This window comes from Oncorhynchus keta, chromosome 10 (assembly GCF_023373465.1).
Source record: "Oncorhynchus keta strain PuntledgeMale-10-30-2019 chromosome 10, Oket_V2, whole genome shotgun sequence".
Classification (NCBI taxonomy): Eukaryota; Metazoa; Chordata; class Actinopteri; order Salmoniformes; family Salmonidae; genus Oncorhynchus; species Oncorhynchus keta.
In genome coordinates, this window is record NC_068430.1 from 59,206,101 (window position 1) to 59,258,006 (window position 51,906).

The 51,906-nt window shown below is 41.1% G+C and overlaps 2 protein-coding genes across 4 annotated transcripts; one reads left to right on the top strand and one right to left on the bottom strand.

Moving 5' to 3' along the window:
* Positions 1–9,787: 9,787 nt before the first annotated feature.
* Positions 9,788–25,635, bottom strand: bdh2 (3-hydroxybutyrate dehydrogenase, type 2). The gene is made up of 10 exons (XM_035778796.2): positions 25,483–25,635; positions 20,533–20,635; positions 19,475–19,553; positions 15,859–15,955; positions 15,593–15,701; positions 14,084–14,144; positions 11,316–11,429; positions 10,829–10,887; positions 10,540–10,632; positions 9,788–10,203 (listed from the first exon to the last, which is right to left on the bottom strand). The coding sequence occupies exons 2-10, from the start codon at positions 20,602–20,604 to the stop codon at positions 10,150–10,152; spliced, it is 738 nt and encodes a 245-aa protein (XP_035634689.1). The 5' UTR covers positions 20,605–20,635; positions 25,483–25,635; the 3' UTR covers positions 9,788–10,149.
* Positions 25,636–27,073: 1,438 nt separating this feature from the next.
* On the top strand, positions 27,074–42,900 carry LOC118389071 (acylphosphatase-2-like). 3 transcript variants are annotated; one of them, XR_004826661.2, is made up of 5 exons: positions 27,074–27,328; positions 28,105–28,121; positions 28,485–28,594; positions 36,397–36,598; positions 42,137–42,900. XR_004826661.2 is itself a non-coding variant. In XM_035778797.2 (4 exons), the coding sequence occupies exons 1-4, from the start codon at positions 27,196–27,198 to the stop codon at positions 36,509–36,511; spliced, it is 375 nt and encodes a 124-aa protein (XP_035634690.1). In that variant the 5' UTR covers positions 27,075–27,195; the 3' UTR covers positions 36,512–36,910. The 3 variants fall into 3 exon arrangements, 1 of the variants encoding a protein (XP_035634690.1); XR_004826660.2 differs by lacking the exon at positions 42,137–42,900 and adding an exon at positions 37,032–42,130; XM_035778797.2 differs by lacking the exon at positions 42,137–42,900 and having other exon boundaries at positions 27,075–27,328; positions 36,397–36,910.
* Positions 42,901–51,906: the final 9,006 nt, after the last annotated feature.

Below are 51,906 nucleotides of genomic sequence, written 5' to 3' on the forward strand. Positions count from 1 at the left end.
GGCCAGCCCTGACATCGCCTAGAAACTTCAAACCAACATTAAACTGTTCAGAAGGGAGAGACACATGCTGAAAATCCTTTGTTCTTATTTCATAAGAATTTTTATATTAAAAGTTTGGCTTTACATTTTAATTGCCCCACCATGTGACCGAGACACCTCAAACCAAATTTGGATTGTTTAGAGGATAGGGATACACATTGCAAACCATTTGGTTTTCCCATAAAGCCCTTACACAATTTCATACAAAGATTTTTTTCCACCATAAAGCCCTTACACAATTATATGCAAATTGCAATAGCTCTTTCACCACGTGATTTGGAAACCTCTATTCACCTTTATATTATTCCTTATATAGAGGCATGTTGCACACCGTTTAGTTTTGACAAGAAACATTTTTAGAAAATCACTTTAAAATGCAATAGTTCCTTCACCACATGACCTAGACACATTGAATAATGACCCTAAGCACACAGCCAAGACAACGCAGGAGTGGTTTTGGGACACCTTTGAATGTCCTTGAGTGGCCCAGCCAAAGCCCGGACTTGAACCCAATCGAACATCTCTAGAGAGACGTGAAAATTGATGTGCACCGACCCTCACCATCCAACATGACAGAGCTTGAGAGGATCTGCAGAAAAGAATGGGAGAAACTCCCCAAATACAGGTGTACCAAGCTTGTAGCGTCATACAGAAGAAGACTCAAGGCTGTAATCACTGCCACACGTGCTTCAACAAAGTACTGAGTAAAGGGTCTGAATACTTTTGTAAATGTGATATTGAATTTTTCTATTTTTGATACATTTGGGGTATTGTGTGTAGATTGATGGGGGGGGACAATTTAATCAATTTTAGAACAAGGCTGTAACGTAACAAAATGTGGAAAAACTCAAGGGGTCTGAATACTTTCCGAATGCACTGTATAAAACCGATATTTAGAATTCAATCTTGTCTTCGTTTTACACATTTGAAGATTTCAAATGGCTTTCTGTGTAGAAGATAAACTGGACAAAATCAGCGTTAATGTTGCTTAATGAAGCGGCCAAGAAAGTACCGCAGTAAAAAAAACAAATTGGGGATATTGGTTTGATATTCGGAGTTAGCTCGTCAATACCTCTTTGACGGGCGGTTTTAAGATGATTAGGGTGATGTATCTAGAATCAGATGATGATAGAAAGCAAGGTACAGCCTTTTAACACCCACAAGAATTACATTTAAAAATGTGATTGTTTATTTGTAATTGATTTTATGTAAAAATACGAACTCAAAAAACATAAATAGGCTCTATGATCTTTCTCACTCATACACAAACTACCGCAGCCTACTTGCATGACCTAGAGAGCTAAAATCAATTGCAGCAAAGTGACTGATGTCCCTAATCCATGATGCATCCATTAGAATTCCCATTTTAAAATTAACAGATTATAAATAAATATAAATTTGAATGGCTTCTGATCCACATGTGCTAGAGATCTACAGAGAAGTGTGTTGTGTTCCTTGACCTCTGTTATTATAGTGAATTTTCTAAATGAATCCTCTTTGATTTTCTAAAAATATTTATCCTATTGGAGCTATGGCAATGAATTGACGTACAGATCAAATTTTCAATAGCTTCCAGTCCAACATATACAGTTGAAGTCAGAAGTTTACATACACTTAGGTTGGAGTCAATAAAACTTGTTTTTTTAACCACTCCAAAAATATCTTGTTAACAAACTATAGTTTTGGCAAGTCGGCTAGGACATCTACTTTGTGCATGACACAAGTAATTTTTCCAACAATTGTTTACAGACAGATTATTTAATTTATGATTCACTGTATCACAATTCCAGCGGGTCAGAAATGTACATACACTAGATTGACTGTGCCTTTAAACAGCTTGGACAATTCCAGAAAATGATGTCATGGCTTTAGAAGTTTCTGATAGGCTAATTGACATAATTTGAGTCAAATGGAGGTTGACCTGTGGATGTATTTCAAGGCCTAGCTTCAAACTCAGTGCCTCTTTGCTTGACATCATGGGAAAATCTAAAGAAATCAGCATAGACCTCAGAAAAATAATTTTTGACCTCCACAAGTCTGGTTCATCCTTGGGAGCAATTGCCAAACGCCTGAAGGTACCACGTCCATCTGTACAAACAATAGTACGCAGGTATAAACACCATGGGACAGCGCAGCCGTCATACCGTTCAGAAAGGAGACGCGTTCTGTCTCCTAGAGATTAATGTACTTTGGTGCAAAAAGTGAAAATCAATCCCAGAACAACAGCAAAGGACCTTGTGAAGATGCTGGAGGAAACAGGTACAAAATGATCTATATCCACAGTGAAACAAGTCCTGTATCGACATAACCTGAAAGGCCACTCAGCAAGGAAGAAGCCACTGCTCCAAAATTGCCATAAAAAAGCCAGACTACAGTTTACAACTGCACATGGGGACAAAGATCGTACTTTTTGGAGAAATGTCCCCTGGTCTGATGAAACAAAAATATCTGGTTGGCCATAATGACCATCCTTATGATTGTTGGAGGGAAAAGGGGGAAGCTTGCAAGCCATCCCAACCGTGAAGCACGGGGCAGCATCATGTTGTGGGGGTGCTTTGCTGCAGGAGGGACTCCTGCACTTCACAAAATAGATGGCATCTTGTGGTAGGAACATTTTGTGAATATGTTGAAGCAACTCCTCAAGACATCAGTCAGGAAGTTAAAGCTTGGTCGCAAATGGGTCTTCCAAATGGACAATGACCCCAAGCATACTTCCAACGTTGTGGCAAAATGGCTTAAGGACAACAAAGTCAAGCTATTGGAGTGGCCATCACAAAGCCCTGACCTCAATCCCATAGAAAAATGGTGGGCAGAACTGAAAAAGCGTATGCGAGCAAGGAGGCCTACAAACCTGACTGAGTTACGCCAGCTCTGTCAGGAGGAATGGGCCAAAATTCACCCAACTTATTGTGGGAAGCTTGTGGAAGGCTACCGGAGACGTTTGACCAAAGTTAAACAATTTAAAGGCAATGCTACCAAATACATATTGAGTGTATGTAAACTTCTGACCCACTGGGAACGTGATGAAAGAAATAAAAGCTGAAATAAATCATTCTCTCTACTATTATTCTGACATTTCACATTCTTAAAATAAAGTGGTGATCCTAACTGACTTATAACAGGGATTTTGTATTAGGATTAATTGTCAGGAATTGTGAAAAACTGAGTTTAAATGTATTTGGCTAAGGTGTATTTAAACTTCCGACTTCAACTGTACATGTATAACCACTGACCTCCCTCCTCCATAGTGCACCCATTAGAAATGCTATTTTTCATTTATTAACTGATTTCCCATTAATATTTCCTGTGATAGATATCATTTTCAATAGATCACTGTCCATATGAGCTATAGATCTACAATGTGGTGGGTTCTTCGACCTCTCTTATAAAGGGTACACCTTTAATGTTTTCAAAATTCCTGACCTGTGGTTATTAATTAATGTACAGATTTCATTTTCAATAGCTTCCTGAGTGTGGTCTATGGCATTTCAGATTTCAATATGATAATTTATCAGAAAGTATTTTGGATGTACTACTTTTTAAAATTAACTTTAAGAAGTAAACCATTTTTTTCAAGGTTAGCTTTAGTGTATACTTTTTTCCAGTATGAAGTAATTGGTAGCTTGGTGAACTATGTTTTCACAGTAGCTTCCCCGACATTGTCCTATCTTTTTTCGGAACCACCAACAAAAAAGCCAGAAATTGTACGTTTATTGAGAGCTAGAAAGTGAAATAGTGCCATCAACATGTTTTTACAATTACACAGTTTCAAAAGTATAGCACACATTGAATTTACTCATTGAATTTAAGTAGTTATTTACATTTTAATATGCAATTAACATTTTTGCATTCTATTTTCCTGAATTCCAAAACGTTTTATGTGCAAAACAGTGAATATATAAATGCTATGATTTATATTTTGAGTGGTTTAAAAGTCAATCTTTAGGGGTGTTTAATAAGTAGCCAGAATGCAGAATGACTGTTAGATGAGTTGGTGTTTAATATGGCTTTTCTTTACTATTGCTAAATTTCAACATGTTTATGAAGACTTACACCCAACTGTTAATGTGAATTTACAAAGGATTTTTGTAGGTTTTCAGATTATTTTGTGATTTTAAATTAGAAATGTGTGACATTTATGTAATTACTGTATTTGATATTTATTAGTATATTTATTTCCCAAATTGATAGGTTATTTAAGCAATAATGCACGAGAGGGTGTGGTATATGGCCAGTTGTGGTCCTTCTGTAGCTCAGTTGGTAGAGCATGGCGCTTGTAACGCCAGGGTAGTGGGTTCGATCCCCGGGACCACCCATACGTAGAATGTATGCACACATGACTGTAAGTCGCTTTGGATAAAAGCGTCTGCTAAATGGCATATATTATTATAAATGGCATATATTAATATACCATGGCAAGGACTGTTCATTTAGCACAACGCAATTAGAGCAGTGAAAATAAATTATTTGTCATACCCGTGGTATACGGTCTGATGTACCACGGCTGTCAGCCAGTCAGCATTCAGGGCTCGAACCACCCAATTTATAATGTGTATTAGGTACTTTAAAGTTTAATAAACATATGCACACTTTGTACTACCTTGTCTCTATTCCTTTTGAATTGAGTCATTATCCATTGAGTCATCGTTTACCAAATTGTGGGGTGCAACCACTTGGGGCGGGGAGAGGTAACTTAACTAAATTGTTGCACCTACTCGAGCAAATACACTAGTTCTATAGAGTATCCACTCAGATCTATAGGGTATAGGGTCTAGGGGTAGACATGGGATTAGACCATACACCACTTCCAGGACCATTTGGTGTGTAATACTAAATTTCTAACCATATAGGCTGCACAGTTCACTTCATGCAGAGGCAAGTCAGCATTTGGGGTGAAGGAATTTAATGTTTCAGAGTGGTCATAGTGACCTTAAACTATGAAATGTTAGTTTTAAAATGTGGAAAGGAGTGGAAGGCAAAACAAAACAAAGCGAGTCATTTAATTACTAGTTACTTTTCTCTTATCTTTATTCATATTTTTTGAAACTGCACTGTCGGTTAGGGGCTCGTAAGTAAGCATTTCACTGTAAGGTCTACACCTATTGTATTCGGCGCATGTGACTAATAAAATGTGATTTGATTTGAGTATATTGACTATTGTATCATAATGGAAAAGGAAAGGCTTAGAGCTCGCTCACCATTAAAGACTTAAGCAAAATGTTTCAGGATTCATCAATGGCCTTCGTCAAAACAATGACACAGGCGGAATGGAAATGTACGTTGGTCATAGGGATAAGGGAAGACTTTAAGCAAGGAAACAGAGGTTTGGCTGTCAATACAAGTAGGTCGACAGGGTAAGCGGTACTGTAGTCAAAGGCTCCACCTAGTGGCAAAAAAATAATAGAACACAAATCACAAGAGGGTAAAGATTTGGTGGAATCTTTTGGAAACCTAGGTTGGAAATATACGATTGAATGATTTTATTATAGTGTCATGCATCTTCATGATGGCCTGCCCACATGGGCTAATAAGACACAGTTGTATTGTTGTATCCAAATAAAAGTATCATACTTTGCACACATACCTACATACCTAATTGCATTCCTACTGAAATTAAAACAATTGAAAAGCAAAACAAAAACATTTCATCTATACAACTTATCTTGTCACGCCTTCCAAGCTTTAGAAATAAAATGAGTTCTGTTTTTTGTTGTTGCATTTTTTCAAACATGGTTTCTCTTAAATCATCATATAAAGTACAGTAAAATACTTGTCGTCCGCTTATGCCATAGTTTGTACATCTCAACATACTGTATGTTTATATGCCCCCTTTATGTATCCTATGGTTCTGACTTGTTGTACTGGGAGTACACTGTAAGAACGGTCCATGTTCTGAATTCTGTCGCTGGCCGATGAGCACGGATACGTGTTATTTATAATTTCTCTTCATCATTTATCTTCATATGACAGGGATAAAAAACAATTTACCAGTAGATTGTCAACTTCATTCATGATGATGACTGCTGATCAGTCCAATCAAATCTACTGTACATATAACGTAATTTGATGTCATTTTATCTGTGGCCAATGACCTTGAGCCTTCTTGGAAGGGCACTTGTAATATAACTCTATGGCTGGACAAAAAGGGCTGACATTTTGGATGTCTACCCTTACAAAGGACTTAAACTTGGTGATGACGTACTATCCCAATGAGTGACAGAACACCAGACATGCCACCAGGGGACTTTTACTCAGTCCCCAAATCCAGAACAAATTCAAGAAAGCGTACAGTATTATATAGAGCCCATATTGCATGGAACCTCCTTCCATCTCATACTGCTCAAATAAACAGCAAACCTGGTTTTAAAAAACAGATAAAGTAACAGCTTGCGGCACAACGCCTCTCCCCTATTTGACCTAAATAGTTTGTGTGTATGCATTGATATGTAGGCTACGTGTGCCTTTAAAAGAAATATATGTAGTTCTGTCCTTGAGCTGTTCTTGTCTATTGATGTTCTGTATTATGCCATTCTGTATTATATTTCATGTTTTTTGTGGACCCCAGGAAGAGTACAACAGCAAATGGGGATCCTAATAAAATACCAAATACCTAACACTGAGCCAATCACGGTGCAATGCCTATATTTTCTGCAGGCTCGCCCCACCACTACAAAAGCATTAAGCTATGTTGAAACACCTGCATTCTGGAGCTGCCTTACTGGAGAAAACAAAAAAGAAACCATGTGTGTATGCAGCTTTAATAACTGAATGATCGTTTTTTATGTTGTTTGTAAACTGATATTTGATATGTATTAATGCCAAAATAACATACAAAACAGAAAAGCCTCCCCCCAAAAAGTATGGATATTTTTATTTTATTATTATTTTGCTAAAAATATGGGGCTCAAAACAGGTGGGACTCTGCCCTGAATGACGGGTCACCACTGTGTACAGTGCATTCGGAAAGTATTCAGACCCCTTCCCTTTTTCAGCATTTTGTTACACAATACCCCATAATGACAAAGAAACATTATTTTTTTTGCAAATGTATAAAATAAAAAAAACTGAAATATTACATTTATATAATTATTCAGACCCTTTACTCAGTACTTTGTTGAAGCACCTTTGGAAGCCTCAAGTCTTCTGTATGACACTACAAGATTGGCACACCTGTATTTAGGGAGTTTCTCCCATTCCTCTCGGCAGATCCTCTCAAGCTCTGTCAGGTTGGATGGTGAGCGTCGCTGAACAGCTATTTTCAGGTCTCTCCAGAGATGTTTGATCGGGTTCAAGTCCGGGCTCTGGCTGGGCCACTCAAAAACATTGTCCAAAAACCACTCCTGCGTTGTCTTGGCCGTGTGCTTAGGGTCGTTGTCCTGTTGGAAGGTGAACCTTTGCCCCAGTCTGTGTTCCTGAGAGATCTGGAGTAGGTTGTCATTTGCCCCGATCCAGACTAGGCTCCCAGTCCCTACCGCTGAAAAAAATCCCCAAATTCCCCCCCCCCCAAAAATAAAATGTTTTTTGCTTTGTCATTATGTGGTATTGTGTGCAGATTGATGAGGGGAAAAAACTATTTAATCCATTTTAGAATAAGGCTGGAACCTAACAAAATGTGGATAAAGTCAAGGGGTCTGAATACTTTCTGAAGGCACTGCAGACCTATCACAAGAAATATGCTTATGAAATCAGGGAATTGGTGAACTGGAATTCTAAGGAATGTAGCATGGATAAGGTGTGTGTGTGTGTGTGGAGGGGGTGTCAGTGACTTCATATTGTGGTTTTTACATTACCAATGGATGGGAAGCTTTTGAATAGTATCCTTGTAAATGGGTCAAATATAGCACAGTAGTTACAGGTAACCAATAAAAATGTTGGGCCATTTAGCGACTGAACGTCCTTTGCAGTGTGTGTAATATTCGTATAGGGCTAATCCTCCTCGATGGGAAAGACAAAACATGTATTTGCTTACATGCAATCACCGGTATTGCACTTTTACGACGGTCCCTAAAACACCTTTGCGCCAGAAAATGTTGTCCAATTGATTTAAACCTGAAATTTTAAAATTACCCCAGCAATTAGGTTTCAAGTTACTGAGTAACAAAAAATAAGACACAGGTGAGGAAACTTATTTTCGCATTCACTTTTCCTATTGTAAACAAATGAGATAGATCAAGTACAGTATGCTGAAGTATTTTGGTCTGTATTGTCTTTCGTTATTTGTCAGACACCAGTAAGACTAGATGTCGCCATTGGCGTCGGCGATCCTAATAAATCAAATCAACGGTGCATACAAGGTAATGTGGATGGATAAGTAAATGCGTTGCTTTACAATGACCATCAGGGTGTACCCTTTCCATGCATACTAAATGTTTGATCTTTTGGTGACTTGACCTACATTGCATACTCTATGACTATGATCATTGCGCACGATTTATGACCTTTGGGGTGGGGGATTCTTACAAGACTCAAGATTATTGAGTTCAATATCCAAAAGGGCTGTAGCTTTCAAATTATGTAACTTTCTATTTTATGCAGCCTCTTCCTGGTGTCCAAACAAGATTAAATGTTTTACAAAAAATGCTTTTATCTAAACGGAACAGTACATCATACAACACCTTACACCACTACATATCTACAATACAAAATGTATAATACAACATTACAATGCATGTGTGTGTAGTGTGTGTGCGTACGCTTGTGTGTGTGCCTGTATGTCTCTTCACAGTCCGCATTGTATCATAAGAAATAGTTTTAAAACATTTTTAAACCTGATTTTACTGCTTGGAATATAGCTCCATGTAGTCATGGCTCTATGTAATATTGTGCCTTTCCCAGAGTTTGTTCTGGACTTGGAAAGAGACCCCTGGTGTCATGTCGTGGGGCATGAGACCCCCCCCCCAACTGCTCTTTTTACATTGCTGCTACTCTGTTTATCATTTATGCATAGTCACTTTAACTATACATTCATGTACATATTACCTCAATTGGGCCGACCAACCAGTGCTCCCGCACAGTGGCTAACTGGGCTATCCACCAACCCGTCTTTTACACTACTGCTACGCTCTGTTCAACATATATGTATAGTCACTTTGACCATATCTACATGTACATGCTACCTCAATCAGCCTGACGAACCGGTGTCTGTATGTAGCCTCGCTCCTTTTATAGCCTCGCTAATGTATATAACCTGTCTTTTTACTGTTATTATATTTCTTTACCTACCTATTGTTCACCTAATACCTTTTTTGCACTATTGGTTAGAGCCTGTAAGTAAGGCATTTCACTGTAAGGTTGTATTCAGCACACGTGACAAACTTGATTTGATGCATGGTATCTGAGCTGTGTGATAGGCGCTTGAAAGGCTCTGCACAGGCAGCTGTGGATAACAGTGAGGATCTTCACTGAGCTGATCAGCACTATTGAGAGAAGGCGCTCTGAGCCCAGGAGAAGACTGAAGTGAGTTTGACTAAAGGACTTCTGGAACAACTGGAGCAGGAGGCCGCTGGGTTGAAAAGCTAAGCTGGAGTAACTTTCACACACACAGAGGATCACCGAGAAAAAAAACGTTAAAGCTGTACACAGTGCGACGGAACAGAAGGATAGCGGTTGTCACATGATTGGTTTCACTCAGCCAATCAACTGCTTGCAAAGACCAAAACACTATAAACAATAGTGATTATGCTTCACAAATTAGCAGTTACAACACACATTTAATTTTTTTTTTTTTAAAGTTACAAAAGTAACAGTCAAGTATTGCATTGCGTTTATTAGCTATGTGTCAATGAGCTCAAAATCACATGTACAATGAGATGGGTGTTTAAAACTAGTTGATTACAGTATATTATTGTACACTTTAGAGGTACTATTGGTGCTACAAAACAACGAAACCAGAAGTCATTATTCTTAGAATATATTGAATGTACACCACATAATCAAACACTTCATGAACAATTTGAAAAATCTGTAAAAATGTCAGCAGTTTCTGTATGATTTCAAAATAAGTCAAGATTTTGGCATACCATATAAGGCAAAGGCCACTGAAATTTATATTACTGTAACTAACAGTAACTAACAGTAACTCGTGGCAGGTTTCTCGAGCTTCCTTGTGCTTCAGAGCCTCCATCCTCCATCAATGATATGCTCAGTTCCAGTGACATAGGCAGACTAGAGGGAGATGGAATAAACAGATACACTTTACTTGAACATGATCAGTCCAATCAAATCTACTGTACATATAACATCACTTGATGTCATTTTATCTGTGGCCAATGACCTTGAGCCTTCTTGGAAGCAGTCATAAGGGCGACAACATCATAACTTAGCTTAACAGATGTTTCAAATAAATTGTTGAAGAACATAACTAAACCCCTGGCTACATCAGCTGTCATTTAGCACCCAGTAGCATGCTAACGCACGGTAACAAAAACAAAACATTAACCCAACATTCAGATACTTTTTGTTGGTGTTGCTGTGGGCTCTGCAGACCATGAATGCGCTCACCTCGTCTGAGGCCAGGTAGACACAGAGGTGTGCCACCTCCTCGGCAGTGCACATTCGTCCCGTCTTCTGTCTCGCCATGAAGTCTTTTAGGGCCTACAGAGATGAAGCAGGACATAGATCGTAGAAATAGAATTTACTATTGGCATCTTTCTAATGGAGCGTTTCCCACGGTGGGTTAAAAGGGCCACGTAAAATAGCCATCGAATCTAGTCAGCGTTGGTACTTTATTTTAGGCTGTCCTGTTATACACTAAAACAATATGACAGTAGTTGTGGAAGGCAGAGAGTACCTGTTCTGGATTAGGCTGAGCCTGGATTCTCCCCCTCAGAGACGGGGTGTCCACGGTCCCTGTTTAGCAGAGAGGACACTTAGCACATAATCACTATTCTTTATACAGTGTATGGTACATCACAATGATTAAACAAAAATAATATATCACCCTGTGAAAAGTCTCTGTACTGTGAACTTGTCTTTGGTGTGAGCGGCATGTTCAATTCTTGAAAATATAACCAGAGCGTAATTTTAAGCTGAGCAGCGCGAGCCACTCGCAGAGCCACACGGCTTATGCCCAGGTTTCAGTTAAATAAACGGGAGCGTATCATGATTGACAAAAGTTCCCTGTCCAGTGCAGCATTCCTGTAAGCAGGGCCTGTAAGCAGTGTTTGTGTTATAATCTAACACAGATCATGCCATTCCTGAGACATGCTAGGGTATGATTAAAAAGGAAAGGCATGTTAATCAGATTTTACACAAGGAATGTAGGGTGCAGTGCTTACCAGGACATACGCAGTTACAGCGAATGCCTTGCTCGAGAAAATCGGCTGCTATAGATTTGGTGAGCCCAATGACAGCAGCCTTGGAGGTGCTGTACACGCATCGATTCACCACACCTATGGAGGGAACACACGCAACCACACAGGTTTTGCTTGACTAAATACATAGTCAGAGGATTGGATAGAGTAGACATGGACTGTGACCAAATTTCATTGGATGTTCATGATGAATTACCATACACAAATACATACTCAGGGTTGGGAGTAACGGATTACATGTAAGGGATTACAAAAAACGGTAACTAACCCGTTACCAGCTAAAATATTGTAAACAGACTACAGATACTTTTGAAAAACTAGACGATTACTTCTAAATTCAGAAAGGATGTTCGTTGAAAGAAAATCTTCGGCAATTCTGTTTCTAAATGACATTCAAAAGGTGTAGTGTGCGGCGATACAGATATCACTTATTATTGACATCTACATAGCGCATTGATGTGAATCACACTGCTGCTCTCTCATTTAGCTATTTGCACCTCATGAATTGTGGTCGTTGTAGATGTCCGTTCACAAATCTAAATGTGTATTCGAACCCAATAATGGTTGAATTCAAGAAGTTTAAGCTGCCCATCAATCATTGTTTTTTAAACCAGTGGACAGCCAGTGAAAAATGCACTCTTGCAACAGCTGCATAGTGTGGATCCCAACCTATGAAATAAAAGTAGGTATGATTAAAAAAAAATCACAGGCCTAATGGACACATGCTCAAACTCGCACACTTTTGATAGACTTAAAAAAGGGGCAATCTGTATTTGCTACATCCATTTTTGGACTTATATTATATATAATATATATATATACATTTAACTATATAAATATTTATATATAAATATATATTTTTATATATATAAATAAATAAAAATAAATAAATATAGCTCAAAAAAATAAAGGGAACACTAAAATAACACATCCTAGATCTGAATGAATGACATTCTTATTAAATACTTTTTTCTTTACATAGTTGAATGTGCTGACAACAAAAGCACACAAAAATTACCAATGGAAATCAAATTTATCAACCCATGGAGGTCTGGATTTGGAGTCACACTCAAAATTAAAGTGGAAAACCACACTACAGGCTGATCCAACTTTGATGTAATGTCCTTAAAACAAGTCCAAATGAGGCTCAGTAGTGTGTGTGGCCTCCACGTGCCTGTATGACCTCCCTACAATGCCTGGGCGTGCTCCTGATGAGGTGGCGGATGGTCTCCTGAGGGATCTCCTCCCAGACCTGGACTAAAGCATCCGTCAACTCCTGGACAGTCTGTGGTGCTACGTGGCGTTGGTGGATGGAGCAAGACATGATGTCCCAGATGTGCTCAATTGGATTCAGGTCTGGGGAACGGGCGGGCCAGTCCATAGCATCAACGCCTTCCTCTTGCATGAACTGCTGACACACTCCAGCCACACAAGGTCTAGCATTGTCTTGCATTAGGAGGAACCCAGGGCCAACCGCACCAGCATATGGTCTCACAAGGGGTCTGAGGATCTCATCTCGGTACCTAATGGCAGTCAGGCCACCTCTGGCGAGCACATGGAGGGCTGTGCGGCCCCCCAAAGAAATGCCACCCCACACCATGACTGACCCACCACCAAACCGGTCATGCTGGAGGATGTTGCCCTCCTCCACATCTCCTGATGTACTGGCCTGTCTCCTGGTAGCGCCTCAATGCTCTGGACACTATGCTGACAGACACAGCAAACCTTCTTGCCACAGCTCGCATTGATGTGCCATCCTGGATGAGCTGCACTACCTGAGCCACTTGTGTGGGTTGTAGACTCCGTCTCATGCTACCACTAGAGTGAAAGCACCGCCAGCATTCAAAAGTGACCAAAACATCAGCCCGGAAGCATAGGAACTGAGAAGTGGTCTGGTCACCACCTGCAGAACCACTCCTTTATTGGGGGTGTCTTGCTAATTGCCTATAATTTCCACCTGTTGTCTATTCCATTTGCACAACAGCATGTGAAATGTATTGTCAATTAGTGTTGCTTCCTAAGTGGACAGTTTGATGTCACAGAAGTGTGATTGACTTGGAGTTACATTGTGTTGTTTAAGTGTTCCCTTTATTTATTTATTTAAAAATAAATAAATAAAATATACACACACACACTTGAGGAATATAAGTTATAAATGCCTCATGAGCTTAGTTCAACTGTCACACTCCATGAAAACCCAAAATATAAGCAATTTTTTCTTTCAATGTTTGTAAACGTAAACAAACACTGTGTAGCCTCATAACATGGTGAAAACAATTATGTTGATATAATGGATGGTCAGTCCTTGCATCCATAGTTGTCTATTAATCTGAGAATGGTTACATTTATCCAGTCCCATCCCTCAGCTTTTTACCAAAACAGAGGCGGGGTGACCGTTATGTTACTGTTTCATCTGTGGATTTGCTCTTTAAACAACTTCATATTATGAAGATATTTTGTTGTCACCAACAAAAAAGTAAACATATGGCATTTATTTTCCCAGGGTAAATAGCACTTTCAGTAGTGCGCAGAGAATGCCATTCTCATGAACGCAGCAGTTCTTTTTCAACTTGAATCAATGAGCCCATTCAGTCCTCCATGACAACAAAATCATAAACAGAGTAGTTATGCTCAGGTAAAACAATTTGACTAATCTATACTTCCATATTTCCAAGTCCTATTCTTGAAGATCAAGGGGTATAACATTTATTGGAATTCTGATACATCCTTACCTTTTATACTGGAGGCCACAGACGCCATGTTAATGATATTCCCAGACTTCTTGGCCAACATCTGAGTTGAGAAAAAAAAATGTTGATCAACAGGACAGTGTTATCCAAGTAAGTGATCCAATTTAAAAGACAATTCCACTACAATATCTGCTGCAGTAACTACAAAAGGAATGCCCCTACACGGTCATGGCCAATGCATTCGCCAAGTAGTCAAAACAATCGATAAAGGGTTTGGCTCGCGAGACCGCTTTGAAATAAATCTTAAATCACAAAAGCTTTATTAAAAGGTTGTTTGGCAGCAGCAAAACAGTGAGCAGACATCTCATTTTTATCTACAGTATGTAGGCTATGACATAATTTTATCCAGAACCTGGCAGGTAGCCTAGAGTAGACTAGGTGAAAAATCTGTCTGTGCCCTTGAGCAAGGCACTTAACCCTAATCGCTCCTGTAAATTGGTCTGGATAAGAGTCTGCTAAATTACTAAAAATGTTACATTACAGAAATCCCTGGCTATATACCCATCATGGAATGAGAGATAATCCGATGACTCGTATTTAGAAACATTTACGTTATTTTCCTGTATTATTATATATATTTTTTTGCAATTTCGTGGTATGCAAATGGATAGTTAAAGTCTTGTCCCATCGCTACAACTCCCATACAAATCCCTCCCCTAACCCGGACAACGCTGGTGCGCTGCTCCATGGGTCTGCCGGTCACGGCCGTTTGCGGCAGAGCCTGGACTCGAACCAGGATCTCTGGTGTGCTACTCGGGAGGCCCTAGTGTCACAAACTTGATGCAGTCATTGTGTGCAAGGGATCCACGCATCCACCATAAGGATCAAATACAATACTTTGGATTACTTGACATACTATAAGTGAAGTTATCCAAATACTTGTGATTTCTTCGGGGGGAAATGACAATACCTTAAAAAAAGTGACATTCTGTACAGTCACCTCATATTCATAATTTAATCTCAAATAAAAAAAAATGTGGCCATAAAATAAATGTAGTTCCTTCAGAAAGTATTCACGCCCCTTTACTTTTTCCACATTTTGTTGTGTTACAGCCTGAATTTAAAATGTATTAGACTGGGTAACTGATCTACACACAATACCCCATAATATCAAAGTGGAATTGTTTGTAGATTTGAAAAATATATATTGATAAAGAAAATGAATAGCTGAGACACGCACAAAGCTCTCCCTACATTTGGTCAATATGACCACACAACTCTATTCTCCTGATTCCTGCTTACAAGAAAACATTAACGCAGGAAGCACCAGTGACTCTATACAACAAAAAGTTGTCAGAAGAAGCAGATGCTAAACTACAGGACTGTTTCTGAATTTAGGCTGTAACAACAAAATGTAAAATAAGTCAAGGGTTATGAATACTTTCTGAAGGCACTGTAGCTTCACAGTTGAAATTCATATGGTGAGGACTGTGTCTTCCTTAATTCTGGGGTCAGAGGTCGGTGGAGTAAAGTGGCGGGATGGTTGGTCACCTTGGGTAGGAAAGCCCTGCTCATGAGGTACATGCTGCGGACGTTGACATTCATGGTGAAGTCCCAGTCCGCCTCCTCGCAGTCCAGGATGGAGCCGTGATGGACAAACCTGGGAGGGATGATGGGTAGTGGTCAATTTTGGATTGCCAAAATCCCAAAGTAACCCTTTAAATTGTATTTGCAGTGGTCTTAAAAAGTGTGAAATGTGACCTGTTGAAATTGTGCAGGTTCCCTACGTGGAGAGGGAAAATGTGAAGACAAAATACCCGGCAACATTGAACAGCACATCTATGTGGTCAAACTCCTTGGCCAGCGCTTCCACTTGGTCCTTCTTGGTCACATCCACCACCTTAGTTTTGATACCTAGGAGATACGTCAGATTAGCCACAAAAACAATAGGTGGATGTGGGCTGGGTCATGTGAAGTGATGTGTCAAGATTTTAAAAGTTCTACATAGATTTGGAAATGTTAACTGTGTTGGAGCGTTCTCAACAAACACTTTTCAGACCAGGTAGCTATTACGCTTTGTGTACAATTATATGTACAATTATATAACATTGAGGTCCTTGAATTACAATTAAGTGGTTGAAAATATCTCTGAAACTCCTTGAATTTGACTTGTCAATGTCTGTATGAACACCACTTAAAGGATGTATAGTCCTAGGCTGTACAGGTGGAGTTATGGGCCAATTTGCAAGTACGCCAGTGGATCTGCATGAAAATCGTTATTTTAGTTTCAAACCATTTACAAATGTTGATCATAATGTCACATATTGGCCCCATTATTTATAGAAAAACCCATATATATTTCCTTCCTTAGATAAAACCATTGGCAGAAACTTTAACAGGGGGCCTCCCGAGAAGGGCAGAGGACTAAGACACTGCAACGCATTGCTAGAGGTGTCACTACAGACCCGGGTTCAATCCCAGGCTGTGTCACATGAGGCAGCACACAATTGGCCCTGCGTCGTCCGGGTTAGAGGAGGGTTTGGCCGACCGGGATGTCCTTGTCCCATCGTGTTCTAGTGACTCCTTGTGGCGGGCCGGGCGCATGCATGCTGACTTTGGTATCCAGTTGTATAGCGTTCCCTCTAGCACATTGGTGCGGCTGGCTTCCAGATTAAGCGAGCAGTGTTTCAAGAAGCAGAGCGGCTTGGCAGGGTCACGTTTCAGAGGATGCATGGCTCTCGACCTTCGCCTCTCCCGAGTCCGTACGGGAGTTGCAGCGATGGGACAAGACTAACTACCAATTGGATATCACGAAATTGGGGAGAAAAAGATTTTAAAAAATGTAAATGTAAAACTTTAATAAACCCAGTTGCTTTAACCCGCACATTATCTATAGTCAAAATGAATATATTGTCACGGCTGAATTTCTGTAGTTTACAGAAGTAAAGGAGGATTATTCGGAGGAAAGTTTAAATTGTATTTCCAGGCACGAGCATTTTGCCCCATCCTAAATTGGTTTAGACATGATTTTTCTTAGTGTAGTGTCTCCTATATCACGCTTTGGTCCCATTATTGCCAACACAATTTCTATTTGCCAAAAAATTGAAAAACAATTTCACTTGTAATCAAAATGGCATGGCCATACTCCCAATATTTCACAATAATGCCTTGCAATTTGGAGGGAGGCCTTTGGTCCAAATGTAGAATCAGTACACTTACCGATATCATAGACAGTAATAGTTTGAGAACATTCCAAGATATGAAAGATCCATGCACATTATCAGACAACTCCTTTTTTCTATGTTGACAACTTAGGTCAGCTACACTGGCTTATGGAGTCCCTTGGGAAACCAAACTACCGAACTATCCAATTATTGGTTTTATAAATAAACTCTGGGCTCCCGAAATAATATGATCTCAAAAATATATCAACGTCTGGAAAGCTCATTATGAGCTAGCCATTAAAAAAAGTATGTTCCACAGATCTAATTGAATCGGAACAACCCTTTAACTGGAACAGAATATGGAAAAATATTACCTTGGCATCCCGTAATCCGAACCATTCATTTATAAAATGTTAAGTTTGTTCGCACACTGTATTTAAGTGGGAGTGCACTTTAGTTAAATTCTTCTGGGGCAAAGTTCAAATTCATTTAGAAGTGCATGAATTTAAATATTCAATGCTTTGCATATATTATGTTTCTTAAAGTGGATACAGTTACGTTATAACAATTATCAACAGCGAGAATGAATGGTGCTAATCAAGGAACAATTGAGGCCTTGACATATATGCTTGACTCTAAAGAACAATCCCAGTTAAAGCCCCACACACAAATTATATCATTTATTTACTTTTTACTTTCAGGCCCAAAGGCTGGTACATTTTGGATAAGTATTTAATTATCCAAAATCTGTATACTATAGATATAGTATAACTTCAATATCGGCAGCATTCTAAATTATGGTGCATTCCTTTTATCCATTTATTCTCGCTGTTATCCAAAATATCTAAGCATGTGGGCAACCCAGTGTACCTTCAGAGCGCAGCCACAAATTGGAAGGAACAAACGTGTAGGGCACAGGCATGAAATGTTGAGTAGCTTAGGTAGCTTTATCCACTAGGACAGGACACCAGATGGTATATAATGCATGTATGAACCATACATAGGCACTTCGTGTCCAAATCGCGAGATTTGAAAAAGATCCCGTTGTTTAATACATTAGTAGTGTGGGAAGATGAACGTGCACGGAAGGAAAGTCACTTTGGGAGGAATATCTACCATAACTAAACACCCATGCCTCAAACATAGGCATGGTTGGGTAATGTACTGTGATCATTGCACATGTGTCATAGAAATGCATTTAAGCATTGGAATGTATTGTAATAACAGCAGATCATAACCCCTAAAAAAAATACAACTACCCATTACACCTAAACAGTATGGTTAGAGATTAAACCATGGACATTGTTTTAATGTAGCCTTTGAAAATACCTGGGTTTTGATATCCTCAAAAGGTAAGCGTTAATAACTTAAAGGGGCAATCTGCAAATGGTACATCAATTTTGCACTTTTAAATTAATAAACTTATCCTTTCCAATCCAATTCAATGTAATTTCATCTTTGTGGACTCGAACCATCACAGAATCGTTCACTCAATAGCCCCCACTGCAAAGCACAAGTTCAGGCTGCTAATAAGCTATTTGCAACTTCCGGTTTATTTAAAACATTATGGTTCATTTGATCATGTAAAAATATCACCCTTGGTTTGCAATATTGAACAATTATATGGTTTAAAATTTAACTGGGTGTGCAGAGCTATGGCTGAGTGGTAACTCTCCCTGTGCTCATCACATATGCAACTCCCCGCCAGAGACTGGGGTTTCTTTCCAGAGTTAACCTGGAAGGGTTATCTCCCCTCTTTACCCCCTTTCAAATGTATAATATGTCTAAAGAAAAGTTAGAAAATGTGAGACTGGCCAGTTGCATTTCCCCAGATGACATGCTTCTTTTGAGACTAAAATGAAGAAAATGTCAGCAAAATTGTAGGAGATCCATCCCACTGCAATTTTGTGGCTCACGGTATAATATAGATACCCCATCAGAACCCAAAATATAAGCTTATATTACATTTTTTTTTGTAAAGAATGTAATTTGTAAACAAACATGGTTAAAACTATACTTTTGATATCACGGATGGTCAGTCCTCACATAGTTCCTTCTATGAACCTGAGAGTAGTTACATTTCTCCAGCTCCATCTCTCAGCAGTTCACCAAAACAGTGGCAGGACTCTATAGAACAGGAACATTCATTGGGGTGTACTGGGGGTATTGCATTCAAACTAATGTCTTTAAGATTTGATATGAATGAAGGGCACATCTTAATTCTCAGGATGCCCAGTAAATGAAGGTAGTAAACAAAAATAAACTGTACCAGGGTGGCCATCCAGTTCCTTCAGCTTCTCTCCATTGATATCTGTTGCGGTGACTAGAGCTCCTTCTTTGGCAAAGGCCTACAGTTAAAATGACAGAATATTACTTTCATGGTTATTTACAGTTCTCTCAATATCAGTAAAATGTTCAAATGAATACATCATGAATAGTTTACATCATTGTACAAGTCTTAGAGTAGGGGTAGGCAACTAGGTTTAGCCTCGTAAATTGACTGCAAGTAAACCCAAATAGATGCAAAATTATCATACCTCAATTGAGACATGATCACATAGGTCTCCATTTGTGGGAATAGTTTGGAATGGAATTCCTGGTTACAGTCTTTGGGAGGCCTAATAAAAATGCTAATAGGACGAATTTGGCAAGTGGGCTGCTTGTTGCCGACCCCCGTTAGAGGGTGTTTCTGAGAGCCTTAATAATCAAATTCACCATATCTACACTGAGTGTACAAAACATTAGGAAACCTGCTCCATCCATGACAGACTGACCAGATAAATCCAGGTGAAAGCTATGGTCCCTTATTGGTGTCACTTGTTTAATCCACTTCAAATCAGTGTAGATGAAGGGGACGAGACAGGTTAAAGAAGTAATTTTAAGCCTTGAGTCATGGATTGTGTATTTGCCAATCAGAGGGTGAATGAGCAAGACAAAATATTTAAGTTCCTTTGAATGGGGTATGATAGTGGGGGCCAGGCGCACTGGTTTGAGTGTGACAAGAATTGCAACGCTGCTTGGTTTTCATGCGCAACAGTTGTGTGTATCAAGAATGGTCCACCATCCAAAGGACATCCAGCCAACTTGACAACTGTGGGAAACATAGGCGTCAACATGGGCCAGCATCCCTGTGGAACGCGTTCAACACCTTGTAGAGTCCATGCCCCGATTAATTGAGTCTGTTCTGAAGGAAAAAGGGGGTGCAACCCAATATTAGGAAGGTGTTCCTAATGTATTGTACACTCAGTGTATATGTACACTCAGTGTATACTTGTTTAGCAAATGTAGCCTAGCTGTGTGGTGAATGGTAAATTAAGTAAATATTACAATGGCTGCAGCTCTTCCAATGCCCTGGGCTCCTGCTGACAACACAATGACTTTCCCATCCAGGCGGCCCATGATGATGCAGTGTTTAATTCTACAGGTAATTCTGCATATGAACAAAAACAATGTCATTATTGATCACAGTCGAGGTAGAGTTGAAGTTGCCGTGGTGGATTTATTACCCAAAAACAGTGGTGGAATGTTCTTAAATACACATTTAGGAAACATAATGCTTTATTATTGTGAAATGTTTGATGTTTTTGTGTGAAAGATGTTTATTGGTTGGGTAATATTGCATTATCAGCTGCAGCAGGTATTCTCACACCCCAAAGCCCTATACTACGTACTTGGTTCGAGTTAGCGAGGTAACTTTAGTCAAATCGGAGTTCAACTCGGGACAACCAGCACCACGAAATTGGCTCACCTTTTAGCCAGGTCAATGTCTATGGCAACGAATCCTTCAGAAATAAACTACTCTGGCCCAGGTTAACTCAGGGCTATCAACATTTCTAGTGAATGATGTGTCTGAGCTGCGAGTTGAGGACCAATTAAATCTACTAAAGATTGATTCAATATTTTATTCATTAAATGTTTGTCTTTTTTATGTCAAATTACCTATCACATTACACATTTAGTAATGACAGAATGCATTTGAAACTTCATGCACAATAAAACTTGTATGACTTTATAATAAAAAAATGTATTCCATAGAAGTGGGGAGAAAGGTGCTAGGGTTGTCCCTAACAATTAAAATCTTGGTCAACCAAAAGTCATCTGTTCTTTCAACCAAGCTAAGCTACAGGACAGTTTTGCTAGCAGTCGATTTCAAGTTTTCATAACAAATCGGAAATCTGTATTTTTGGGCGCCGATTTGCCAAAATATTTTTTTAGACCTTTATTTAACTAGGCAAGTCAGTTAAGAACACATTCTTATTTTCAATGACGGCCTAGGAACGATGGGTTAACGGCCTTGGTCAGGGGCAGAACGACAGATTATCTCCTTGTCAGCCCGGGGGATCCAATCTTGCAACCTTACAGTTAACTAGTCCAACGCAATAACGACCTGCCTCTCTCTCGTTGCACTCCATGCAGTTACCATGCTGTTACACGAATGCAGTAAACCAAGGTAAGTTGCTAGCTAGTATTAAACGTATCTTATAAAAAACAATCAATCATAATCACTAGTTAACTACACATGGTTGATGATATTACTAGATATTATTTGCGTGTCCTGCGTTGCATATAATCTGACTGAGCATACAAGTATCTAAGTATCTGACTGAGCGGTGGTAGGCAGAAGCAAGCGAGTAAACATTCATTCAAACAGCACTCTCGTGCGTTTTGCCAGCAGCTCTTCGTTGTGCGTCAAGCATTGCGCTGTTTATGACTTCAAGCCTATCAACTCCCGAGATGAGGCTTGTGTAACCGAAGTGAAATGGCTATCTAGCTAGCGTGCGCTAATTGTCGTTGTGTTGCTGGTTCAAGCCCAGGGAGGAGCGAGGAGAGGGACAGAAGCTATACTGTTACACTGGCAATACTAAAGTGTCTATAAGAATATCCAATAGTCAAAGGTTAATGAAATACAAATTGTATATAGGGAAATAGTCCTATAATTCCTATAATAACTACAACCTAAAACTTCTTAACTTGGAATATTGAAGACTCATGTTAAAAGGAACCACCAGCTTTCATTGTTCTCATGTTCTGAGCAAGAACTGAAACATTACCTTTCTTACATTGCACATATTGCACTTTTACTTTCTTCTCCAACACTCTGTTTTTGCATTATTTAAACCAAATTGAACATGTTTCATTATTTACTTGAGGCTAAATTGATTTTATCGATGTGTTATATTAAGTTAAAATAAGTGTTCATTCAGTATTGTTGCAATTGTCATTATTACAAATTTAAAAAAATAAGAAATTGGCCGATTAATCGGAATCGGCTTTTTGGGCCCTCCAATAAATCTGTATCGGCGGCGAAAAATCATAATCGGTCGACCTCTACTACATACCCCAACCAAAAGCCATGTATTACAGGCAACATCCGCACTGAGCTAAAGGGTAGAGTTGCCGGTTTCAAGGAGCGGGACCCTAACCCGGACGCTTATAAGAAATCCCGCTATGTCCTCCGACGAACCATCAAACAGGCAAAGCGTCAATACCGGCTCAGACGCTCCTCGAATGCGAAACGGCTTGCACACTATTACAGACTACAAAAGGGAAATACAGCTGCGAGCTGTCCAGTGACACGAGCATACCAGACTAGCTAAATTACTTCTATGCTTAATTTGAGGCAAGCAACAATGAAGCGTGCATTAGAGCATCGGCTGTTCTGGACAACTGTGTGATCACGCTCTCCGTAGCCAATGTGAGTAAGCCTTTTAAACAGGTCAACATTCCCAAGGTCGCAGGGCCAGACGATTTACCAGGACGTGTACACTGAGCATGCGCTGACCAACTGGCAAGTGTTGTCGCAGTTATTTTCAACCTGTCCCTGACTGAGTCTGTAATACCAACATGTTTCATTCAAACAGACCACCATAGTCCCTGTGCCCAAGAAAACCAAGGTAACCCGCCTAAACCACTACCAACCCGTAACACTCACATCTGTAGACATGAAGTGCTTTGAAAGGCTGGTCATGGCTCAGTTCAACACCATTATCCTAGAAACCCTAGATCCATTCCAATTTGCTTACCACCCCAACAGATCCACAGATGACGCAATCTCACTAAGCTATCTGTGCATAGTCACTTTAACTCTACCTACATGTACATATTACCTCGACTAACCTGTGCCCCTGCACATTGACTCTGTACCGGTACCCCCTGTATATAGCCTCGATTTGATAGACACCCTATGTGTTTTAATAAAATCAACTATACATTGAGCTTGTCTGATGCTTTGAGGTTTGATTAAATAAGTCAAATTTCTCAAGAGGGCGCCAGAGCTCTAGATAATCAGAAGAAGAAAAAAACTTATCCTCAACCAACTATTCTCCTTCCACTCTTGCTGGCTTTCGCAGATTCTGCTATTACTCTCCTGAAGTTGCCAGTAATAGGCTACACAAGGAATCTGCAACCTTTCTCATGTTGAATGCCAATTTATCTTACAATTTCTAACGATCTGCATGCCAGTTATGGTGTTCATGTGCAAATTGTGAAAAAGTTATTAGAACGTCTTCATATCTCATAATCATTGTCATGTGGTTAATCAAAATTCTATCAAAAATGACACAAACCTAAAAAGTTACTTCTATTGCCAACAACTAAAAACTTGCAGTCTGATGTAGAAAATATCCTGACAAAAATAAATATCTTATAAATCACATTGTTAAAAACAGGCCATGTGTAACAACATTTTAAATATTGTATCAACTGTTAACTTGGGTCCAGCCCAAAGCTTGCACGAGGGAACTTGCAACATTGAATAAATATTCTGGGCCCTCAGATGTTGTGCACCAGTTAGCTCGGGACAGACAACTGTAGGCTATTTGCGCAAGGGATAAGAAGCAGTGCTTGACTTGGGCAGGAGCTCACCGGAGCTGATTACCGGCACCTCAAATTGTCTACTGCTGTTACTCTTATAGAATATTAGTTCAAAAGTATTGTGGAGCTCCTGCATCTTTGTTAGAACATTTGGGAAGCACATAGCGATGCGGTACGGAGCTCGATTTGGCATCTGCATGCCTTTGAAGGCTCAGCAAATGCGTCATATGGAGCCTCAGTTCAGACACACCTACTCATTCCAGGGGTTTTCTTTATTTTTACTATTTTCTATTATATATTTGAGATTTTTCAAAGTAGCCACCCTTTGCAGAATACTAATTTAAGTTTATATGGGTTAAATGGAATAGTAACTGAAATGTGGACACTGACTGTAGGCCTACAACTTCTCACATAGCGTAATATAATATTAACTCCAGCAGAATTATGCATTTCTTGCAGTAAAACTATACACATGTTAATTATCTCAGGAACATGAGTGGAGAAATATGATTTATTTCTTTCGGCATCTCTAGAGAAAATATGAATCTGCGTGTAATGTGTTATCTTTGACACTTATGGAAGCAGACAGTATTTCAACCACAAAATATGCATCCAAAACTAACAGAAGTCTAATCAGAAATTTCTCTTCATTTTCTCAGCTTTTAAATTTCCTTAAAACTGGTCAAACTGATGACGTTTGGCCATTTTGCACAGGACCCATCTTTCCACTGTTTTGGAGTTATTGCGTTCTCCCCCGGTCCCTAAACAAAACATACAACTTTACCGGTGTCAATTAGATTACTAATGCATTCATTTCATCGATGTAAGACATTCAGGTGAGCACTACTTTCTTCTTCTGGGGCAACAAGTTATGACAGAAGAGAATCTACATGCATCAAACTATAGTTGGAAATTAGATACTGAACAAAAATATAAAACGCAACATGAAACAATTTCACAGATTTTACTTTGTTACTGTACTTTCTTGTTAGTTACATAATCTGAAATTAGGTAAACGATTAGATTTTAGCAACCAGGAAATGGCTGAGCGATTTCTGCATAGTGCATCTTGAAACTGAGGTAAGGTCCTTGGACTAAGGAGTAATGTTAGGCTCCTTTAGTACCATATTGGGCTAGATTTGACAAGAATTGAAGGCATGTCAACCTCATCTCTTTTTTTACCATGGCATTTACTCGCAGTTTAAAAAACACTTTCCTATAGTACTTTGTTATTCATTTGCAAGTTAATTCAATAGCTAGAATCATACTCTTGTTTTAACTATTCAGCGTACAAAATTGCTGTTACAAGCAAATACTATATTGATCTACACAGCAAACGTGTGCAACGGAGATGCATTACATAACGTTATATTTGCAATTAAATATCTAACTATTCATATGAGTGATACATGCTGTTTCGACAGGGCAAAAATAACTTTGTAGGATCATTTTGAAACAACTTACTAACGCTCTGCAACGACAACAGACCATGAACTTCAGTCAGGAGATGCCTCGTGCCCATTTACTAAGTTCTTATTGGCTTCTGTAGAAGGAAGTAGCTCGCGAGCTGATTCTTCTTCTTTAAAATGTGCACTTGTGGATCGTAACCAACTGAAAGGTGCATACACTGCCACCTACCTGAAAGGAAAGCACACCACCACTCAACACATCATATAACTCTATCGCCACATTCTCTTACCCAGTATTTCTAATAAAATAAAGCCTTACAAACCTTACTAATCCCCCACCCAAATCCTATCCCGGGCCAACCTCTCTGACCCTATCAAAATAAAATCAACAAATACACTACACTCACTAAAATCCCACCACCCTACTCCACTATTTAAATCTCTCTAGTCCTTCCTCAGGCCAACAGCCTGAAAAGAGGGCACACCACCACTCAACACACCCTGTAACTCTTCTCACGTCAAGTCTCATACACCCAAATACCTCTATGCAGCTGCCACCACACCCTCAATTTTCTTTGACTTATGTTCCATTGGTTAATAACCATTGCTATAAAACGCTAAACATCCTATCTTATTGAAGCATATATCACTTGTTGGCATATCCCTCTGTATTGGTACAAATCTACTACTGACACCACTCTCAGGATCGCTCCCCCTTGACCCATCTTCCTTTACTTTCTTCCTTGCCTCAGCATGTGACAACTTCTGCACTACTCTAACCCTGGAAACCTCAACCTGCCTCTCTCGCACTGGACATTTCTGATACCCATACCCATCTACAGAACCAACTGTACCTTCAAAACATTATAGTAAATACTCTATCCAGAGCAATTTATAGTAGTAAGTGCATTAATTTTCATACTGAGCCCCAATGGCAACTGAACCAACAGCCCTGGTATTGCAAGTTGTATGCTCTACCAACTGAGCCAACCAGAACCCTAATGCATAAAGAATGAAGATCTAAATAAAATATTTTCCATCCTTTTATTGAGACTTCATCTACAGATAGTTTTGTACCGTCCAATATGTATGCTAAATCAATGTTTCTCAACCTTTTTCTACCAGCAGCTGGGGTGCTTCCGCCATGGGGGACAGCTAACATTAACATTTGAGTACTTGAGCACAACATCAGTGTCAGCTAAACATCAGCTAAACATCAGAATAAGGGATGGCAGGTAGTCTTGAGGTCAGAGTGTTGAGCCAGTAACTGTAAAGGTTGCTGTTTGAATACTGGAGCAGACAAAGGGAAAAAAATATATAGATATTTTTCTGTACCTTTGAGCATGGCCTTTAGACCTAATTGCCCCAGAGGTCCTTTATAATTGTGGGTGTCTCAGGGGGAGTTGGGATATGCAAAATAATACATTATCATTACGCACTTGTGTGTAACAGGACAAATATAGGCCCCCCACAAAAAAATATATATATTATCACAGGGTTTAACATCTCGTGGACAGACAGTATGGATGACCTGAAGCAGTTACGCATGATTTAAGATCAGGGTTTCCGAGATTAGGCAGGTTTTAGACCTTCTCTGTCTGGTCCAGTAGGTGGTAGTAATTCACCACTAAAGTTGCTTAAATTAGAAGAAGACGCATAAACAGAAGAAAAATGGTGGCAGTGAGCAGGGCATAGCTCAGACTTATCTTTGAGGAAAGCAACAAAAGTAGCTACATCTGTTAGCCGGGAGAGGGCCTGGGTTTATTGCATGGGTAGTGTGGAAAGCCTATATAGTTTAGTTTTATCCTTAGTGGTTATTTTACTTGCCATGTCTACCAACGTTGATGTTGGAGGTGAAAAGCTTGCCTCTGTAGATTTCGAGATATTCGGGAACGTCCAGGGTAGGTAGGCTGACTTGGCTACCCTGCGCATGTTCAGGTGTCTGCCTTGGGGGGTGAGCCTGTGCCTGTATGTAAAATGGTCAACTCACACAATGCACACTGCCTGAAGTAGATTCACTGAGTAGGCAAGTTTGGTAACAATTTTCACTGTGCAACCGAAACATAGCATGCTGCTATCCATATTTTCAAATGCAATTGTTCCCCCCTATGGCACGGTGCGGTGCAAGTTAGCCCATTGAATATTGTTGAGGGGAATTGATCTAGGCATGAAATGCTTATAATTAAAAACAATTTATCCTTGATTGCGAATTTAATTATCATCCCAAAATAACTTCACAAATATAAAAGATACATAAAAAGACCAGGGGAAGAAGGGTAATAGCTTCGATACAATGTTATAATTTTGTTTTGCCTTCTATTAGCTCAGGAAGTGTCATAGTTCAGGTAAAGGGAATTGGAATCTGTGTTAAAACGGTGCACAGTAAGTGTATATTTTGCATTTGAAAAAAAATATTTGGGCGTGATATGAAAGTAGAATTTCTGATGTTTCCAAAACCGTATTACACGCGTCAGGACCGTTGTACACATTGGCCTTGCTGTGGTCAATGGTTTGAATGAGATCCAAAGAGGACTGTATAAGGCCCTTTGGATTCTCTACAGTTTCTGTTCTCTTGAAAGGATCAGGTCATCAAGTCAATAAAGCAAGATATAGCTAATCTGGAATATTTGGATATGAATTACCCCTATTTCTTTTCATGTTTCTTGTGTTCTTACAGGTGTTTGCTTCAGAATGGTGAGCAACTTCACTAAGCCTTTTACATGTTGAGGATTTTTTTTTTTGCAATAAAATAAAAGTAGAACAAAATCTATATTTTAAAACCTATCACATTCCATTTTGATTTGCAACGTGTTAGTATTTTCCCCTCTTTCATCTAACTGTACTCTTCTTTTTAAATTCTGTGTTCCATACGTATTGATAAAGTGAAATGTGTTAGCATTTTCATGTAGTCCACACACAGTGTAGAGAATCTTTGGTTCTGTTTCTAAAATACATTGTACAGTGTTATCTTTATAAGAAGATAACCCCAGTTACTGCACTGACATGACACCCCCTGTGCCATTTTTCCTTCCTTTCTTTTGATCCTTTGTTTTCCAGTACACAGAAGACCAGGGGAAGAAGCTGGGTGTTAATGGCTGGGTGAAGAACACACGAGAAGGAACCGTGGTTGGCCAGTTACAGGGGCCCCATGACAAGGTCAAGGAAATGTAAGTCCACTCTGAGATAGACAATACAATTCATTAGACAGGACATGATTCAATGAATCATTCCATTTTACTGCATAAGCAATGCCTTGGTTTACAAACTACTGCACACCAGAAGAGGCTGGTGGGAGGAGCTATAGGAGGAAGGGCTCATTGAAATGTTTGTAAATGAATCAATGGAACAGAGTCAAACCAGCCTCCTCTGCTGAACACATCTTATTCTATAAACAAATCAGCTACCTGAGGGGTGGGTCTACCTGTTATTATTATTTTTTATTTTTTACAGCTGTTGAGGGACTTTTTATATGATACTGCAATGCTGGTTCAGTGGAATTTAGCCATCAGCATCACAACACTCAATATTTTTTATTTTGCATTACCATTTAAAGACAGTTTTTGAGCTGTTTGCCACACAGAGAGAGAACATATTATAAGCCTTATTCTAATCATAAAGGCTCATACATGCTTTTAACGACTAATACCGCTTCATACATGTAAGTAAAGTGTTTAATGATAGCTATACTACATGTATCAAATAAAATAGTTTTTTGCACATGCGCCGCATACAACAGGTTGCTGTGAAATGCTTACTTACGAGCCCTTAGCCAAATAATGCAAAGTTGTAATAAAGTAAGAAACATGTGCTAAATAAACTAAAGGAAAAACAGTAACACAATAAAATAACAATTACCAGCCTATATAAAAGGGGTACGGGTACCGAGTCAATGTGCAAGGGTACGGGGTTAGTCAAGGTAATTGAGGTAATATGTAGGTAGAGGTAAAGTGACTATAGCTAAACAGAGCGTAGCAGCAGTGTATGTGAAGAGTGTGAATTGTTGTGTGTGTGTGGCGTCAATGTGTGTGTGTTAGTGTCAGTGTAGTATGTGTGAGTGTGTGGTTAGAGTCCAGTGAGTGTACATCGAGCCTATGCAAGCATCAGTGCAAAAAAAACATAATAAAATGTAGGCATACCTCAGAGCAGTTACATTGGTTGAAACCAGGCAAGAGTATCACTGACACCATGCAGCTACTTTAATATCATCACACTTGTGAGAGCTTAACAGAGGACATACATTTTTACTTACTTACTGTCTTTACTAGAGATAATACCTTTGTATATTGAGAATGCAAAGTAGTACTTTTCCAGTAGGTGTCATCATATGCCCAGACTTACCAAATGCCAGGGTTCCCCAACTGGTGGGTTTTTTGGGGGGAGATTTAATAGAGAGATATATGTGATCATATACAAATGTTTGAAAGGATTATGTTTTAGTCAAGTATTATATCTGTTTGTGCTTCTTGCGGGCAATTTGCAGTCTAAAAAATATTTTTTTGTATGTTCGGGCCCCCTGACCATCTGCTCAAGAAGGAATTGGCACACATCTGAATCTAGTTGATGATCCCTGCCCCATGGAATACTCTAGAATAGAGCTTCCCATGCCTAGTCACAGGCTGTGGCCTGATTCTCTATCCCCAAAAGGTGCGCTCACAAACTCCCCCTCATGGATTTAAAAGGAATAGACTGGTGTATGGTAGAAACTCCCTCTTGAAGAAAAGGAGGGTGATATGCACATCCTAAACTTGTGAATACCGGTGCTGGACTAATGGATATTACTGAGAAAAAGGAATTAGTATTTGGGTGCAGAAATAAAGCACTGGGGAGCAGCAATATTCCGTGTGCCGGCTTCTCATTTGTTTATCTCAGGGAACTCCCTTTTGCCCATGCTTGCACAAAACTGAAGGACGCTAAACTGACTTCAGATCAGTGTTGAGGGGCAACTTCATCTTACTACTTCCCTGACCTATTTGGTGGGTGTGGCTCAGCCTGTAGTTCCTAAAACCGAGGTACATGGGAAAGTAAGTCAGCCTGGGTCGAGCTGTGGATTACATCACCAGGTTCTCTACGAACTGGGAAATGGGAACAAGATGTACTGGAGAGCTGGAGGAGGGTCCGGCCAGCAGGGGAGTATTTCCTTTCACAATGCCTTGTGTGTGTGTGTGTGTGTGTGTGTGTGTGTGTGTGTGTGTGTGTGTGTGTGTGTGTGTGTGTGTGTGTGTGTGTGTGTGTGTGTGTGTGTGTGTGTGTGTGTGTGAGAGATTGATTGCAATGGATCCTCCAAGTCCTTTGGCTTGTTTCTAATTGCTATTGTATTGTGACTTACATAATGGTAAATGTGCTATGTGATGAAAAATGGTACATTATAAAAACTACCCTAAACTACCTTAACATGAATCTCTCTGGGCAGCTCCTCCAACCATTGGCTATAGAGTATTTATCTAGCTCTGAAATTTGGGGGGAGGGTTCCTCTTGAAGTGTGTGTATTTTTTTATGTACACACTGCAGTGTTTGTAGTCATTCAACTGTGCCTGACATTGCCTTTTGAGGGTTGAGCTTTTGCTGCACAAAAAAAAGTGTTCCTTTTCACTCCGGCCTGCGAACACGAGATGTGAGAACAGAAATGTGTTTGGTCATTAAATATTGAAACAGACAGAGCATGCAGGGTTGGAATCTGCTGGAGTCTGCCTGCATTCCCCCCCCCTCTTTTTTCTCTCTTTCATGAACAATAAATATTTCCCCTGTCTTACTTTCCACCTCTCTTTGGCAGGGTTGGAATTGCTAGTCTGCTGACTTAACTCGTTTTGTTCCATGTCTTAGTCCTGATATCTACCACTTCATCACTTTATCTGTATTTTTTGGGGCCTTGTATCTGAATTTATCCTTTTTTAGTAGTGTGGAGATAAGGCTAGCTTAATTTGAACTAATCCAAGATGTTGTTGGAATGTTAGATCTAGCTATGTCTCAAAGAGCTCTTGTCAAGCAGTACACAAAGTAATGGTACCACTTTACGATGAAGGCACTTTACAGGAACAGCAATGTGGGAACCCCCCCCCCTGCTATCTAACTTCCCCAAACCAGTGAGAGGGTTGGAGCCTCCCAGTTCTTCACTTGAAAACACAGATGGGCTCCACTGTGTACATGGGGGGGGGGGGGTTATTGACCAGCGGATGTGGTAGAGTGAGAGAGAACGAGCATGTTTTCAAAGCTCTTACTCACACCTCTATAGAAAACGCAAAGGGGAAAGAAAGGTTATAGACATCCAATAAAGGTCTTCCTCTGCCAACCACTCAGAGATGTAAGATAGGGAATGTAAACAAGCAAGGGTGGGTGTTCATAAAGGATTCATTTGACTAAATTACCTCCCTCCCTCCCTCGGCAACTAGCAAGTGCAATTATTTTCCAATTTCCCTGTTTTCTTTTGTTAGGGTTTAGTTTCCTGAAGAACTGGGCAGATCTGTGGTCCTTCTGTAGCTCAGTTGGTAGAGCATGGCGCTTGTAACGCCAGGGTAGTGGGTTCGATTCCCGGGACCACCCATACGTAGAATGTATGCACACATGACTGTAAGTCGCTTTGGATAAAAGCGTCTGCTAAATGGCATATATTATGCACTTAATACATTGTGTATAATACTGTAATAGCCTGTGTCCGAATGTGGTACCTATTTAAAATGCTCTGTTTGTGTGTGTGTGGTCTGTGATTCAGAAATGTGCTATAGTAGTTTGTCAATGTATATTGAACAACAAATATAAATGCAAAATGAAACAATTTCAAAGATTTTACTGAGTTGCACAGTTCATATAAGGAAATCAGTCAATTTAAATAAATTGATTAGGCCCTAATCTATGGATTTCACATGACTGGGCAGCGACGCAGCCATGGCTACCCCCCCCCCCTAAAAAGGGCTTCATTACAGATATAAGTAATCCTCAGTTTCAACAGCTGCAGGTGGCTGGTCTCAGATGATCCCGCAGGTGAAGAAGCCAGATTTGGTGGTCCTGGGCTGGCAAATCCGACCACGACGCCATCTTGCTCCTCCCATCTTATAGGCAGAAACTCAAACCGGATGTGCAAGTGACTGGATCATTCAACGCTGGTCTGACCAATCAGAATCCAGGCTTCAAGATTGTTTTGATCACGCGGACTGGGATATGTTCTGGTCAGCCTCAGAGAACAACATCGATCTATTCGCTGACTCAGTGAGTGAGTTTATAAGGAAGTGCATTGGAGATAAGGTACCCTCTGTGACTAAAAAACCTACCCTAACCAGAAACCATGGATGGCGGGATTTGCGAACGTGCGAACCGCCGCATTTAACAATGGAAAGAGGTCTGGAAATATGGCTGAATATTAACAGTGTAGTTATTCCATCTGCAAGGCAATCAAACAAGCAAAATGCCGGTACAGGGACAATGTGGAGTCGCAATTCAACGGCTCAGACACAAGACGTATGTGGCAGGGTCTACAGGAAGTCGAAGACTACAACAACAACAAAAACAGCCACATCACGGACACCGACGTCACGCTTCCAGACAAACTAAACACCTTTGTCCGCTTTGAGGATAATACAGTGACACCGTTGCGGCCCGCTAATGAGGACTATGCTCCCCCTTCTCCTTCTCCATGGCCGACGTGAGTAAAACATTTAAATGGGTTAACCCTCACAAGGCTGCTGGCCCAGAAGGCATCCCTAGCCGCATCCTCAGAGCATTCGCAGACCAGCTGGCTGATGTGTTTACGGACATATTCAATCACTTCCTATCCCAGTCTGCTGTCCCCACATGCTTCAAGACAGCCACCATTGTTCCGGTACCCAAGAAGGCAAAGATAACTGAACTAAATGACTACCGCCCCGTAGCACTCACTTCTGTCATCATGTAGTAACTTTGAGAGACTAGTAAAGGATTATATCACCTCCAACTTACCGGCTACCCTAGACCCACTTCAGTTTGCATAGCGCCCCTACAGGTCCACAGATGATGCAATCACCATCGCACTATCCCATCTGGACAAGAGGAATACCGATGTAAAAATGATGTTCATTGACTACAGCTCAGCATTCAACACCATAGTACCCTCCAAGCTCATCATCAAGCTGGAGGCCCTGGGTCTCAACCCCGCCCTGTGCAATTGGGTTCTGGACTTTCTGACGGGCCACCCCCCAGGTTTTGAAGGTAGGAAACATCTCCACTTCGCTGACCCTCAACACTGGGGCCCCACAAGGGTGTGTGCTCAGCCCCCTCCTGTACTTCCTGTTCACCTACGACTGTGGCCATGCACGCCTCCAACTCAATCATCAAGTTTGCAGACGACACAACAGTAGTGGGCTTGATTACCAACAACAATGAGACAGTCTTTATGGAGGAGGTGAGGGCACTCGTAGTGTGGTGTCAGGAAGACAACCTTTCACTCAACGTCAAGAAAACGAAGGAGAGGATTGTGGACTTCAGGAAACAGCAAAGGGAGCACCCCCAACCCTCATCGAAGGGACAGCAGAGGAGAAGGTGGAAAGTTATATGTTCCTCGGTGTACACATCACAGACAAACTGAAATGGTCCACCCACACAGACATTGTGGTGAAGAAGGCGCAACAGCGCCTCTTCAACCTCAGGAGGCTGAAAAAATGTGGTTTGTCACCCGGAACCCTGACAAACCTTTAGATGCACAATCGAGAGCATCCTGTCAGGCTATATCATAGAGAGATATATATCATATCATATATCGTCCCGGCAACTGCACCACCCTAAACCGCAAGGCTCTCCAGAGGGTGGTACGGTCTGCACAACGCATCACTGGGGTCAAACTACCTGCCCCTCTGACACCAACAGCACCTGATGTCACAGGAAGGCCAAACGGATCATCAAGGACAACAACCAGCCGAGCCACTGCCTGTTCACACCGCTACCATCCAGAAGGCGAGGTCAGTACAGGTGCATCATAGCTGGGACCGAGAGACTGAAAAACAGCTTCTCTCTGAAGGCCATCAGACTGCTAAACAGTAATCACTAACTCAGAGAGGCTGCTGCCTACATTGAGACCCAATCACTGGCCACTTTAATAAGTGGATCACTAGTCACACACACAAACAATGCCACTTTAATAATGTTTACATATCTTGCATTCATAATATCATATGTATATAGTGTATTTTATACCATCTATTGCACCTTGCCTATGCCGCTCGGCCATCGCTCATCCATATGTTTATATGTACATATTCTCATTCACCCCTTTTAGATTTGTGTGTATTAGGTAATTGTTGGGTAATTGTTAGATTACTTGTTAGATATTACTGCACTGTCAACTAGAAGCACAAGCATTTCGCTACACTCACATTAACATCTGTTAACCATGTGTATGTGACAAATAAAATTAGATTTGATTAAGGCCGGTTGGACGTACTGTCAAAGTCTCTAAAACGACTTTGGAGGTGGTTTAAGGTAGACAAATTAACATTTTAAATTCTCTGGCAACAACTCTAGTGGATATTTATGCAGTCAGCATGCCAATTGCACGCTCACCCTCAAAAGTTGAGACATCTATGTCAGAAAGTTCCCTCAAAATTCGAGACATTATTTGCGCAGAAAGCTACATTGGAATGTGTTCATCTACAAAGCCCTTTTGGGTATATTCCCTCTGTAATCTGGTCTCCTTCACCATCAGCAGTTACTATACCCAGTCTGCTAGGTGGTTGCACTCCGTGTAACCCGTGTAATGGTCATGCTGTTTAATCAGCTTCTGATATGCCACACCTGTCAGGTAGAAATGCTCACTAACAAACTTGTGCCCAAAACTTGAGCGAAATAAGCTTTTTGTGCTTATGCAACAATTCTGGGACCTTTCATTGCAGCTCATGAAACATGGAACCAACACTTTACATGTTGCGTTTATTTTTTTATTTAGTAGATTTGTAATTTTCAGTGTTTTTTTTTCTATTTTATACACCTTGGTGTGTATCCTATATTTACAATGTCAGTATTGATAACACTTGAGTTATTTATATAGTTTGTGTCAGGGACAATGCACAATAATCAACAAATTTGACAGCACTGCGATATAACATTGTCAGAGTTAACTAGACAGCATTTTTTTATTACTGGGTAGTCTGTATTTTCTAGGCTTTAAAAAAAATCCTGTATTCCCAAAGCTCAGACACTCTCTGTGCTCAACTTGATAATACATAGCCTAGTGAACCACTAGTAGAATTACTTGTATTTCATTGAAAGGGAATATCAATGCACCCTTGTAAGAGAGAATGAGACATCTCTTCCATGGCAACGACACATACATCTCTCTTTGGTTGTTAGTCAATTTCCTCCATCCTAGCCTCCAACGCAAGATGTTTCCCGGCAGTCTCAACACAGACGCACCTTCAAAAAAAGCTTCCGACTGCCAACCGGTGCGCCTTCCTGCTCGCACTCATCCAATAAGAATGGAGTGATGGGCCCTCTGAGGACCATAATGCATTTAGTGACCTCTTGATTCACTTGAATACAGCATGAGGGATGTAGTGTACAGACTGCGAGGAAAGGGAACATAGGTCCTCTGGTGGTAGCTCATCGCTTGCACCCATGAGATGATTATCACCATCATGAATTGCTCCCATTGTGTTTGCGTTATGCTGGGGACTCAAAACACATGGCCTATTACAGCCAAATCTTGGCTGTAGCTGTCAATATTTATTGTTATGTCTGTCAATGCATTGACACCAGACCTGGGTCAAATAGATTGTTTAATACATTGTCTGCCCTTTATTTTGTTTAGTCCAGTACAATGGAATCAATGGAGTAGTCCCAAAAGCCTAATTAAAACACCTGAACTACATACTATATTATCAGAAGAGATTATTGCCTGAAACTGAAAAATCATGTTGCGTGTCTTTTATAGTCCTGGTTTTGAATACCAGTGACAGTTTGTGAGGTGTTGTTTTGACTCAGAATTGTGGGCCTTTTCTCTCTCTTTCCGTAGGAAGGTGTGGCTGAGTAAGGTGGGGAGTCCCAGCTCACGCATTGACCACGCCGAGTTCTCTAACGAGAGGGACATCCCCAAACTGGAAATCCATGGCTTTGGCACTCGCTACTGACTGCCAGAGCAGCGACAAAGCACCGCAGCAGCAAGTATCCACCCTGAGGCCTGCCACAAAGGAATTAGTAGCTTCTCAACTTCTAAGGTGCTTGATTTGACCTGTAATATTCGTGTCTTCACAGTTTTAAATGTCATTCTGAGGCCTGTTATGCCATTGATTTATTGTTTGAAGAAGTCATTTGAATGCTCTGTTATCATGTAACCCACAACAGAAGTTTGACATGATTAGTTTGCTAAATGCAACTTTTAAATTGCACTTAAATGCCACCATATATGTCAATAATAGTCAACCTTTACAATGTTGAGTTCATCCCATCAAAGACAGAAATAAAATAATTTTGTGAAACCACTGTGTGAACATTTTCAGTAGTTTTAAATATTAAAAATATTTTGAGGATCTGCAGAGTTGTTTTTCTCAACATGGATTCAACACACACTCACCGGACAATTTATTAGGTACACATATCTAGTACCGGGTCGGACCCCCCTTTGCCTCTTTAACAGTCTGAATTTTTCAGGGCATTCAACAAGGTGTCGGAAACATTCCACAGGGATGTTGGTCCAAGCTGACGCGATGGCATTACCTAGTTGCTGCAGATTGGACAGCAGCACATCCATGCTGTGAACAGCCCGTTCCATCTCATCCCAAAGATGCTCCATTGGGTTGAGGTTTGGGGTCTGCGCAGGCCACTCGATTAAACTGAACTTTCTGTCGTGTTCCGGCCAATGTTTTTTCACTCCTCAATTTTCCAGTGTACGCCATCGCGTGCCCATTGGAGCCCCTTCTTGTTTTTAGCTGATACGAGTGGAACCCAGTGTGATCAGCAGATGCGATAGCCCATCCGTGACAAGGATCGATGAGTTCTGCGTTCCGAGATGCCGTTCTGCACACCACTGTTGTACTGCACCGTTATGTCTGTTTGTGGCCCGCCTATTAGCTTGCACGATTCTTACCATTATCCTTTTGACCTCTCTCATCAATGACCAGTTTATTCCCACAGGACTGGCGCTGACTGGATGTTGTTTGTCGCACCATTCTCTGTAAACCCTAAACACTGTCGTGCGTGAAATACCCATGAGCACGACCGTTTGAGATACTGGATCCGGTGCACCTGCCACATGATTACACCGCACTCAAAGTCGCTTAGGTCACTTGTTTTGCCCATTCAAACGTTCAATCGAACAGTAACTGGATGCCTGTATGCCTGCTTTTTATACAGTTCCTTCAGAAAGTATTCACACCCCTTTACTTTTTCCAAATGTTGTTGTATTACAGGCTGAATTTGAAATGTATTACATTTGGATTTTTTTGGGTCACTGGCCTACACACAATTGCTACTGATGATACATCAGTAGCAATACAAGGATATAACATTTATAGAAGAGACAGAAATGCTTATGGGGGAGGATTTGCTGTATATATTCAGAGCCATATCCCTGTAATGCTTAGAGAAGTTCTTTTGTCAAGTGTTATTGAAGTGTTGTGGTTGCAGGTTCACTTGGCTCATCTAAAGCCTTTTCTTTTGGGGTGTTGCTATAGGCCGCCAAGTGCTATCAGTCTATCTAAATAATATGTGTGAAATGCTTGATAGTGTATGTGATGTAAACAGAGAGGTCTACTTTCTTGGGGACCTGAATATTGACTGGTGTTCATCAAGCTGTCCGCTCAAGAGGAAGGTTCTCACTGTAACCAGTGCCTGTAATCTGGTTCAGGTTATTAATCAACCTACCAGGGTGTTTATAAACACTACACAAACAAGATCTTCCACATGTATCGATCACATTTTTACTAATGCTGTAGAACTTTGTTCTGAAGCTATATCCGTACCCATTGGATGCAGTGATCACAATATAGTGGCTATATCCAGGAAAGCCACATTTCCAACAGCTGGGCCTAAAATAGTGTATAAGAGATCATACAAACGATGTGACTCTTATGTGGATGATGTTAAAAAGATTTGTTGGTCTGATGTGATTGAGGAGCATCCAGACGCTGCACTTGATGCATTTATGAAATTGCTTCTTCCGATTGATAAACATGCACCTGTTCAGAAACTGACAGTTAAGGCTCCATGGATTGATGAGGAATTTAAAAAACTGTATGGTTGAAAAAGAAGTGGCTAATAGGTCTGGCTGTACATCTGACTGGCTTACTTACTGCAAATTGAGACATTTTGTGACTAAACTCAACAAAAAGAAGAAACTTTATTATGAAGCCAAGATCCATGATATAAAGAATGATGGAAACAAACTTGAACTTTAAATTAAATTATGGGCAGAAAGACAAATTCAACTCCATCTTTTATTGAATCAGATGGCTTATTCATCACAAAACCATTTGATGTTGCCAATTATTTTAAGGATTATTTAATTTGCAAACTTAGGCAGGGAATTCCCACAACAAAAAGTGAGCAATTATATGTATGTATAAAAAACAAATACTGAAAGAAAAGCAGTGCAAGTTTGAATTTTGTAAAGTTAGTGTAGGAGAGGTGGAAAAATGATTGTTAACGATTAACAATCTTTAACAATAATGACAAACCTCCTGGCATTGGCAACTTAGATGGAAATGGTGGCTGACTCTATAGCCACTCCTATCTGAGTGGTAAAGCGGCCTTTACTGGTTCTAAACAGCAGACCTATCAGCTTGCTGCCAGCTGTTAGCAAACTGTTGGGAACAAATGTGTTTGACCAAATACAATGCTATTTCGCTGTAAAAAAATTAACAACAGACTTTCAACATGCTTATAGAGATGGGCACTCAACATGTACAGCACTGACACAAATGACAGATGATTGGTTGAAGGAAATTGATAATAAGAACATTGTGGGAGTTGTACTGTTAGATTTCAGTGCAGCCTTTGATATTATTGACCATAACCAGAACAAATTCAAGAAAACGTACAGTATTATATAGAGCCCTTACTGCATGGAACTTCCTTCCGTCTCATATTACTCAAATAAACAGCAAACCTGATTTCAAAAAACAGATAAAGCAACACCTCGTGGCACAACACCTCTCCCCAATTTGACCTAGTTTGTGTGGATGCATTAATATGTAGGCTACGTGTACCTTTTTAAGAATGTATGTAGTTCTGTCCTTAAGCTGTTCTTGTCTAATGATCTGTATTATGTAATTCTGTATTGTGTTTCATGTTTTGTGTGGACCCCAGGAAGAGTAGCTGCTGCTTTTGCAACAGCTAATGGGGATCATAATAAAATACCAAAAAAATAATGTAAAATTAGAATAATGTTCCAAACAAAAATTCAACCCATTTGTTATGGCAAGCCTAAATACATTTGAATGACTACCTCCTCTCTGTACCCCACACATACAATTATATATAAGCTCCCTCAGTCAAGCAGTGCATTTTAAACACAAATTCAACCACAAAGACCAGGGAGGTTCCAAAGCCTCGCAAAGAAGGGCACCTATTAGTATATGTTACATGAGAAAACAACTGAGGATGGATCAACAACATTGAAGTGACTCCACAATACTAACCTAAATGAGTGAAAAGAAGGAAGTCTGTAAAGAATAAACCTATTCCAAAATATGCAATCTGTTGGCAATGATGCACTTAAGTAATACGGCAAAATACTGTATGTGGCAAAGAAAAAACGTTTTTTCCTGAATACAAAGCGTTATATTTGGGGCAAATCCAACACATCACTGAGTACCATTCTTCATATAATACCAAGCATAGTGGTGGCTGCATCATGTTATGGTTATGCTTGTAATCGTTAAGGACTGGGGAGTTTTTCAGGATAAAAAAGAAACAGAATAGAGTTAAATACACAGCAAAAACCTAGAGAAAAACCTGGTTCAGTCTGCTTTCCACCAGGCACTGGGAGATTAATTCACCTTTCAGCAGGACAAAAACCTAAAACATAAGGCCAACTCTACATTGGAGTTGTTTACCAAGAAGACAGTGAATGTTCCTGAGCGGCCAAGTTACAGTTTTGACTTAAATCTACTGATAATCTATGGTAAGACCTGTAAATGTTTGTCTAGCAATGTTCAACAACCAATTAGACAAAGCTTGAAGAATTGTATAAAGAATGATGGGCAAATGTTGCACAATCCAGGTGTGGAAAGCTCTTAGAGAGAATTACCAAGAAAGACCCACAGCTGTAATCACCGCCAAAAGTGTAGTGAGTACTTATGAAATTAGACATTTCTGTATTTAATTTTCTATAAATTTGCAAAAACCTCTAAAAATATGTTTTGCCTTTGTCATTATTGGGTATTGTGTGTAGATGGGTGAGTGTAGATGTGTAGATGTTATTTAATTCATTTTGAATTCAGGCTGTAACACAACAAAATGCGGAATAAATCAAGAGGTATGAATACTTTCTGAAGGCATTGTAGCAAGCCACGGAAAATGGAGCGATCCACTTTCATGAACGGGTATTACCTAATAAACTGCCCAGTAAGTGTATCATTGAACTTTATCATTATAGAATGCCCTTCATACAAGTTCACTACACGAATGTCCATGATCCAAATAACAACATTAATGTTATTGTATTGGGATGTAGGTTACAGTAAAGTAAAATCATTACAAGCTGAAAGCCTGTCCAGTCATCACAAGCTGAAAACCTGCCTATTTGAGTGAGATGTAGCTCCACCTGTGGAAGAAATCAACCAATATTGGCAGTGCTTTGCCCTCCTCACAACTCTCTTTCCTATGCAAGGATAGCCAGCGTTTGTGTACTTCCCTTAAAGGGAAACTTCACCGCTAGAGACTTTTTGGGGTGTTTTTCCAGAGAGTGATGAGAGGGTGATTCAGACAATTATGATGTCATTGGTTGATTGAGCTTGCTGTCTGATCAAAAAATGAATGGAGTTACGTTTCTAAGCAATTATTGTGGCCTTTGTGTTTCGCCGACTGCATGATCACGCAGGTAGATATGGTTGTCCTTGTTCAATAGAGCCATTGGACTTTTCTCAACGGTGTTCCTATCTGCCAGGACATTGCAGGATATCTAGATTGACTCGTTTTACCTGGCTTTGCAAAGACGGGAGCCATACTTCCTTGTTCCCACCCTCGAAAGCAAGCTTTTAAAAATGGGGGCGGTACTAGTTTACAGGTTCACAGGAGCTATGTTACCGAGAATGCTCAATAATTTGCTGCAATGACTGCTTCCTCTTTCTAAGAAGAGCTGAACGACAAATCCTTTATTTTCTTTTACATAGGAACATACAGCCCTATTTATTTGAGCCAGAATACACTGAAGAGAAGTTGAGATGGCAAGAAAAATAATTACGAGACCAGCAAGCAGTGTTGTTCAGTACAATTTGGTGATCAATTCGGCGAGTTGTGTTGTTTGCTAAACCTAAAATGTACTGTAGTCTAACGTTGTAGCTAGCTAACTAGCCCCAGTGCCTCTCATTATGAGCAAAATTTGAGAAATGTTTTGATGATGATACTTGAGAATAAAGGAATGACTTTGGCTTGATGACTCATATTAGACTTGGGGTACGTATACCTGTGTGTTGTAGCTAGCTAGCTAGTTAACATGTCTGTGAGATGTCTCATATTCTACTGCATGTTGCTACAGTAGGAATACAGACAGTATTCCATGAATGTGTAATAGCGTTTTCTTCTTTCTCTCACAGATGATACCGCTTGGATACAAAGAAATGTATGACTCAAGACCAGATGTGAAAGGTCCCATAACAGCAAACTCCCATTGTATCAAAGTGACTCCGAACACCTCACTGCACCACCCAAACACACCATATGCAATTATTCCCTTTGTAGAACTGTAGTATTTATTAAATGCGTTAAAATTAGTATTTTGTCTACTGTATATACTGTATTCCTGCATACTGCTGTGTAAAATTACCACAGTCCCCAGAACAAATCAACTTTGTCCTGAAAACAAGCCATGTCTACCTATTTGCTACATTGACAGACTAATCCACCTTCGCCGTCCTGACCGGCCGCTCTTCGCCCTCGGGGCCGGCGTTGTCCTGCGGCTGGGGCTGCACGTCGGAGGGGGGAGTTCATCACTTCCCTGATTACTCCCCTTCATCTAGCACTCAGAGGAGGAGCTCCCTGCGTCTCCATTACAATTTTAGATTATACTACAACATCAGTCTAACAGAATACGGATGTTGTGTTGGTAGAATGTCCCAGGCAAGTTCCAGAATGTTCTTCAGCTGGTGAACCTCTCCTTGTTTTGGGTAATGGCAGCAGGTTTAGCAAGCTTTGGCACTGCAGCGATGTTGGCAGGGATGTTAGGTTTGGGGGGCTGTGACTCTGGCTCCTTGTAGACAACAGTCTGGTCCTTTCTGCACTCCACAGCCAAGTAGACAAGCCTCTCTTTCTTCACCAGCCACTGCTTCGACCTCACGCAGAAGATTTGTTTGTTCTGCAAGTCTCCTGGAAAGACATGAAGACCGATCATGATGATGTGTAACCATACATTAAAACATGTTCATCTGTAAACATAAAAGGGTACAGTAGACTGTTATGTGTTTAATTACACTCAGAGTCAATAATGGGGCATTGAGATGGACTGTTAACAAAGGTGTGAAAAGTTTGAGTGGGGCTTGACTTGTAGAGAGTCTAGTCGTGCATGACCACCTACAGTTGTGCTGTTGACTAGACAAGCACTGCCAACAGTAGAGCGAATAAGCTCAACGGGGATACTAACAGCCCCTCTCCCCTATGCCTAAGAACTGACTGCAAGAATGTGAAAAGTTTGAGGAGCACTTGGTGTATTAGTGATTTTGTTTTCTCAAGAGGGTATTGTTGCTTTCATAAATACGTTTGGCTGTCGGCTTGCTTTAAAGTCAGATCATGTTGAGCTTGAGTTCATTCCAGGCTGAACACTTTCATCCAATGGGTCTACAGGCTCTGTACTACTGAAGCTGGTGTCAACGTCATCATCAGCAGCTGGATTGATCTGTAGGACATAGTCTGTGATTAGCCAACGTTTCACTATACTGAACAAAAATATAACCGCAACAATTTCAATGATTTTACTGAGTTACAATTCATATAAGGAAATCAGTCAATATAAAATAATAAATTAGGCCCTAATCTATGGATTTCACATGACTGGGCAGGGGCGCAGCTATGGGTGGCCATGGGAGGGGCATAGGCCCACCCACTTGGGAGACTGGCCCACCTACTGTGGAGCAAGGCCCAGCCAATCAGAGTGAGGTTTTCCCCACAAAAGGGCTTTATTGCAGACAGAAATACTTCTCAGGTCCATCAAATGTTTGTGTGGCTGGTCTCAGACGATCCCGCAAGTGAAAAAGCCGGATGTGGAGATCCTGGGCTGGCGTGGTTACACGAGGGAGGTCTGTGGTTTTGAGGCCGGTTAGACGTACTGCCAAAGTCTCTAAAACGCCATTGGAGGTGGCTTAAGGTTAAAAAAAAATGAACATTAAATTATCTGGCAACAGCTCAGTGGGGCAAAAAAGTATTTAGTCAGCCACCAATTGTGCAAGTTCTCCCACTTAAAAAGATGAGAGAGGCCTGTAATTTTCATCATAGGTACACTTCAACTATGACAGACAAAATGAGAAAAGAAATCCAGAAAATCACATTGTAGGATTTTTAATGAATTTATTTGCAAATTATGGTGGAAAATAAGTATTTGGTCAATAACAAAAGTTTATCTCAATACTTTGTTATATACCCTTTGTTGGCAATGACAGAGGTGTTGGCTTTAGGGATGATCAGTGAGATACACCTGCTGGAGCGCGTGCTACGGGTGGGTGTTGCCATCGTGACCAGTGAACTGAGATAAGGCGGAGCTTTACCTAGCATGGACTTGTAGATGACCTGGAGCCAGTGGGTCTGGCAATGAATATGTAGCGAGGGCCAGCCGACTAGAGCATACAGGTCGCAGTGGTGGGTGGTATAAGGTGCTTTAGTGACAAAACGGATGGCACTGTGATAAACTGCATCCAGTTTGCTGAGTAGAGTGTTGGAAGCTATTTTGTAGATAACATCGCCGAAGTTGAGGATCGGTAGGATAGTCAGTTTTACTAGGGTAAGTTTGGCGGCGTGAGTGAAGGAGGCTTTGTTGCGGAATAGAAAGCCGACTCTAGATTTTTTATTTTTGATTGGAGATGTTTGATACGAGTCTGGAAGGAGAGTTTACAGTCTAGCCAGACACCTAGGTACTTATAGGTATATGTCCACATATTCAAGGTCGGAACCATCCAGGGTGGTGATGCTAGTCGGGCGTGCGGGTGCAGGCAGCGAACGGTTGAAAAGCATGCATTTGGTTTTACTAGCGTTTAAGAGCAGTTGGAGGCCACGGAAGGAGTGTTGTATGGCATTGAAGCTCGTTTGGAGGTTAGATAGCACAGTGTCCAAGGACGGGCCGGAAGTATACAGAATGGTGTCGTCTGCGTAGAGGTGGATCAGGGAATCGCCCGCAGCAAGAGCAACATCATTGATATATACAGAGAAAAGAGTCGGCCCAAGAATTGAACCCTGTGGCACCCCCATAGAGACTGCCAGAGGACCGGACAGCATGCCCTCCGATTTGACACACTGAACTCTGTCTGCAAAGTAGTTGGTGAACCAGGCAAGGCAGTCATCAGAAAAACCGAGGCTACTGAGTCTGCCGATAAGAATATGGTGATTGACAGAGTCGAAAGCCTTGGCAAGGTAGATAAAGACGGCTGCACAGTACTGTCTTTTATCGATGGCGGTTATGATATCGTTTAGTACCTTGAGCGTGGCTGAGGTGCACCCGTGTCCGGCTCGGAAACCAGATTGCACAGCGGAGAAGGTACGGTGGGATTCGAGATGGTCAGTGACCTGTTTGTTGACTTGGCTTTTGAAGACCTTAGATAGGCAGGGCAGGATGGATATAGGCCTGTAACAGTTTGGGTCCAGGGTGTCTCCCCCTTTGAAGAGGGGAATGACTGCGGCAGCTTTCCAATCCTTGGGGATCTCAGACGATATGAAAGAGAGGTTGAACAGGCTGGTGATAGGGGTTGCGACAATGGCGGCGGATAGTTTCAGAAATAGAGGGTCCAGATTGTCAAGCCCAGCTGATTTGTACGGGTTCAGGTTTTGCAGCTCTTTCAGAACATCTGCTATTTGGATTTGGGTAAGTAAGCTAATTGTGTTGGCAATGTGGAGATTCGGAATGGAGATGCAGGTGGAAAAACGGTGCAGCCATTTTACTTCATGCTATCTTGGCTGAGCTCCTATGTCAAACACTGGGAAACGGACTTCAACATCTCAAAAGAGGTAAGGTATTTTCTTTTAGCCAGTGTCTAGTAGTTATTGGGATAGAGATTCTCCCTGAATAACTATGAGTGGTGCGGTGCAGAACAATTTATTGGACACATATGACAGCCCCACGATGCGCAAGAAGTATCAATGCTCTGACTTCTGTAGAGGCCTCATTGCTATAAATGCTGTATGGCCACTGCAGACAGATAAATCGGCTTTAAAGGAGCAAGAATGTGTAGAGGGAGCGGTTAGAAAGCAATTGAGTGAGTGAGACAAGGTGGGGAAAGTGAATTTAGGGAGATGCACATGAACAAATGGTACGCTAGAATCAGAGCAAATTAGATTTGCTTCAAGACTACATTTTGACCAAATAGTTTTACAGTATTTGTAAAAAATGTAATCTCTGGTTAAAGATTGTGTTTTGATGTCTGTTTGAGTACTTGAGTACTCGATTACTCATGCCCATCCCTAGAAACAACATTGGGGAACTACTAAGTTGTGTGTAGAGTACAACTTCAACTGTCTCGTTGGATGTCCACACGCTGACATGCACAGCTCTCCGGTGAGGTTCTGTCTTCAAGTCTCCAGTGGGGGATGAAGTCCATTCCATCTATGTAATGTATTTCAGGTTATGGACAGGTGCAATCAGGTGGCAGGAGGGGTGGAGTGCACCTCATCCTGGATATGACAGAGTTTGCCTCAACCCATGGGTCCAGAAGGCAGAGTTCAATAACTACAGACAGATGTGAGATGCAGGAGGATGGCACTCTTCTCACACCACTCTCTAGGCTACTGCCAAATTCAAAGCTACCTCCAGGAGGAAGCTGATAAAGTGTTTTGATAACTTTCAAGTGTAACAGTTCCATGTAGAACATACCATACTACACATAATATTGTTAAAAGCAATGTTCTGCTAATATAACAATGTACAAATATTATACCTGTCTTATTTGTATCACCTTTTGTCCCTTCTGACATGCTACATCACATTACACGTTAGCTTGATGTTCTTAGCTCGCTAGCATTATCAAATAATGTTGCATAGGAACAACTATCTACTAACGTACTCACCATCACCAGTAGTTTGACGGTTGACAGGCAGCAGAAGTAACCATGTTGAATGTAACTTTGAGGAGGCTTGCAGAGGCCAAATCGAGCTCCGTGCCGTCTCGCCGTGACCTCCCAAATTTTGTAACAATATAGCTTCGTATTAACATTGGTTCATGGGAGATGGCGGCGATATGTCCTGTATAAACACAAACTCACTTCCTTGACAACAGCTCTGCTCTGAGAAGCACAAGTATGAATGCCCTGACTTCTGCATAGGCCGCATCATAGTAAATGCTGTATGTTCAATGCAGACACCAGAATGTCCATAAATTGGCTTTAAGTAATCCATACCCAACCCTCCAGTAGTTGTGATAAATTCACTTACAAAACACAGTTTTATACTTTGTCATCAATTTTGACTCTGAAATGAATGTTTCTGACTCATATCGATGCCACATAGAACCAACTTCTCTGGTTTGAAACGGCCTAAGGGGCAGTTGACCATCTAGGCAGGAGTTTTTGCTCTTGCTCCACAAAAAAAAGTATACACTAAATCAGATTCAGTTTTCCTTGACTTTGCAGACTTTGATTTAGAAAAAAAGACCAGGCAAAATGCATGGAAACAGATGAACCTGCGCAGGAACTGGAATACACATTTGCAGAATAAAAAATGTTAAGTATTTAAAAGGAAATTGCTTTCCCATCATAATAAAAAAATACTTCCCAGCATGGCCGCCTGTAGTAAATCTGCATATACACTGCCAGCCAATCCTCTTAACTGACAGCAACGAGATTAGATCAGAGGCTTAAGGGTTTATATACAGGCTTACCACCCAGATGGGAAAAAAACAATACAAGGTCAATATATGGGGTCTGTGTGTGTGTCTCCGGAAAGCATTGTGTCCTGCAGTCCAAGCAGATAGATGCACTTTGCACTGGTTAAACTCTTACCGCTCCAGCTTTATTAGTGTAAAGCCATTTTGCATTCGGATCATTAAGCTACCCCATGGATGGAGCAAGGGTTTCTAAATCACATATTATCCGATCAATTTCGTCATTTAGAAGTCATGTTGAAATAAATGTCATTGTTTGCACTTATTTAACAACATACGCAGATGTGAGTAACTTGGAATGTAATATTCTCAGTTTAGAGCTACAGTCTGCAATTCGAAAAACAATAAATAGGCTGCTCTGCCTCTTATTTTGATATACAGCTGAGCTGAGGGATGGGGCTTGGGGAATGTGACCCCTCTCAAGTTCATAGACAGCACTCTAGGTGCACTCTAGCCTGTTCATGACACCGAGAGGATAGTTTCAACAATGTTTTCAAGCTATACACTGTTTGATTACAATGACATTGTTTATAAACAATGGAGTAAAACAAGCTTTTATTTGGTTGTATGTCAGGGTAAGACCGTTCCGTTGTACTAAACTCATGAACTATGCATACGTTATATTCTTCAAGAATCAATGGCATTAATTTAAAATCCAAAAATGGATGTATCAATTCCAGACTGTATCTTTAAACCCAGTCCATACTAGTAGGACTTGCTATTGTTTGCAGACCAATAACACAATAATAACCAAATCAAATCAAATGTTATTTGTCACATACACATGGTTAGCAGATGTGAATGCGAGTGTAGCGAAATGCTTGTGCTTCTCGTTCCGACAATGAAGTAATAACCAACGAGTAATCTAGCTAATAATAATAATAAGTAATCTAGCGGACCTGGCATCCTTTCACTTCCTCCTCTCTACATTTTCCTCCTCTGTCTCTGCTGCTAAAGCCACTTTCTACCACTCTAAATTCCAAGCATCTGCCTCTAACCCTAGGAAGCTCTTTGCCACCTTCTCCTCCCTCCTGAATCCTCCTCCCCCTCCCCCCTCCTCCCTCTCTGCAGATGACTTCGTCAACCATTTTGAAAAGAAGGTCTACGACATCCGATCCTCGTTTGCTAAGTCGAACGACACCGCTGGTTCTGCTCACACTGCCCTACCCTGTGCTATGACCTCTTTCTCCCCTCTCTCTCCAGATGAAATCTTGCGTCTTGTGACGGCTGGCCGCCCAACAACCTGCCCGCTTGACCCTATCCCCTCCTCTCTTCTCCAGACCATTTCCGGAGACCTTCTCCCTTACCTCACCTCGCTCATCAACTCATCCCTGACCGCTGGCTACGTCCCTTCCGTCTTCAAGAGAGCGAGAGTTGCACCCCTTCTGAAAAAACCTACACTCGATCCCTCCGATGTCATCAACTACAGACCAGTATCCCTTCTTTCTTTTAATATATAATAATAATATATGCCATTTAGCAGACGCTTTTATCCAAAGCGACTTACAGTCATGTGTGCATACATTCTACGTATGGGTGGTCCCGGGGATCGAACCCACTACCCTGGCGTTACAAGCGCCATGCTCTACCAACTGAGCTACAGAAGGACCACTTTTCTCTCCAAAACTCTTGAATGTGTCGTCCTTGGCCAGCTCTCCCGCTATCTCTCTCAGAATGACCTTCTTGATCCAAATCAGTCAGGTTTCAAGACTAGTCATTCAACTGAGACTGCTCTTCTCTGTATCACGGAGGCACTCCGCACCGCTAAAGCTAACTCTCTCTCCTCTGCTCTCATCCTTCTAGACCTATCGGCTGCCTTCGATACTGTGAACCATCAGATCCTCCTCTCCACCCTCTCCGAGTTGGGCATCTCCGGCGCGGCCCACGCTTGGATTGCGTCCTACCTGACAGGTCGCTCCTACCAGGTGGCGTGGCGAGAATCTGTATTCCTCACCACGCGCTCTCACCACTGGTGTCCCCCAGGGCTCTGTTCTAGGCCCTCTCCTATTTTCGCTATACACCAAGTCACTTGGCTCTGTCATAACCTCACATGGTCTCTCCTATCATTGCTATGCAGACGACACACAATTAATCTTCTCCTTTCCCCCTTCTGATGACCAGGTGGCGAATCGCATCTCTGCATGTCTGGCAGACATATCAGTGTGGATGACGGATCACCACCTCAAGCTGAACCTCGGCAAGACGGAGCTGCTCTTCCTCCCGGGGAAGGACTGCCCGTTCCATGATCTCGCCATCACGGTTGACAACTCCATTGTGTCCTCCTCCCAGAGCGCTAAGAACCTTGGCGTGATCCTGGACAACACCCTGTCGTTCTCAACTAACATCAAGGCGGTGGCCCGTTCCTGTAGGTTCATGCTCTACAACATCCGCAGAGTACGACCCTGCCTCACACAGGAAGCGGCGCAGGTCCTAATCCAGGCACTTGTCATCTCCCGTCTGGATTACTGCAACTCGCTGTTGGCTGGGCTCCCTGCCTGTGCCATTAAACCCCTACAACTCATCCAGAACGCCGCAGCCCATCTGGTGTTCAACCTTCCCAAGTTCTCTCACGTCACCCCGCTCCTCCGCTCTCTCCACTGGCTTCCAGTTGAAGCTCGCATCCGCTACAAGACCATGGTGCTTGCCTACGGAGCTGTGAGGGGAACGGCACCTCAGTACCTCCAGGCTCTGATCAGGCCCTACACCCAAACAAGGGCACTGCGTTCATCCACCTCTGGCCTGCTCGCCTCCCTACCACTGAGGAAGTACAGTTCCCGCTCAGCCCAGTCAAAACTGTTCGCTGCTCTGGCCCCCAATGGTGGAACAAACTCCCCACGACGCCAGGACAGCGGAGTCAATCACCACCTTCCGGAGACACCTGAAACCCCACCTCTTTAAGGAATACCTAGGATAGGATAAAGTAATCCTTCTCACCCCCCTTAAAAGATTTAGATGCACTATTGTAAAGTGGCTGTTCCACTGGATGTCATAAGGTGAATGCACCAATTTGTAAGTCGCTCTGGATAAGAGCGTCTGCTAAATGACTTAAATGTAAATGACTTAAATGTAGCTAACAATTCCAAAACTACTACCTTATACACACACAAGTGTAAAGGGATAAAGAATATGTACATAAAGATATTGTCACGGTTTTCATGTGGTGAAGGGGAGTCGGACTAAACTGCAGCGTGTATATTGCGATCCATGTTTAATCACACAACGTAACACGAATCCAAAACACAAACTCTACAAAACAATAAACGTAGTGAAAACCGAAACAGCCTTAACTGGTGCAAACTAACACAGACTAAGGACATCAAGACACTCAGGACAATCACCCACAATACAACCAAAGAATATGGCTGCCTAAATATGGTTCCCAATCAGAGACAACGATGAACACCTGCCTCTGATTGAGAACCACTTCAGACAGCCATAGACTAACCTAGAACACCCCACTAAGCTACAATCCCACTATCTACACACCACATACAAAAACCCATGTCACACCCTGGCCTGACCAAATACATGAAGAAAAACACAAAATACTACGACCAGGGCGTGACAGATATATGAATGAGTGATGGTACAGAGTGGCATAGGCAAGATGGTTCAAAGTGGCTAGTGATACATGTATTACATAAAGATGCAGTAGATGATATAGATGATGATGATATAATATAGAGTACAGTATATACGTATACATATGAGATAAATAATGTAGGGTATGTAAACATTATATTAAGTAGCATTGTTTAAAGTGGCAAGTGATATATTGATATATTTTACATCAATTCCCATCAATTCCCATTGTTAAAGTGCCTGGAGTTGAGTCAGTGTGTTGGCAGCAGCCACTCAATGTTAGTGGTGGCTGTTTAAAACCTGTTAAGGCGATGGGTTCCCCTATGGGAACTCCACCCCCCCGTTCAGCTGAAAAGGTGGCGCAGGGAATGCAAAAATATTATTTTGAAATATTTAACCTCCACACATAAATTAATTAACAGTCTGATGGCCTTGAGATAGAAGCTGTTTTTCAGTCTCTCGGTCCCTGCTTGATGCACCTGTACTGACCTCGCCTTCTGGATGATAGCGGGGTGAACAGGCAGTGGCTCGGGTGGCTGTTGTCCTTGATGATCTTTATGGCCTTCCTGTGACATCGGGTGGTGTAGGTGTCCTGGAGGGCAGGTAGTTTGCCCCCGGTGATGCTTTGTGCAGACCTCACTACCCTCTGGAGAGCCTTACGGTTGTGGGCAGAGCCGTTGCCGTACCAGGCGGTGATACAGCCCGACAGG

Excerpts from the sequence above, each read along its gene's own strand:
- bdh2 (XM_035778796.2), bottom strand. The coding sequence starts at position 20,604 with ATGGGCCGCCTGGATGGGAAAGTCATTGTGTTGTCAGCAGGAGCCCAG. Across the intron at positions 14,145-15,592 it reads GCAGGGCTTTCCTACCCAAG|ATGTTGGCCAAGAAGTCTGG; the intron begins GTGACCAACCAT and ends TTCTCAACTCAG. Across the intron at positions 11,430-14,083 it reads TGTGGCCTCCAGTATAAAAG|GTGTGGTGAATCGATGCGTG; the intron begins GTAAGGATGTAT and ends TTCCCTCCATAG.
- LOC118389071 (XM_035778797.2), top strand. The coding sequence starts at position 27,196 with ATGGGTAGTGTGGAAAGCCTATATAGTTTAGTTTTATCCTTAGTGGTT. Across the intron at positions 28,595-36,396 it reads CATGACAAGGTCAAGGAAAT|GAAGGTGTGGCTGAGTAAGG; the intron begins GTAAGTCCACTC and ends CTCTTTCCGTAG.